Here is a 70,957-nt window from a genome sequence, read left to right as displayed (position 1 = left end):
GCATCTTAATTAAGATTTTTTAGCAAAACTGCTAAAATGATTAGCTAAGTTGGCTAAATAAGATGGATTAGCATAGTTAGCATGCTTAACATGTTAGCATCTTTAGTTAGCATTTTAGCAAAACTGTTAAAGATGATTAGCTAGTAACATGGTTAGCGTAGTTAAGATCTTTAGTTAGCATTTTTTAACAAAACTGCTAAAATGATTAGCTAAGATTAGCTAAGTAGCATTATTAGATAGTTAGCGTGCTAACGTGTTAATAAGCTTTACATTAGATTTTTAGCAAAACTGCTAAAAATTATTAGCTAATTAGGCTAAATAACATGGTTAACATGGTTAGCGTGTTAGCATGTTAGCATCTTGCTGTTAGCATAGTTATGCAAACTGTTAAAAATTATTAGCTAAGTTAGCTAAGTAACATGGATTAACATCTTTGGCATAGTTAGCATGCTAATTAATTAGTATTTTTAGCAAAAACTTGGTTAACATTATTATCTTTGATAACATAGTAGCATAACTGCTAGCAAACATTAGGGCCATTCCAACTGTTAGTTATCGTCAATTATCTACCTAAATAATTTAACTATTTAAATTATCCACCTATTTAACCGTTCAATCATTCCAACTATATTAAACCTTATCTACCAAACAAATCGATTTTAACTATATAAACTATCCACCTATTTAACTGTTCAGTCATTCCAACTATATTAAACCTCATCTACCTGGTTCAGTCATTCCAACTATATTAAACCTCATCTACCTAGCAAATAATTTTAACCTTTTTTTACACTATCCACCTATTTAACCGCTCAGTCATTCCAACTATATTAAACCTCATCTACCCTGCAAATAATTTAACCATTTAAACAATCCACCTATTTAACTGTCCAGTCATTCCAACTATATTAAACTTTGTCTTTTAAGCCAACTGTCAGTTATCGTCAACTATCTACCTAAACCATTTAAACCATCCACCTATTTAACTGTTAAGTCATTCCAACTATATTAAACCTCATCTACCTAGCAACCAATATAGTTTGTTTTTACTCTGTATGATATTTACATCATATTTTTTGTATTTTCATGCACTGTATTTCCTTCAGAAATGCTTTTCTAGTTATTATTCTTCTTCTAACGCTTTTTTTTGTGTTTAATACAGCTTCAACCGTTTAACTTAGAAACTTCATTCAAACTGCATTGCATAGGTCTTACTTATGTGACTTCAAGCTATGTATTTTTCAACTTTGTAACTTTTATACTTTTTTAAACTATTAATTAAAAACTACTAAAAATTTCCCATTGACTTAACATTAGATTATGACATCACAATAGCAAATAGAAAGCATTTCCTGAAGGCATGAAAATGCAAAAAATATGATGCAAAAAATATCATACAGAGTAAAACTAAAACTATACTGCCATTGGGTAGATGAGGTTTAATATAGTTGGAATGACTGAACAGTTAAATAGGTGGATAGTTTTTTATAGTTAAATGATTTATTGTAGATAAGGTTTAATATAGTTGAATGATTTAACAGTTAAATAAGTGGATAGTTTTAAATGGTTAAATTATTTAGGTAGATAGTTGACCATAACTGACACTTTGGAATGGCTCTAATGTTTGCTAGCAGTTATGCTAACCATATTAACAAAGATAATAATGTTAACCAAGTTACTATGCTAACCAGCATGCTAACAATGTTAAAAAATGCTAAGTATCTTAACCATGTGTGACTTAGCTAACTTAGCTAATTATTTTTAGTAGTTATGCTAACCAGCATCTTAACATCTTGATTATGTTAACTATGCTAACCATGTTACTTAGCTGACTTAGCTAATCATTTTAAGCAGTTTTGCTAAAAATGCTAACATGCTATCTTAGCTTCTTTATGTTAACCATGTTACTTAGGTAACTTAGCCAATCATTTTAGCAGTTTTGCTAAAAATGCTTTAACTAACATGTTAACATCTTAACTATGCTAACCATGTTATAGCTAACTTAGCTAATCATTTTTAGCAGTTTTGCTAAAATGCTAACTAGCATGCTAACATCTTTGGCATGTTAACTATGCTAACCATGTTACTTAAGCTAACTTAGCTAACTAGCTACAGTGGGTAGGAGTCATAGTTGATGACAAGCAGACAAACAGTTACAATGGCTGAACAGTTGAAAAAGTTCAGTAGTTTAAAGGGTTAAATTGTTTAACAGTGAAATATTGTAGTGAGGACTTTTATTTTGAAACAGTTTTGGCAGAGGAAGCAGTTGAATAGGGTGTGTAGTCTTAATAGAGGCCAGTTTGTATGCTTAAAGCCTGAGACTGGCAGTTGATGCAGGTGGCCCGAACACCTGCCATAGGATTCTAATTGCTTAACGGCTCTATTGTGATGTCATCAGCCCATGTTAAGTCTATGGGGAAATTTTGACTAGTTTTTAATTAATAGTTTAAAAAGTATAAAAGTTACAAAGTTGAAAAAATACAAAGCCCACATGTCCTAAGTAAGACCTCGTAACATAGTTTGAATGAAGTTTCGCTAAACGGTTTAAGCTGCATTAACTGCGTTAGAAGAAGAAGAAGAAAAAGCCTTGGAATAACAGTACAGTGCATTTTCATGCACTGTAATTAGAATCCTATGCCAGGTGTTCAGGCCACCTGGATCAGCATATATGGCTCTGGCCAGGCCACCTGGATCAACTCTGAGTTTCTCAGGCTTTATGACATCATAGCAATTAGAATATTGTGCCAGGTGGTCAGGCCACCTGCATCAACTGTCAGTTTCTCAGGCTTTAAGCATACAGTCTCATTCTATGCTATAAGCCTGAGAAACTGTTCAGTCATTCAACTATATTAAACCTCATCTACCTAGCAAATCATTTAACCTTTTAAACCATCCACCTATTTAACTGTTCAGTCATTCCAACTATATTAAACCTGCCTACCTAGTTCAGTCATTCCAACTATATTAAAACTCATCTACCTAGCAAATAATTTAACCAATTAAACCATCCACCTATTTAACTGTTCAGTCATTCCAACTATATTAAACCTCATCTACCTAGTTCAGTCATTCCAACTATATTAAACCTCATCTACCTAGTTCAGTCATTCCAACTATATTAAACCTCATCATGTTGGTTGCCAATTAGCACATCATCTGTTTTAACAATATATTTCACACCTTATGTTTTGCATTTTCATGCACTAGTAATTCCCCGGAATTGCGTTTTCTAGTTCTTATTCTTATTCTTCCGCTAACGCATTTAATGCAGCTTCAACCGTTTAACGTAGAAACTTCAAACTACATTCAAACTATGTGACGTAGGTCTTACTTAGGACATGGGTGCTATCTATTTTTCAGCTTTGTAACTTTTATACTTTTTAAACTATTAATTAAAAACTAATCAAAATTTCCCCATTGACTGAACATTATGATTATGACATCACAATAATGTCGTTAAGCAATTAGAATCCTATGGCAGGTGTTTGGGCCACCTGGATCAACTGCCAGTCTCAGGCTTTAAGCATACAAACTGGCCCTATTAAGACTACACATCCTGTTCAACTGCTTCCTCTGCCAAAAACTGTTTCAAAATAAAAGTCCTCACTATAATATTTTACTGTTAAACAATTTAACCCTTTAAACTACTTAACTTTTTAACTGTTCAGCCATTGTAACTGTTACTTGTCATCAACTATGACTCCTACCCACTGTAGCTAGTTAGCTAAGTAACATGATTAGCATAGTTAGCATGTTAGCACGTTAGCATTCTAGTTAGCATTTTAAGCAAAACTGCTTAAAATGATTAGCTAAGTTAGCTAAGTCACATGGTTAGCATGCTAGCATGCTAGTTAGCATAACTGCTAAAAATGATTAGCTAAGTTAGCTAAGAAACATTTTTAACATAGTTAGTATGTTAGCATGCTAGTTAGAATAGTTAGCATACCTACTAAAAATGATTAGCTAAGTTATCTAAGTCACATGGTTAGCATACTTAACATGTTAGCATGCTAGTTAGCATAACTACTAAATATGAAAACATTAGCTAAGTTAACTAAGTTAAGTAACTTGGTTAACATTATTATCTTATTATAACTGCTAGCAAACATTAGAGCCATTCCAACTGTCAGTTATCGTCAATTATCTACCTAAATAATTTAACCATTTAAATTATCCACCTATTTAACCGTTCAATCATTCCAACTATATTAAACCCTCATCTACCTAGCAAGCAATATAGTTTGTTTTTTACTCTGTATGATATTTTACATCATATTTTTGCATTTTCATGCACTGTATTTCCTTCAGGAAATGCTTTTTTCTAGTTATTATTCTTCTTCTAACGCTTTTTCCGTCTAATCTAATGGGTTCAACCGCTTAATGTAGAAACTTCATTCAAACTGTGTTACGTAGGTCTTACTTAGGACAGGTGTGGAATGTATTTTTCATATTTGTAACTTTTATACTTTTTGAACTATTAATTAAAAACTATTACAAATTTCCCCATAGACTTAACATTGGCGATTATGGCATCACAATAGCACACTTAGAATCCTATGCCAAGTGTTCCGGCCAGAGCCATATGGTTCCGGCCACCTCCAGCAACTGTCTGTCTCAGGCTTTAAGCATACAATCTGGCTCTCTTAAGACTACAGATCCTGTTCAACTGTTTCATCTGCCCACAGCTGTTTCAAAATAAAAGTCTCCACTACAATAATTCCCTATTAAATAATTTAACCATTTAAACTATCCAACTATTTAACTTTTTAACTATTCCAACTGTCAGTTATCATCAACTATGCCTCTAGCCTACTATATTAAACCGCCACCTACCTAGCAAGCAATTTAGCAACCATTGAAATTAAGCATCTATGTCAGTTTCCATAGCAACCAAGATGATTATACTAGCAAACCACTGTAGTAACTCCTTTATTTCTGATAGTAGCCACCATGGACACCCTAGCAACTTAGCAAGGATTATTGGTGCTTCACTCCCCTCCCTGAAGGACATTTACACCACCCACCTCACCCGCAAGGCGACCAAAATTGTGAGTGATGCAAGTCACCCCGCTCACAATCTGTTTGATCTACTGCCCTCTGGGAAGAGGTACAGAAGCCTGCGGCTCCCTTTTACCAGACTCACCAACAGCTTCATACACCAAGCCGTGGGATGCTGAACTCTCTCCCTCTCTCCCCCTCCACCCTCAGCTATATAACATCCTGGACATTGGACCCAAAAATGGCCGCCTGCACTACTCCACTTGCACACTTGCACACTTGTACACTTTACAACTGGTGTTGTTGTCCTGAAACACAACACTTCTGCTGCTCTTACATAACTTACATAACCACTATGCCACTTTCTTCTTACTTAGGTCAAACAGAACTACCCAAGCCTTTTATTGGCCTGAATTTGCACTAGTATTTTTATTTTTATTGACTGTCTATGCACAATTTCAACCACATTTTGCTGCTCTTATTTTTCATTATTATATGTGCCCCTCTTATTTACTTATTTACTTACTTTTTTTTTTACTTGAATGTTATGTTTGTCTGTGGACCTAAATTGGTAAAATATGTCTTGTCTTCACCGTGGGATAGTGAGAAACGTAATTTCGATCTCTTTGTATGTCTGGAACATGTGAAGAAATTGACAATAAAGCTGACTTTGACTTTGACTTTGACTTTTGACTTTGAGCAACAACCTAGCAACGACTTCAAGTACCCTAGTAACAGCCTAGCAACCACATTCACAGTTAAAATCTAGCAACCAGCATAGCAACCACCAGCAACAGTCAGTTATCATCAACTTTGACTCCCGTCAACTGTTTCAAAATAAAACTATGACTCCTGCCAACTGTTTCCTCTGCCCACTACTGTTTCAAAATAAAAGTCATCACTACAATAATTCTATATTAAAAAATGTAACCATTTTAACCATCGAACTATTTAACTGTTCAGCCTTTCAAACTGTCAGTTGTCATCAACTATGACTCCCGCCAACTGTTACCTCTGCCCACAACTGTTTCAAAATAAATGTACTCACTACAATAATTCCCTATTAAATAACCTAACCATTTTCACTATCCAACTATTTAACTGTTCAGCCATTCCAACTGTCAGTCGTCATCAACTACAACTCCCGCCAACTGTTTCCTCTGTCCTCAACTTCAACTTCAAAATAAGTCCTCAATACAATAATTCGCTGTAAAATAATTTAACCATTTAAACTACTCAACTATTTAACTGTTTGGTCATTCCAACTGTCAGTTGTCTTCAACTATGACTCCCCGCCAGCTTTTTTCTCTATTTGACCTCCATCTTTTTACTTAGATTATATTTTAGACAATATTCAACAATATTTCATTCAGAAGCCATTTTTGGGATTGATAGCCCATCTGAATGTTTTTGGATGCCTCCTGTGTTTTATTATTTTTGGGCATAGCTACAGTATAGGCTAAATCAAGGGGAAATAATGAGTACGTCTATTCTAAGGTAAAGTCCACAAAAATAGACTTGATAGGCCCGCCAAACACTGCCGGAACTTTAAGAACGAATGATATTTTGCGTTCCGAACCGGTTCAGGACCGATATGTTGGTGGCGGAACGCATGCAAGAACGAAAACGTTAAACATAGGCCTACCTGAACCGTTCGGAACGTGAAAAATAATTTCGTTTTCAAGCCCTGGGTACAACTAAACAATACTTGACATCCCAAGTCAACCAACATCATCTAATCATCTCTCACATGGGACTCCAACACACCAAACCAACAAACAAAGACCTTAACTTTACACATGATGGCAGAGCTACTCTACAAACTGATAAAAATCACAAAAGTCATAGTGAGGGTCATTAAAGTGATGACTTACGTTAACTCAAAGACGCACACAAAGCAAGACACACTGGAGTGCTGGGTTGAGATGAACAAAAGAGTGAACAGGGCGAGCAAACAATTTATCCTGGTCTGAGCACCTGCTCCGGAGCTACAGGGTTTCCCAGCAGGTTAACTGGGCATGGTTAGGTGGCAGAGCCAAACAATCCTGCAATTTCTCCACAGCACTTTTACCTCAAGGACTTTGTGCAGATTTAAGTGTACATTCGAAAATGAGAAACAATATAATAATAATAATATATATATATATATATATATATATATATATATATATATATATATATATATATATATATATATATATTATTAGAGAGTTTTTTCACCAACAGTATTCTAACAATACTCTATTGTAGTATGCTAACCACCACAACCCAACAGTATTCTAACAGTACTCTGTTCTAGTGTGCTAATCTCTACAACCCAATAGTATTCTAACAATACTTGATTCTACAGGACTATTTATTTGTCGTTGATAAGATGAAGGGTTTGATAATGGAAGGCAGTGTTTCCCAGAGAATTGTATTTGTGGTGGTAGGTGAAGGGGGGTGGGTTCTGTGTTGGAGTCAATTAGGGGTTTGCACGGCATGTCATCAGATCTGGACATCGCCATATTGGAGATACTCGCCTCATTAGAAAGCATTAGGCACTGAAGTAAATCCCTAACATCGTCAAGGAAAATGGTTAATTATTGCCGTGTTTTAGGTTGTACCAATAGGTCAGACTGAGAAAAAGGTGTAGGTATCGACTTCCAAACGTTATTAAAAAACCAGGGAGAAGGGACAATAATGCCAGAAGTTATCAGAGGAAGGGGGGCGCTTGTGGTTGAACTTGGTACTTCGTCTCCCTCACCCAACTCATATGGACCTGCGCTGCCAATAATCCATAATTTCCCGAAATATCGCGCCTTTTCTTGTGGTCGAAGTCCTGCCCTATATGCAACTCACTGTGCAACTCACTGAGTGATTTTTGACAACACGCCAGTTTAAGAACCACTGCTGTAACAAAATAATTCATTTGGGGGGTGGGGCAAGTTGTGTCCTTTTTCTCAGATGGGTATAAAGAGTTGACTTGGGTGACAACAATCTGTCCAAGCGTCACCCGTGCGGCTAAGTGAATTCACCTCCTGCATCACTTGGTAAGGGTGTCTGTAGACTGCACCTGCATCATCATGAAGATCTTCATTGTCTGTTCCTATGTGCTGCTTATGGGCATGGCAGGTAATCACTCTTTTCAAAATACTGCTTTGGATCTCTATCACAGGAATATTTGATTCTGTCAGCACTAAGACACTGTACTGTATATGTTTGTGCATGTTTTTAAACAATTCTAGGTTTTAATATCACTCTTTATGCCCCTGAAATGGCAATTTCATCAAATGTAATCTACTTCATTTCATGAGAGATGTTGTTAGTATTTTATTGAATTAGACTGATTTGAGTCTTTCTCTCTGCTTAACAGGCCCGGGGTGGGTAATCGGGAGAATCAGAAGTATTCCCGGTGGGCCGCTTCACTTTTGGGCCGGTCGAGGAAAAAAAATGTTGACATTTGTCACGTTAGTCTATAAGTAGGCTATACACGTTCCGCATTCTGTGCATTCCCGTTGCCTCTGCATGGGTGGTAGCCTACCATGTGAGGGAGTTCTCCCCTCCCAAGAGTTGGTTGGGTCCATATAGCCCGTCTTTTCCAAAAAGTTTTCTCAGCCGGGCGGGCCCTACAGTAGCCATAAGTGTCAGGAAGGATGGATGGTAGAAAGAGGCCAGGAGGGACTGAAACGGCCAGGTAGAATGCTGCTAAATGTGCATAGCCTCCAGATTACAGACAAAAGTGGCAACTGGTAAAGAGAGATATCCTATAGGCAATGATTATTAGCAATGTAATTATTGGGCTCATATTGGACGTTGTAGCGTTGTCAAGCTATTCGTAAGCAACATATTAAATTACTTAAAATATAGCCTTTTGTATCCGATTCATAGACTTTCTAACAAAACTGAAGCTTGATCTGTGTAGGCCTTTGCGGTAAAAATTGTAGCCTCTGAACAGCAGATCAACCAGTCGACCATTGAAAATGATGAGCCCTAAATTAGTGATGAGGAGGCCATGACTACAGGGACAAGTAGAGAGGATAAATTAAAGTTATTTAATGTAAGAAAGTGCAATTATGCTACATGATAAACCTATATGCCTTGTTTGCTCAGAAGAGGGTGTAGTAAAGGAGTAGCCTAGTCTAAATCACCAAACAATATAGCCTACCCATGCAAAAAAGCATGTAGCCTAAACATTAGTTCAATATGCCTCTTTGTGGAAGCGTGGGATAGGCTACATTTCAAAGGCTTTCTTTCTTTCTGTTTTTGTTAACTTGTGGAATAGTGGAATATTTTTTGTTAACTTCTCAGTTGAAGTGAATTATTATATAACCTTTACACATTTGTTGAACCATACTAATAAAAACTACATTCATTTATCCAATTTCCACCACTATGAAAAAATCCCGGGCTGAAAAGTGGCCCCACTCCGGCCCTGCTGCTTAACCTGTGATATCTGTTACTTGAGTAGTAGTTGTAATGCCGATGTCTTGTTTGTCCGTCAGCAACCACCTCTGCCAAGGTATGCCTCCAGCACAGAAGAAAAAGTGGACATGGAGAAGATGAAAAATGTAAAGCAGAAGAGCTGAAATGACCTCTCTATCACTTCAGATGAATCCAAGAGAGCCAAAAGATATGCCAATGATTATGATGGTGCTCACTGCTCAAGCCTTCAGAGCATATCAAGGATTACTTGGTAAACTGTGCTCTATTGTACTTTAGTGTTACTTTAGCTATCTACCATTTCACAGATTAAATGTCCATTCAATATTGTATGCAGTTACCACAGCAACCACCATAAAAACAGACATTTTTCTATCAACTGCAAAAAAGCATTCAAGTACAACCCAATATGCATGTCCCACTAACAGTGTCATAGCAGGTATTATCAGTTACCACGACAACCACAAGAAGGACCCCAGGTAGTATTTGTTGTATTTTGGTAGCTCAAATGTTCTTGGGCACAAACACTCACATTTTCATATCTAAATCAATTTTGTTGTTGTAGGTCTTAAAAAAGTGTATGCCCTCTGTCTTTGTTTAGATTTGCTTTCAGATGCTGCAATGCATTTGACCACCAACACAGGTACTGCAGGTATTTGAACTCCTTTGATGGATACCTCAGTTGGCACTACCTTGCTGGAGTCTCCTCCTACCACGACAACCATTGAGAGTAAAGAGCTTTCTCATTTCCTTTCCTTGGGTGGATTTCTCAGTTTTATTAAGACTTTAAAAACCAATTGTTAATGTTGTTAGTTATTGACTGAAGATTAAATGAGAGTATTTTATGTAATTGAAAGATTTCCAAACTTCACGATGGTTGGATTGTTGATTACTCCACTGTAGGCTACTAGAGTATTATCTGTATAAAGTAAATTGATAAAAACTGTGAGTAAAAGGTTAAATTGTTTTTTTTTTCTTCATAAGGATTGTCGCTTCAAATTCTATGTCTGCGTAAAATTACATTATCTGAAGAAGCTGGTGGCATTCCCAGTTCAATTATTTCACATACTACTATTTTTGTATTGATATGCATACTTTGTTTTAAAATTAGATTATTTCTTATTGTTAGAAAGACCTCTAGCTCTGTATGAATATGGAACAGATGTACAGGGGTGGTCTTGGGGCAGGTCCTCCTGAAGGGTCATTAATTAGAACGGCCCTACCTTGTACTTGGCCAAATGTTATGCTAATAAAGTACTGTCTGAGTACTTGGAGCAGCACTACTCAATGACAGTGGTAAGGTGTGAGCATCATTCATTTCTGTCCACCCAGTATAGACAAAGAGGCACAGAGGTGTCTAGAAAGTCATGCTAAATCTAATCTACAGAATGTATAGATCAGAGATACAAGAAAGGCTAGGCAATCAAGGACATGGGTAGATTGATGGAGGAGAAATCAAAAATAATAAATAAAAAGTTCTATGGAGATGTGCAAAAGTTGGAGAAAGTCAGATATATGTGTGTGTGTGTGTGTGTGTGTTTTGACGTGTGATGAAATAAGAAAATAAATAAAAGGTCTGTAGCAAAGGGAGAGGGATGTGAAAGTGCTAAAAGCCATGTAGGTGTGTGTGTGTGGGGGTCATGAGTGCTGAGGAGTGAATGAGTGCAAAGTCAGTATAGTGTGAGTTCAGAGTTGGGAAATGTTTGAGTGCTGAGGAGTGAATGTGTGCAAAGTCAGTATAGTGTGAGTTCAGAGTTCGGATGGCCTGGGGATAAAAACTTCTCCTGAGTCTCTCAGTTCTGGCTTTGTGACTACATAGGCGTCTTCTTGATTTCAGCGGTAGGAATAATCCATTGTTAGGATGAGAAGAGTCCTTCAGAATCTTTTGGGCTCTTAGGAGTACTCTTCTGAATAGATATCTTGTAGAGCAGGGAGTTGAGTTCTTATAGTAATGCTCAGCTGAGCTGCACTACTCTCTGCAGAGTACTACAATCTCTAACTGTGGAGTTCCCATACCAGGTGATGATGCTACCAGTTAGAACACTCTCAACCGCTGAAGTGTAGAAGGCCTTCATGATGGATGTAGAAACTTTGAATTTCCTTGGCTGACGAAGGAAGTAGAGTCGTTGTCTGGACTTCTTCAGAACATATTGAGTGTTAACAGTCCATGTTAAGTCTTCAGTAATGTGGACACCAAGGTATTTAAAACTTGTGACTCTCTCTACAGGTTGCCCGCTGATCATTAGTGGGGTGTAACTGTAGTTCTGCTGCTGCCTTCTGTAATCTACTACCATTTCCTTGGTTTTAGTGATATTCAGTGTCAAGCTGTTAGATTGACACCACTGTGCCACCTCATCAACCTGATCCAAGTAGAGCTGTTCATTGTTGTTACTAATCAGGCCCAAGATCACTGTGTCATCTGGAAACTTGATGATGGAGGTATGACTACTGTTGGCTTTGCAGTCATGTGTGTAGATGTTGTACAGCAGTGGACTCAAAACACAGCCTTGGGGAGCAACAGTGCTGATGGTTAATGAGTCAGATGTCAGACCCCCCACTCTAACCACTTGTGAACGGTTGGTGAGGAAGTCAAATATCCAGTGACACAGGGTGGTGTTCAGTCCTAAGGCCTTCATCTTTGTGACCAAGGTGAGAGGTACTATCGTGTTGAATGCTGAACTAAAGTCAATGAACAGCATCCTCACATAATTCCCATTCCCCTCCTCCAGGTGAGTTAAGGTGGTGTGCATGAGGTTTGAGATGGCATCCTCTGTAGACCTGTTGGCTCTGTAAGCAAATTGGAGGGGGTCGAAGGAGGCAGGGAGGGATGAGCAGATAATGTTTTTCACAAGCTTCTCAAAACACTTCATCACTGTAGACGTCAGGGCTACTGGGCGGTAGTCATTCAGACATGAGGGACTTTCGGTACTGGAACAATAACAGACTGCTTGAGGCAAGTAGGAACTGTCTCTTGAGCCAATGATGTGTTAAAGATATAAGTGAACACAGGAGCTAACTGAGCAGCGCAGGATTTCAAAACCCTGTTAGAAATTCCATCCGGTCCAGCAGCTTTTCTACAATTAACCCTCCTAAAGGCATTGCTCACATCGACCTCAGAGACACAGAAAGGTGCATCCTCATTTGCTTCACATGCTGCAGCTAGTGCAAGATAGTCTGTGTTTTTCATGTCAAAGCGAGCATAAAAAGCATTAAGTTCATCAGTGAGGGCTTTACTCACATTCATCATAGGAGGGGACTTTCTTTCAAAGCCAGTGATGGTTCGGAGTCCTTTCCACACTCGTGCTGGATCACCCTCCAAGAAATCAGCTTCAACTTTGTCTCTATAGCGCCGCTTAGCATCTTTAATAGCTCTATGTAAACTATAAGATGCTGCTTTGTAATCCTGCTTTGTAATAAAAATGTACAGGAAGGATTCTGATTCACACCTCTTTCAGCACCAACAACAACCTGGCTATCAACACAAAGAAGACGAGAGCTCATCGTGGACTACAGGAAGTCAAAAGCTGGCACCCCCATCCTCAATGGGACTGCTGAGGTGGAGCGTGTCACCAGCTTCAAGTTTCTGGGTCTCCATATCTCTGAGGACCTCTCTTAGACCCTCATCACCTCTACTCTGATCAAGAAAGCTCACCTGCGTCTGTTCTTTCTAAGGAGACTAAAAAGAGGGTCCACCTGTCTCCTCAGATCCTAGTGAACTTCTATACCGCTGCACCATCGAGAGCATCCTCACCAACTGTGCCACAGTATGGTGGCAACTGCTCTGCTCTGCCTCTGACCGGAAAGCAGGGTGGTGAAAACTGCTCAACACATCACACACTCCCGCACACTCCCCTCCATCGAGGCCATCCAGTGCAAGCGCTTGTGTAAGGTGCACAGCATCATCAAAGACCAGTCTGTTCACCCCACTCCCCTCTGGGAAGTGTTGGTCTCTTCGCACCCCAACTAACAGGTTTAGAGCTTCTTTCCTGCGACTGTCACTCTAGGCTACTGAACTCTTACTCTGCACATCAGTGACAACCAGGGATGTAGTGGAGGCAAGTAAACAGTTTATCTACCTCTGAAATTTCAGAAATAGAGTTTATCCAACTCTTGTTGGAGTTTATCGACCTGCCAAAAGAGTTTATATACCAATTGCAACGTTTAACATTCACAAATTACACTGTATTATCCACATTCACACTCTATGAACCATTTAATACCATTGATGTTGTTATAAACATTGGACAATAATCTCCACCATCATCAAACATGTTCTGAATGCCTTGAAAAAAAATCTGTTAGGCTACTGTGTAGGCTGGTTCACCTCACTGTAATCACAAAATGTATAGGCTAGTCACCTCAGAAAATGTCTAATAAGGCTAGACCTATGGGCTAGACGGGCTCTGGTCACCTCATGAGGCAAAGCACAATAGAAAACCATGTAAAAGTTGGAAAAAATAATGGTCATTGAACAAAATGTTTAACTAAAGTGTAGTAGGCCTAGGCTACTGTTAATACAGAAAGAAGCCTCCTGTTGAGGTTGATATACTAGACTATTTCAATAGATGGCAGCAAAGATCGGAAACGAAGCCCATTTTCACTTCCAGTTCACGTTCTAAGTTACACCGGAAGTATTCTAAGTGACGGTGAAGATTCGGCTGTGAAAGGCAGTGGTGGACTTCAAGAGGAGTTCAGGATGGCTTCACGCTTGACTCGGATTTTGCCTTCTTTGTCTCGAATGCGCTTTGGTCCGGTGTACAGTGCTCGTTTTGTGTCTCAATCGTCTCCATCGAGTGCTGCAGGTGCTACCGCTGTCGCTGATCTGCAGCACGGTCATGCCAAGGATAGTCATGGACACGCAGAGGTCAGCCCGTTTGAGGAGGTGAGTTGGTACCATTTCCATATCTCCACTGGCATGGCTCAGAACAGAAACGTAAACATGCTTGTCAGCACCGAAAACATGTCACCAAATATATCCCTGAAATGGTAAAGGAACAGGTAACTTATTTATCTTGCGAGTTGACGATACATGTTCAGTCCTTGTGAACGAAACAGTGTAATATAACGTTACGTTACGTCTTAACTTTAGTCTAACAATAACAATTTGAAACGTACATAGCTTGTGTATTGGCTCATTAGTCTTGGACAGAAATTAATAAAAGCATCATAGTGGTAACGTGAGCTCCATGGCCTGTTGCCCCGGTTAACGATAAAGTTAGTTATAGAAAGAGACAGTATGCGTTAACGTTAACAACTCGGTGATCATTGTGCATTTAACGTTATCTTCGATGTATTCTTTACTTGAAAGACACTTCAAGTAAAGAATACTTACACTTACACTTCAGTGGCAGCAATCAACGCTATAGTACATTTTTGTCTTATGTAGCCCATGTTTGGTTCAATGTGTACATTTTCTCTCTTGTCTTGTCTGTAGAATCCTGATTACCATGGATTCTCAAGTGATGCCCATGCAGATGCATGGAACATGAAGCTGGCCTTCTTTTTCAGCGTTTCTGTCGCTATTGTCATAGGCGGCACCTTTCTCCATTACCTACCTGACCATGGGTAAGTATTAACATAAATGTCAATGAGATTCACTCATCCTCAAGCAGAATATCAGCAGAAACATGCCACTCCAAACCTGGTTGACTTTATGTTTGAATCACTTCATGTAATGTATCATGTACAGTAAATCTTTACCAGAAATGACCATTGAATAGATTGGTTCAGAAATGTCCCACGAATACACCATGACTCATCAACACAGAAAGGTATTATAATAATACATCTCAAATCATACAGGTTGTAAAATGTATTGTCAGGGATGCATGCATGAAATTGATAAGACTGTTCTGATGTTGTTGTTGGTTATCCGTGGTGTTGACTATAGACTTATTGTTGCATTTAAAGGCGAACTATGCAGGTTTTTTTTAGCTTAATTTACCATAACTGAACAGTTTTGAAGTCATTGGAATAAGTTGTAGGATTTTTTTCGGGTTGAATGGTGGCCGTCTCGCTTCCCACTAGCGCCTGTCAGCGGAAAAACCACCCTTACAACTTTGGGCTGGCGGCCTCAGAGACAGAAAGTCTTGCAGCCTCGCGATGTAACGAATTGCTTTACTGCACTACACACATACACGCCAGGCACCGGCTAGAACAAGGTAGCAATGGAGTTTCTCAGACATTCACCATGGCAGAGCCAGCGAAAAGAAGCAGAAAGCAAGTGAACCGTTGTCGGAGGAACAGGGAAAGAGGAAAATGGCAGACTGACCGATTTGAGGAGTGTCGTAAATCATACTCTGAAGCTGTAGGGGGAGCCCTGCAGAGAAACCTGTGAGCAAAAAGTGAGAAAACGGCAAAGAAATTGCCAAAACTGCATAGTTTTCTTTAACCCTCAGGTAGAGTAGTTCCTGATCATAATGTTTCAGGGTTGATTAGAAATCTCTCCTCCAATACATAAATATGTTGCCACCACAACTTCCCAATCCCTCTCTTCCAGTTCATATGCAAGGCTATGACAGCCTGTTTGTAAATAACCATATACCGGTATTACTGTAAGCTTTTAATTAATTTATTTACTTCTATCACTGAACTGAACCTGCTTATATTTGGGACAGGCCTTTAATTTCTTTGACACAAAACGGTTGCTCAGCAAAGATACTATCGAATTGATCACGGTATAAGTAATCAAGGAATGGATACATATTTGGACTTCATGGCCAACAAAGGTAGAGAGTCACCACCACTTTCTTTTGCCTTTTTTTCCCAAGCTGGTCAATTGGAAAGAATTTTACCACAGCCTACTTTGATGCTCATGGTTTCATGCTTTTCATCAGCAGTAAAAGCGTGTATTAAACAGTGCCGTCTGCTCTTACTTTTGTGTGCGTGATCTAAGCAGAATATAACCAGCTCAAGCAGATGATCTGGTGTGGCTTAAGAGGGTTTATACAACCAAAAACACTTTAATAAAACGAGACCAGGCTTTTAATTGACTTTATTTGTCCAAACCTGTAGCCACACCAGGTCAGTAAAAGGGTGTCTAATTGGGAATCGTCTTCAAATTCATTTTTGATGGTATATGGTCATTTATCACCCGGAGAGAAGAAATACTCTTTTCTGATTGGCTGGTAGGGTGGCTATCAAGTAAGAGATAACAGCCACCGAGGTGTCCTGTTATACGGAATTAATGGACGAGGGGGGAGGCAAAGAACTCAGAGTTTCCTCCGGCCGAGTCCATTAATTCCGTATAACAGGACACCTCAAAGGCAGTGTGCTTTGTGTGTTCACTAATTCACGGATGGGATAAATGCAGAGACCAAATTCCTTGTATACGCAAGTATACTTGGCCTATAAACCTGATTTACATTTACGTTATCCCGCTTATCACCCGGTTGCAACTTTAGGCAATAGTCATGCCTTATAGCACGCAAAAGAAACAAGCGGTTTATGGTCATGTGAAGGACAGATAAATGCATATGATGATATTCCCACCAGCCACCCAGGATATGCACTACTATGCTGTTCTGTGTTCTGGGTAGGCACACACTGCCTAAACGAAACACAATTTTTTACAGCATGACCTTGCTGACTGTATCGCCAAAAGACACCAGTTAGTATGTTCGAGTAAAATTCGAACAGTGCCTACAAGGCTCTGTGTGGTATTTGCAAGGTTTTGTATGTCTTTTAGGTAGTTAGCTTGCTAGTTGTAGACCATATCTCCATTGTGCTGCTTTATTGCCCCATTATGGCAGAATTACAGTTCTCGCGGAAGCACAATTTGAATTTGCTAAGTGAGTCACTCTGGCAATGAGTAATGATGCTCATTATCTATGCCCGTGAAACCAAGCTGCACCAACCACATAGGTGTATCTGATAAAAGCGGGCCAGAGGTGAGCTAAACAGATGACCACAGCGCTGCAATGTCAAAGTCCGGAATCAGTCAATAAACATTGGTCGTAGTGTTATCCAATTGCGTCGAAGTCCGGAATCAGTCAGTAAACATTGGTTGTTGTGTTATCCAATTGCGTGCAGTGAGATTTTCAAATGCATGTTTGGTGCCGCCCCTCGAGTTGGGCCATTACATTAGCCATGGCCAGACCCTTAATCTTTCTGCAGTAGATTTCCAGGATCTAGATGTCCAGGCTAAGTATACCCCTTGTCAGAAAGGGAAAAAGTATGTGTTAAAGCAACGCCAAAGAGTTTTTTGTACCTTAAAATAATGTTTCCAAAATCGTTTCAGGGGTTCATCAACTCGTAACAGGGTGAATGGCACTTCTGCATTCGCTTCGCGACCCTCTATCGGCTATAACTGCACTATGCAAGTTTGCCAGATCGGGTAGCGGATCTGTAGTTCGATGGAATGAGGCATAAGAAACTACAAATTTGACTTGCTTCTGATGTCGCAATACATCATACTTTCATAAAATCATGCAACGTACTCTACCTTGTCTGTAGACATTGTTATTTCCAAAGCCAGTGCTGCATAAACAAATAGCGTGCGTGCGACAGGAAAAGTGCTTTGATGTTGAGTCAGTGTGCCATGAAGATTTTGAAGCTGTTATGTAAAATTGTTATATACATTACTGTTGCTTCAAGCTATCTGACCAGAGATGTAATGACAGACTAAACATTTATCAAGTTAAAATGTGCACAGTGGTTAAAATAAAAATGTTGTAATTATTTTATCTAGAGGTATACATCAAAATTACATGTACCCTCTTTGTTGTTTATAATTTTAGAACCTCAGTGCAGAAAAGAATGATCTTGATTGGCATCTGGGAACAATTGTGTCCAGATGTTCAGTACTATCACTGCAAGCCTGAAAGTTTTATCTAATTATGGCCATGCCATTTCTCCCCCAGTAGCATCTTGTGTTTGTTTTGCTGGTGCCCTTGGTTTACCATCTAATAATTCTGTTTATCTCTTGATTTCATGAAAGAGGTTTATGCGGAACGTCAGAAGGCTACACTGAAAAACAGGTCTAGTCACATCCACTTGTTGAGCCGTAACATTGATTCTGACAGCGATTAAGAGCATCGGCATATTAGTAATACTTCACCTGCCTTTTAAACTCTGTCTTGTAGTTAGTATGTTATTGTTTTGTGCAAACACATATGAAGATAATGTTTTACAACCATTAGGCCCAACACTGATTTGAGTATATCCTATACACCTAAATAAGCTCATCTGTCGTTGTTTTCACTGCATCTATCAGAATCAATGTTATTGCTTGACAAGCGGATGTGATTAGACCTGTTTCCCGGTGTAGCCTTCTTATGTTAGTCATAAACGGCATTGAAGTCTGGATGACCTCACCTCAATAGTTATCTTTCTGGTGCATGCACCAGAATAAGTCACCGTCCATTTAGACTGTAGCAGCACATTTCGAAAATGTTAAGGTATAGTCATTTAGGCATCTATTAAGACTTGATTTGCTGCCAAATTTAATGGACTCGTCCTTTACCTCGCCCATACCCCACATTTCCAACATGTTTTATGAAAATTGGGCCAGTAGTTTTTGATTAATCCTGATGACCAACCAACAGAAAGGGGTGAAGACACATTCTTGGTGGAGGGATAGAGGAATAGTCATTGGCAAATTGCTGCATGCTGTCACTTAAAATGACATTTATTTATTTTGTGCATTTTCACCAGGATGAGGCAGTGGGCCAGAAGGGAGGCTGAGAGACGGGTCAAGAAGAGGGAAGCTGAGGGGTTGCCCATCATGACGGATAACTACTACGATCCCAGCAAGATTGTTCTTCCATCCGCAGGGGAAGAGTGAAATGTACATTTACAGAATCTGTGTTTGTTGAAATATGTTTTTGCTCTTAATTGTAAAATATGACAACAGTATACTACTGTAATAAAATAATTTGCTATGCCCTTTTTTGTGCCATGTAAGTGTTTTTTTTATCATTATTATTATTATTATTATTATTATTATTATTATTATTATTATTATTTACATATACAGTACTAGCCTAATATGAGAAATGTAAGGCTTTCAGTTAGTCACAGACAGTTTGGGGGTTATTGAAAGTCAGTGATATTGGACGTCTTAAGAAAAAACATTTTAAGAAGTTTATGTACCGGTACTTGGCTCTTTAACAGATACTTGCCTGTCACCAGCAGATGTTTTCTTGCTCGTGAGCACATCTGATTATGTAATGTATGCATGGAGTTTAAGTACCACAGACATATATTTTTAGCAGAATATGCATGTGTGGTGAATTCAACATTACATAACATGCAAAAGGAATTTTATGAGCGTTTTATTGAACCCTTCCAGTGATTTAAAGTTACTTTTGCAAACAACAAATACGGATGTCATTTTTAGGATGGAGTAGCAAGTGTATTCATAACATTCTAGACAATTCTAGTAGCCTGACGAACCACATCAAAATGTATTGTGCGTCTAGATTTCTAGGCTACAATTCTAGAGCTCAGCCTAAGGAACTATATGTTCATCATGAATGGCCTGAAATACAGCAAATCCCCCCCACCCACCTTGAAGAGGGATAGCAACAAGCGAACTTTAAAAAAAAAAAAAAAAACGCTCAGCTGGTGAAGTAATTTGCGTAGATTACTGGTTGAATTGGGTGTCACACTCATAATACAAGAGACTAATTGGTCAAACGATATAGCAGTGGGCGGGCACAAACACGGTGGCAGACGAATGGGCGCGGTCTTGGGGTCGGACAGGAAAAGAAGAGGAAAACGAGGACGTCTGAACTGAAAACGGTATACATCCAGATTTTGTGTTTGTCAAATAATTAACGTATACGTTTTTGTAACATGAGTAGAGTTCACGAGTATAGTATGATAGTAGAATGTGATGTCAGTCAAACATGCGTGTTCTTGTAATTCTAGGTTTCAACTCAAAAACAGTGGCTCAGCTAGCTAGCAACATCTGAGATAGGCTAACGTTACATTATTGAAATTTCAAGCCAGATAACTCTGCGGTAAGCTAGTTAATACAAGCTATCCTTGTGTCCCCGCAACGTGTTTTTTAAGAAGTTACTGGTACTCTTCAACGTGTACTTTAGTAACTGATTTTGTAAGCTAGTTTGTTGGCGCTAGCACTACTATGTGAGCTGTCGATTGTGGCCAAGCAGAAAGTAACGCTAAAGTTTCACAAGTTAACAGTTGACCAGCTAGCATAGTATTATTATTGCTAGGAAGCAGATAACCCAAGTAACGATAACATCAGTTAACACGTGAAACAATTTTCTTCCAGCAAGCAGAATAAGAAAATGCCACCGCATTATTATCTAAATATCTGCCCATGACTATAGAAAAGCAAATCAGATGGTAAATTGTGTTTAAGTTCGTGTTAGCTATCATAGCTAACGTTAGCCAACATTGTAACCCCCTTCAAAAAAACTAACGTTACAATCTTGGATGAGGTCGGCAGTCGGCACAACGGCTGTCGTCTGTAAGCATAGCAGCTACTGTGATTAGACCGATAAGCTGAAATAGTTAACGTAACAGAACTTAATTTAAGGCATGGTCAATTTCCTTAACTGCCTAATTCAGTAATTTAAGATGGCTAAGTTACGCTACATGTTTGCAACGATGGCCAATGAAGTTCTGTAGCCTAAGTTATTTTGCAACAGTATTTTGCACAAAATCTTCAATATACCAATCTTCCTGTGAATAATTTCTAAAATGATCGATGCGCTTATAGGCATTCTGTGTTGTAAGGTAGTGTAGCATCATATTGAGTTTGAAGCTGTTATTTTAAGGTAAAAACTATTCTGTTGCTTTTAATGTTAGTCATTTGAATTATATTTGTTATAAAATGTTTCTGTTTATCTTTTATCTTTTTTGTTGTTTTTTTGTAGATGGCGGCCATTCGGAAGAAGCTAGTCATTGTTGGAGATGGTGCATGTGGAAAGACCTGTTTGCTTATAGTTTTCAGCAAAGATCAGTTTCCTGAAGTGTATGTCCCCACTGTATTTGAAAACTATGTTGCTGACATCGAAGTTGATGGGAAACAGGTGAGCATGTATAACCTGTCCCCTCTGTTAAGAAGAAGCTTTGGTTCAGATTTTGTCTCTTTCAGGCAATAAGCCAGCTCAGCCATCTTATATCACTGCTCTCAGCAAGACTCCCTGATTCAAGGATTAGGGTGAATTAGCGAAACCAGATGGGGGGGGGGGGACATTTGCTTTGTGTGGCTAGAGGTGTTGCTATCCCCAAGAGCATACTGGTTAAATCCAGAGCAGAGTCTTGTTCATTATTTAATGTATGTTTGTAAAAAAATGGCCACTATTCTTTGGGCAAATTACATGATTTAAGTGAAAAGGAGTAGATGCAATCTGACTCATTGACACTGAAAAATTGGTCAATCTTCAAATGTTAATGCAATGTCGCTTCTATGTTTCATGACCCTAGAAAGCTGTTACTATTGTGAGGGATGCCCAAATGCATTCATACAGCTGTACAACGCGAGCACTATAAAGTACAGTTTAGCAGCATTCATTATTAGTGATTAATAACACAACTAAGCAAGCACACACTAACCCGGAGCAGTGAGCTGCCTTGCTGCAGCGGTGCTCGGGGAGCAGTGAGGGGTGAGGTGCCTTGCTCAAGGGCACTTTAGCCGTGGATGTGGGCATAGGAGAGCAGTGCTCAACCACTTCCCCCGTCCACATTTTTCCTACTGGTCGCAGATCGAACCAGCTTCGGTTCCAAGCCCAAAGCCCTAACCAGTAGGCCACGGCTGTGACCCAGTCCCAGTAATGATAAATGTGAAGTGTTTTGGATGTTGTTCCATGGCCCTCTCTGTTGATGGCAGGTGGAGCTGGCTCTGTGGGATACAGCAGGCCAGGAGGACTACGACAGACTGCGGCCCCTGTCTTACCCCGACACGGACGTCATACTCATGTGTTTCTCCATAGATAGCCCAGACAGTTTGGGTACGACATCTATGCGCCACTCTCAGACACTGCACCTCATTGAAAAAAGACGATAAATATTATATGCATAATAAGGCCATTTGTTGTTCAATATATTTTAAATATGATCAAATATTTTTGGTATGTGGTCATCTGAAAGTCCAATAAACATACCTGTCATTCCCACTATCCGTCCAGGATATGCACTATGTAGAAAATTAAGAAAAGCCTTCACAGCACGATATTGCAGTATCACCAAAAAACCTAGGCTATTGGAAATTCTTGTGATGTTTTTGGGTAGATGGCTCACTAGTTTTATATTAAAACTCCATAATGCTTTTTTAATTATCCACAGAGAACATTCCAGAGAAGTGGACTCCGGAGGTCAAACACTTCTGTCCCAACGTTCCTATCATTCTGGTGGGCAACAAAAAGGATCTGCGCAACGACGAGCACACACGCCGGGAACTAGCAAAGATGAAACAGGTATGCCTAAACCAAGCGTAGTGAGAACCACACTGATGAAGTCCCTCTGAATGCCTCAGATTAGGTGTGTCAAATGTAGAGCCAAACTCATAGGGCTCCAATTTGAATGACGAACAAAATGCAAAGTCTTAAGTCTAACTTAAACTAATATAATAACTAGGCAAAATATATGCGCTAGCACCATGCCATAGAATATCTCATTGACTGACTTTGCACGTCTCGGTCATTTGAATTAGGTTCCGGTGGGTATTTTGGAACTTTAACTCCACACCCATATGATGAACCAGGATACCTAAGTGCTCTTACATGGGGCCACTTTTTGAGCAATGTTGCTGGATAACCACATAACCATGCTTTCTGATGGAAAATTTGCCTACAGATGATTAAAGTACTTAGGGAAAAGAAAAATGTTGGTCAATATCAATGAGAACATAGCTGAACCACAATACTTAAGAACATTACCCAGCAACACTGCTCAAAAAGTTGCCCCGTGTATCGTCAGCTTTAGGTTTAAAGCACACTGAGAAATAAGTTCCTTCTCTTATGGGAATGGGAACTAATGGTGTTCATTTTGTAAAGCTAGTAGGCTAGCCTAAGCCAGGTAATCATGCATTTTCATCATGATTCTGTCAAGCTGTATTTGAGTAAAATAATCATGGCATTTTTTTATTTAAAATGGACAAATGTTGGCAAGTGTAAAGGTAGCAAAACTAGTGTCATGGTCAAATTACATATAGTTAGTTAGCATATTATAGATTAACTCTGCAGTTTGTGGAAGGTTGTTGATATTCAAACTCTATAAAATTCGAGCCAACAAAATTACACCCCTCCCATCTGCGCACATCACACAAAGCCAATCGTGGACTGTACCTCGGCCAGACGATTTGGGTCCATGTTTGTCATTCAGGCATTTACAGAACCTGTTGCTTCTCCCGTTCATTAACAGGAACCTGTTAAACAAGAGGAGGGCCGGGACATGGCCATTCGCATAAATGCCTTTGGCTACCTGGAGTGCTCAGCCAAGACGAAGGATGGCGTCAGGGAGGTGTTTGAATTGGCCACTAGGGCAGCGCTGCAAGCCAAGAAGCGCAGCAAAAAGAGCGCCTGCCTCTTGTTATAGAGGGCGAGAGGATGCTGGGAAAGGGAGGGGAGGGGACGTACACCAAGCCAACCAACAAAACCGCGGAGTGGTTATTAGAAAGGGGGAGCAACGCATCCCCTGCTGAGTAAGGCTCAGGGGACGGAGACATCAAATCAGGCCAAAGGACCTAGCGAAGTAAAAGGGACTTAGCTTTCACAAGGTCAACGCACTTTTGTCTTTTGTAAGACAATTAATGTAAAATGGAAAGGTTACAGTTTGGTCCTATGTTACATAAAGAAAGTTCTGTAATAGCACACTATACTAAACTTGCAACTGAATATGATGGTGCTCCTGAATATCCATCACCTTTGGGCCCAGATGATGGATTTCTTTTCTGTCGTCTTTTTTTTTTTTTTTTTTTTTTTTTTTTGGGGGTGATGTATGATGAGTCTAGAACCCCAGCACTTGTTCTGAACACAGAACCTGGTTCTAATTTGGAACTTTGAGTTCTGTGTTCAAGTATTGTTGGAGGCAGGAGAGTAGGAAGTAAAGATTCTAGAGCGCTCCGCTCTAAGATCTTTGGTAGGAACCAAAACCATCAGACACAGAAGGGCCTATATATTTCTGCGTACTCCCAGGGACACTGTATCCCACTGACTATCCTGACTGGACCCACTACGTCTGCCTTGCTAATTAGGCTGACCTTGAGCTTAATACATCCTCCATCTTGTCACTCAGTGATGCCACTGGGTTCAATCTATCAAACAAGCAATTTTGGTTTATTTAAAAAATAAACCAAACATAGACATTGCCTTAAATTTTAAATGCATACTACATTAATGATACTAATGCAGTTTTTGTGTGTGAATGTTTTATACTCTTGTCAATGCCATGCTTAAAAATGGATTGAACAGATCTAAGACTACTTGAGTCTGTGCTTGGACTGTCCAGCTGTCTGGATTAGGGAACAATTGTATACTTTTATATTAGATGACAGGTTTTGGAAAAAATGTGTGTTTTTCTGCAGCGGTTTTCACTTGTATTGCAGATCATTGACAGTTAGGGTCTACTGTAATACTGTAATGTTACTGACCCCCAAGACATGTGGGAAAACCCTCTGTCACTCCATGTGCTTTTTTAATACTATTGACATGTACTCAACCTGTGTAGTCTCTTTTTAACAATGTGTGATATTCTACTGGCTTTTTCATTTATAAACATTATCCAAATCTTCACTGAACCAGATGCTTTGGAAAGAACATGACCACAAGAAACCAACTAAAGGCCTTGATACTCATTTACAACAACTGTGGTTTGAAAGAGGTAAACCGATATTGCAACAGTGATATTTTGTAGACCGACATCATTAGATTTACTTGTTCTTTTAGAAAATAAATTGTTACAAGATGAATCTAATCATGGTTGTGTTGTTATTTACTAGTCACTCTCTTATGACAGACCACAGAGTTTTATATTAACTGTTTAAAGGTGCAGTCAGCGATTGCACACAAAGTATTATTTCTTTATGTTGTTGGGTAGCTCATCCCTCCCTTCAGTATTTCCAGAGAAATTCCACGCAGGGTTTTGTTTTTGTTTGGAGGACAGGCTGCCTCCACTTTGTTGTTTGAGTTTTCGGAGCCTGGGCTGCCTACAGAGACTGTTTTTTTCTTAGTCTACTCATGGAATGGGCAGCTAACAGATTGTGAGGATATGATTACTGAATGTTACAAAAAATGGGCTTGAAATTGCATATGCACTTTTAACAAACCAGGGTACCCGCGGAGTCTTAAAAGTATTAAAGGAAGTCTGGAATTTTTTCACGGAGGTCTTAATTTTTCAAATGATCAGTAGATTTAGTCTAATATCCTCACGTAGCGTAAATACAAGGATTAAAGTTCTCCGTCGTACGACGGATTTCCGTCAATTTGATTTTAGAAATGTCATATTTGAGATCGATGCATATCCGGTGAGAGAAAAAATAGGGGAGGAGTCTATCACCTTTTCTTTTCCTTTTTTTTAAGGCAACTACAAATATTAGGTCCGATGAATGAATGTGTGTGATGGTAAATGTTTAAAGAGAGATAGTGTTCTTGAGAACTTTCTGTGTCTCAATCAGAGATCGCTCAAGAAGATACGTCAGCCATGAGTTTCGCTTTGTTTATGTTGTAGCTACACGCTTGGCCTGGGGCGGTTGCTTAAAAAAAAAAACACGTCTGGAGGACGGTCTAAAAGTTGGATTATAGTGACACAATCGAGACAGCTGATGAGGTTGCACAATCCGTTTATTTTTTTGGATATGCTATTGTGAGCTTTATGTGCGAATTCGGAGGCTGTGTTCTTTCCGTGCATCAATGTTGACAATTTTTTACTATCGCGAACTCTTGTCAGGTGAGGTCATTCATTTTGGGTGTCACCTATGACTTGAACAGAGAGCCTGCTATGCCACCCGATGTACTATTATTGTTACAGTTTTTAATCAATGCCACTAACATTGTGTAAAGCGACGCAATATAAAACCGTAGCCTGCCTCCCGCGTCTGTTATGACCTGTACAATGTTTTTTACAATTTGCGACGGAAGGTTTTGACTGAGCGTGTTAACAGTTCGCGATATTATTATTTTATGTTGAGTAAGGGGGTCAGTCGTGTTTGTGACGCACAGACAGCTAGCCTATTTTGCTTAGGCCTCACTTTTAACGACAGGTTGTGAGCGTATGTTGACAAAAAAATAACCATGCAATTAAAATAGTCAACTTAAAACTTTGCTATTAATGTATAGCACAAAACCATAACCAGTAGGCCTACCAGAACCTCCCATATTAGCGTCATGATTTGTATAAGTTTATCTATGGCTGACCGTTTTTGCGCTCAGAAAGTAGGCTACGCATGTTCTTTCATAGTGCAACACGACCTGTCCCTCACCATATCGCAACCTCTTGTCAACCCTACAATCTGTTGCTGAAGACAAATCGCCCTCTCCAGATTGTCGTTATCAGATGCGCAGACCTCCTGCATGAGCACACACTGCTGCTCATTGGAAACTGAGTTATCTGTAAAACTCGAAATTACCATGTTTTCATTAAAGGGACACCAGGCAACGTTTTCGTGTTAATTAATCATCTTTGTAAGTCGGTATATGGTTAAATGACTCATTACGGGGCGAATGAAGGCTCTCTCGCCCGCCCCTACTGCCTGTAGGAAGAATATCCCACTTGCAAGTTAGGTGTATCCTACCCGCCGACCGAAGCAGGATCAGTTTACAGCACAGAGGCAGGCAAACGAAACGCTAGATTGTTGCAAACGTGTGTATAATGGCAGAGCCGGCAAAGAAGCAGCGAAGACCCTTGACGGAAGACTCAAAGAAAAGGAAAAGAGACCAGACCAAGCGAGGGGGAGTTTCGTAGAGAAAAAGCATCAGGCTTGCCTGGTGTCCCTTTAAATGCAGATGAGGCAACAAATGGAAATATGAGCAATATCTAGACTGTTCTGATTTTGATATGGAAATGTGAAGTCTTGCAAACTTGATTTTATACATTTTACTTTGGTGTTGAATTGCATATTAACAAGAAGAAAAACATCTCCCCTTTAAACACTTTTGGCCTGAAGTAATTAAATAAGAGTAAGTTAAAGCCTTGCTACAATATTGCTGCAGTAGAAAATAACCGCAATGGCTAATCAGCAATGGTCAGGGATGGTATTGAAATATTGTTTTGTTCATCAGGAAAACTCAATTTCAATCAAGAACACTCAATTCACCTTATTCACATGGCGGCGAAAACGAGGCTATAGGGTACACAAACCATAGGATTGTTATGTTCTATGCATTCACCTGTAGGTGGCATTAATTATATAGTAACTTAAGAGTACCCTGTAGCCTCGTTTTGGTGTTTATTTGGTGCTTTATTTTGCTGTTTGCATCTTTTTGTACATTAAAAACCAATAGGTCGCGACCGCAAAAGGGGTGCTATCTCTATTGGTAGATATGAACAACGTATGACTTATGGCCTGAAAAAACAAAAAAAATTCACTTTAATCCCTGAAATCAACTAGGTTCTATTCAGTGTAAATTTGTCCATGAAGCAGTACATTGTCACGTTACTACCGCAACAAATCTTTGTGTTGCCACTGCACTGCTGTCATGTTGGCATGTTCAAACACTTGTAAATAGTAATTATTTGAGGTTTAATCTTACCTTTTAATATTATTTATTCTATCCGAATGGGTGCGATGTAGGTATTACATTTCATCTGAAGTGGTATTAAAAAGGTCTTAAATTTAGGTCTGACAATTCTGGGGGTACCCTGACAAACAGATAACAAAGTAAACATTACCCTGGTGTAAAACATATTTATTGTTTCTGAGGTACGGAAATGCCCAGCATTCAAAGTTACACAGGAGATCCACAGGAGAACCCACTTCATCAATTAGCCATGCTTACAGGATGTTACAATGGCAATGAGGTTTAGGCCCCATAACATCTCACCTAAGTGGAACAATTCACGAAAGGGAGCACATATCAGATGCATGGGACCAACTATGAGTAGGTTACCCTCTCTGCAGCTAAATGATATCCAAAACAAATACTGGAGTTGGCATATGAAGTGGAAATTGACTGACATTTTTAGCATAACCAGAAACTGGCATGGTTCAAAAAGCTGATTCGCCCACCAAAATACACACTCCAGTTATTATATGTCTGTAGGGGGACTGAGAATCCCTAATGTGGAGTCATGTCTTTCACACGGTCCTGTGCAATCCAGCGACAAACTCGTGGTAGTAAGGCTCTGTAACACAAACACAAACATAAAGAAAACTTCTTGTCACATACAAACACAATCCCGTGCACAAGATTAACAGTATACAGTAGACACAAACCTGTATCTGGCTGTATGACGGAGTGTCTGATCAGAAAGTCAAGTACCACCATGGCACAGTTTGGTTTGAATTCATCAGCGACCAGAAGCTCTTTAACCTGTGTGGTGCACAGTAACAAAGTGATGGGTAAGTCATGCACTAGTAGACAACCCCACCGAAACAATGTGGCCGTCCTCTGCTGTTCTACCTTCTCTATGGGGTAGAAGTAGAAGTTTTGCACTTCCCCATCCCCAATCTGAGGCCTGAAGTCAAGAGGAAGCTCCAGGTCAAACACAAACTGGCACTCAGGAAACACACCTTCATGGTCCTCATAGGTATAGCTGGAATAGATTCAGAAGACAACAGGGTCTCTGGGTGTTCACCATGTATAAATTCACATTTACGGCTATTTTTCACATAGATCTCTACTGTCGGTAGGGAAAAAAAAGTCCAGTTGCTGCAGCCAACAGCTAGAGCCACCAGGCGGCTGCAGTGCTACACTCTGGGGGCATGAACATGAGCATGCCCCCAGAGTAGCTGCCTGGCTACAGCAACTCGAGCTAGGTATTGTTTTATTACCCCCGTACATGACCGTTCTCGTGACCTCGAAAAACAGAGATCTATATGAAAATCGCCGTAATTCTCCTTTAACAATACTGAAAGGGATTCTAGGGACTGGAGGACAGGCTTATTTACCTCACAGTACCAACAGGACGTGCTTTCTCTGCAATGCTCGCTGGGATGCAAGCCTCCTCTTCACACTCCTTCACCATTGTATGTTTGACTCCACAGCCTGCAGCCAGGCCTCCTGCCGCCTGGAAAAGAGATGGAGTTTCTGCACATCATCACATTACAATCCTCCACCCCAAGCTAACATAGGCAGTCATTTCCTTTTACCAGGTTATCCAGTCTCCCTGGGTACGTCTGCTTTGTTGGTGAGCGCCGGCCCAACCACATGCAGAGCCTTCCACTGTCATCCCAACTGTATCCATTGAGGTGAACCCCATAGCGCTTCACTCCAAACAGACCTATTCATGATACAAGAGACGAAATTAGATGCAAACATGTCTGGTGGTTTTATAGTAGTAGCCTACTGTGAAGTGGTAGGCTGCAACAATGCTTGGATGATGAAAACATAATCGAGGGTGGGTTTAAAACTCCCTCCCTATCCCCTGAATAATTATGTGTTGTAGTCTTGAGGCACAGGAACTCACTTGTGGCTGACCTCTCCATGCACATCAGAGGAGTGTCACAGAATCTCGGCATGACAGAATATTTCTATTTAGAGAAACAAACAAAATAAATACATACGATTTTGGAGAAAAGTGGTTGGTTTCTCTCTTGTTTGCCTGATCCATGTTGCGACAATTCCCAGTTCTCACCTCGTTTCTCCAGCCTTTCAGGCATGTAAGTGACTCATCTTTCCTCAGTTCTTGCAAAACCTGGTCAACGGCCTCTGACCTCTTTGCGTACGAGTCGAGAGAGGAGTGAACAGAGATAGCGCCACTATGAGATGTAAACACATCGGGAAAACGGCTCAAGATGGAAGCTATTTTCGGCTGCATCCACCCGACTTGTTCCCCTTCCACTTCAAATCGCATACAGCTGTTCAAAGTTGATCCTGCATATGAATGAATGGATGTGACTGAAAACGTATATGACTGGGCTAAGTGTTTGAATGGCTAATATGTAAACCTTACAGATTACGTGCGTTACTCAAATGCACAACATTATCAAACACATTATGAAATAACCTTTTATTTAAAAAATATTGGGCCATTGCCATATAAAACACCTTCCCCAACCTGGTAAGTGAAAGTTGTTCATTCGGCGAAGCAGTTGGAGCATTTTCTCCGGCCAAGTTGACAATGACGCTGTCATTTTGAGGTAGCGTAACGTTACTGATTATTTGAGGTGGACATAAAACATGAAAGTAGGCCTACAATGCTGTACAAGTCGTAAACTTGCATGTTCAATCCCCCACCGTGTAAGCTATTCGCTACTGCTAACTACTTTCTGCCATGTTGGCTCCATGTTTTTACTGTTCTGCGCTCCTGCTGAATCTGATTGGTAAATGAAAAGCAAGCAGTGACATAGTTGTTCCGCCTTGAGGCAGTGTTGAGCTTACAGCCCCGCTTCTTCCTTTATCATAAACAGTAAAAGAAAGGCTATGGGTTTGTCCAAGTGTAAAATTCAGAAGTAGACCCAGGCACACACACACACACACACACACATACTCCATGTACATAGTAATATAGCATATAATATGCTACAGAATCAACAGCATCCCTAATACCAAAAACATGACATGTCACTGTAGGCTATGGGCTATGTGCTACCATAGAATAGTCTTCATGAGAACATGAACAGCACAAGCTTTTTTTTCGGTCTGATGAGCATCAGTGTTGAATGGTTTATTGTAGTCTTTAACTTTAAAATATCCATGGCAGCCTAATATTCTGTTTCTTTTTTTTTGGTGCTTGATAGGCCTACATGTGGCTAAGTGGCCATACTGCCTGTTTGTACAACAGCTCTATTCTCTTGCACGCAAAGTGTTTGTGAGAGCTACCAGTCATTACCTGAGTGGGCAAACATGTTGGTTATACAGTATTTTACAGCAGCCTATGAAATATATGACCACCCTCTAAGATCATAGGTGTGAATTAGAGTGTGGTGACTTGGGGTGAAAGGACTCACTGCACTGTCTTGTCAGCAAGGTAGGAATGAACCCAGAAGATTTTAGAAAAATTAAGTAGGGTCCCGTGTGTTTCAGAGTTTGAGATGACAAAACCATTGAAAAACAACGGTAACACACCATAATAAGGTGCTATAATAAATAGCAAACTAGTAATTACCTAACCCTTTGTTAATATTTGTTAATTGTTACTGAAATATCTATTTGCCACAAGTTAATAGTTTTTTCATCATTAATTAAATATTAGTTGTTTGCATAAAATCTGTATGTTAATGTTTTAACAAATCCATTAACTAATATTGTATTAATATATGTTAATAGTTAACTAAATATATTAACAGTTATTTCTTACATCATTTAAATGTTAAATGTTTATTTACAAAACTATATGCTAATATAAAAGTTAATGACATATTATTATTTATCTAGCTTTTCTGATTAGCTTTGTGGATAATTTATGACATTTATGGCTTTAATGGCTTTATGGTCTTGTGGGGTGTATAAGGCACCCTACTGCCAGTGGTTGGTTGTGTGAGAGTGTGCGCTCCTCTTCTTCCACTTCATCCTTATTGGATACCTTGGTTGGCTGTCCTGTAATTGGTGACTCTCTGTCTAGTCTTTGAAAGTAGTGTACTCTTTGCCTTTGGAAGTACTATTTGGTTGCTGCTTGAATTTGGTAAAATTCAGGGGAGGGGGGTGTAACAGAGTTATGAATTATGTAATAGAATTATGTTTATGCATTACCTATGGTCTATGTCTGTGAGTGTTTAGTGAGTCTCAGAATATTAATAAACTGTCATTCTGTGCACCTGAACATTCCATGTCGCATGTCTCCATTGCTAGTAGGGCTGACAGTGATGGTATAGGAATGATGCATGTAATATAGCCCATTCAACTACTTGTTGTTTTGTTTTAACTTTTCCTAAAGGAATAAATGTGATAAGACAGTTTTGGTCTCAGTCCCTTCACCGTCTGACTAGTTATATATTACTAATATATTAATAAAGCTTAACCAACTTTATTATAAGGGTCCCCCATACTGATAGTTATATATTACTAATATATTAATTAAAACAACCAACTTTATTATAAGGGGCTCCACACTGATAGCTATATACTACTAATATATTAATTAAGCTTAACCAACTTTATTATAAGGGTCCCCCATACTGATATTTATATATAACTAATATATTAATTAAGCTTAACCAACTTTATTATAAGGGGCCCCACGCTTATAGCTATATACTACTAATATATGAATTAAGCTTAACCAACTTTATTGCAAGCGGTTCCGGCGCCGACAACAGTGGCAGCATGTCAAGGTAGCTCCGTGTTTTTTTCTTGAACAATCAATAAAGTATCTATCTATCTATTGTAAGGGTCCTATGGAGAGCGGTTCATATTGGGATAGGCAGAAGCACAGTTTAATAACAATTAGTTAAAAAATAATAAGTCATTAACTTTTCTATTAACATATAGTTTGCAAATAAACATTTAACATTTAAATGATGCAAGAAATAACTGTTAATTAGTGCCAAAAAGACATTTAGTTAACTATTAACACTATTAGTCTATTAACAATATTAGTTAATAGATTTGCTAAAACATTAACATACAGATTTTATGCAAACAACTAATATTTAATTAATGATTAAAAAACTATTAACTTGTGTCAAATAGATATGTTAGTAACAATTAACAAATATTAACAAAGGGTTAGGTAATTACTAGTTTGCTATTTATTATGGCACCTTATTAAGTGTTACCAAAACAACAATAACAACAACAACAGCTTACTTGACAGGACAGTATACATCCTCAAAACTTGGTCAAGGTCACCAAGTGTGAATAGCTTAAGTCAACCACTCTCCTGATCTAATGGGCAACCCATGTGCAGTGGGTTGTCTGTTTCAAGAAATAAGAGAAGGGAAAGCTAGGCATCTTTATTCCAAATTTGTTTACCTCCAGATTAGGAGGGGAGGAGGTGGGGGTATGGTGACTCACCAGTGGTTAGAAATAAATGCTAATAATATGCTAACAACACTTAGGGTTATATAAAAAACAATATGAATTCTGGCATGTCGTATAGATTTGACAATATGATAAACAATTATTTTATTACTCACTTTATATAATCTAGATAATAATCTTAAAATAGGGATATGTCATTAAGGTTACATGCAAGTTCAAAAGTGGTGTCTGGTTTTGCATGTGGGAGTTCTTGCAGGGCGTAAGCAAACAGCCAACAATTTATTCCGAAATCATCCACTAGTATGTTCCGACAGGAAGCTAATTAAGGTCATTTGTGTATCTAATAGTGTTGGGGTTTCAGTCTATTAATGTGAACAGGACACACAGTCAGCATGGGTCATCGGAGGTCAAAATGTAACCTGTGCCCTGGATTTTTTTTTATCCATGACTTTAGCCTGTGTGTGTGTGTGTGTGTGTGTGTGTGTGTGTGAGAGAGAGAGAGACAGAGAGATTACGAACAAGCTCATTTTTAAAATCAACATGGTAGGCTACTCAATTTGTTTTCATCCCTGTTAGGTCAGCTTGTCAACAGGTGTGACAGATGCTTCAGGACAGGATGCAGTGGGTGGATGTGTTTGGCATTTGGTCACAGAAACCATTTGTATTTGCGTTCCCTTTTTTTAATATGTTGGAATAACAGGATGTGGCGTGGACAACACCAAGGAGAAAATTACTCCTTTTACGGTTCATTAATTTTTAGTGCAGTGTCAAATAAAGTTCTTCTCTATTAGGAAATGAGCAATTCTGGTTTTGTGTATTCCTGTAGCAGGAGGTATAATTTTGCCCTCATCATTTGAACTGTTTAAACTGACACACAATGATTATGGGCTGACCAGATTAATGATTGTAATAATTGTGTTTTCAGTCCTTTAGTGTATAACATAATCACGTCTTTCCTTACCCCAAGATTGTTATACTGCAGTCAGTCTCACCACTGCAGATACATAAATATCCAAGAGTTTACTTTCAAGGTGCAATGTGCTTGTACTAGAATGTTTGATACAATAGGCCTGCATGTGTGTGTGTATACACTGTAGTGACAAAGCCATGGCAGTGAGTGGGTAGACCAGACCACATGGTCAAGCCAGGTCGCAGAGGAGAGAGAACTCCAAGAATTTCTCAGGAGTGTGGTCTCTGTGTCTCCCTGGCCAAGAGACAGACAAAGGGGCCATTGATTCCAACTGGGCGCTTACTGCAGGGCTTGCCCTCCACACTGTTTTCTCAACACGCCTGTCAAACCTGTGCTAGCGCTAGCGTGTGCCGCTATACTAGCGTGGGGCTGATCATGAGTAGGTGTGCTTCAGCGGCTGTTTTTTTTTTTTTTTTTTTTGGGGGTCCACTCAGTCCATCTGGAAAGTAGAGGTGCCAGAGGATGAAGGGCGGCTGACGTCAGCACAGTTCCTGTGCCCACAGATAAGGTTTTTTTTTCTTGCTCCCTGACAAACAAACCTCTGCAGGTTTGTTTGTTTACTAGCGTGGGCCCGTGGGGTGTGCGGAGAGAGGGCGAGAGAAGAGGTTGGTGGGAGTTTTTTTTTTAAAGGTGAATGAAAGAGGGTCTTTGTTGAGAATGTTTTTTCTTTAAAAAATGTTTCTCCCACTCCTGCCTCCCTCCCTCCCTCTTTTCCCACTTCCTTTCCTCTCTCTCCTTCACTCTCTCCTTCAGCTCTCACCTATGCCACTTCTTTTTTTCTCTCTTCCTCTTCTCCTCCTCCTCTCTCTCTTTCTCTCTCTCGTTTTTTTTGGAGGGAAATGATTTCTTGGGGGAGTGGGTATAAAGGGGCCTACAGGACCTCAGACCTCAGTGCAGTAGTAGTTCCAGGACTTGTCCCACACAGACCAGGAGACTCAGGGCAAAAAAGGTGCAATGTACAGAGTCCTAGTGACGTGCCTGTGCCTTTGGGCAGCTGTCACACTGACAGAGGCCAAGCCACCCAGGAGAAAAGGAGGACAGCAGCCAAAGCATGGCAAAGATGCTCGGGACGAGCCTGAGTACAATGACACACCGTTCCTACCTGGTCAGTATCACCCTAGTTGCATTTAAATATCTTGAAAAGCTAGTGTTTGTATTACTTTGTGAGTAACCATCGTTTTACATGAGTTTTTGACTGAACAGCAGTGGTTGTCTGGGTACACAGATGCTGTAGATTTTGGTGTTCCATACAGTCCAAAGTGCTACACTTGTGGGAAGTGTAATGTGTGTGTGTGTGTGTGTGTGTGTGTGTGTGTGCGTGTGTGTGCGCATGTGTGTGCATGTATGTGTGTGCTTGCATGTGTGTGTGTGTGTGTGTGTGTGTGTGTGTGTGTGTGTGTGTGTGTGTGTGTGTGTGTGTGTGTGTGTGTGTGTGTGTGTGTGTGTGTGTGTGTGCCAGAGAGGACCGGCCAGTGCCTGGTGAATGGGATCTCTCTGTTTGAGGGCGCCGTGTGGTCTCCAGAGCCGTGTAACGTGTGCCAGTGCCGCGCTGGAGCAGTGAGCTGCCGGGCCGTGCCCTGCCCCAGAGCCGCAGGTACGCAGCCAAGCTGGCCTCTCGTTTACACCGCGTCTGGACACAAAACAGCAGCTTTCCAACCTTACTGGCCGGCACAGAGCAGGTGTTGGCCATGCCAAAGTGAAAATGACACACTATTAACTTCACCATCTGTGGTTACATAGAGAGACTGGAGTAAATGCTTCAGCTCATTAAGGCCAAAAGAATCTTGGATAGTTACTGGTTCACTTGGAATAAGCACTACATGTGAATGCACAGTCTATATGTGTTGTTGACTTAATAAATGATAGATAGATAATAGATAATAGATTAAAGAAATAGATGAGATGAGATTTTAGATAGCTGAAAAAATATTTGTATAATAATATCATAATCTTCATTTCATTGACACACACACATGGACCCCACCAACTGCTTACATCTTTTCTGCGTGTCACTGTCCAGTTCAGAACGATCACCAGTCTGGGGGCCAGAGAGCCAAGAAGCTCCCTCCGCACTCAGAGAACACTGTGGAGGCCCCACCAAAGAAGAAGGAGAAAGAGAAGTCTCGGCCGGCTGGGAAGAGCAAGAAGCCCAACGGCAAGGCAGCGACGGACTCTCTACCACAAAGAGAGGAGACTGCAGTGACTCCTGTCAGAGTTGTAGAGGTATTTGAGTGCATATCTGATTATTATTTCATTGTGCTTCTTGGTAACAGGTGGGCAAGTTAAATAGCCAATCCTTTTAACGACGCCTCAGATGGCGTAAGCAAGCTGATGGAGGTCCATTGGTGCTGATGCTGCAGCACACTCTTGACCGATTTGGGCCACAAACGCTCATCATCTGTTCCGATGTTATTAGCCATTGGCTTGATGTGCTCTGGCCTTAAGGCAACAGTCGCCTACTGTACGAATGGGAACAGAGCTGTATGTTATTTTGTGGTGATGTTGGTGATGGTGATTTTTGTAGGACGTTGCTATTAGAATCAAGAGACAGAACAATTATTTTGTTGCATTCTGTTTTTCAATGATGCTCTTGTTTGGTCTTGAGATATGAATGCAGCACAGACCTTTTCTTTTGTAGTGGTGACTGTTCTCAAAATTGTCTACTAAAATAATAGTGATTATGATTTTTGCCAAAATTGAGTAGCCCTAGTCGAATGGCCATTTCTGATTCACAGGGTCTAGCACACAGTTAAACTGTATATCAGACTACTTCCACAAGTAGACAGTGTTCGGTTCTGCAGTTCTGTTCTAGCTGTGGAGTTTTAATGGACAGCAGCAGAACGTAGTGAGCAAACAGCACACCAGCAGTAAATGCATTTCTTGTTTGAGAAATTGCTGTGTATTAAACACGATACTGTACAGACAGACACCTAGCTATTGACACTTAAATACATTATGGGAGATACACAACCTCTTAAACCATTTTGTCATAATGGCTAGCTCAGACTGTTATGTCCTCTCTCACAAATATTGTCCTTTAATGAGCAGAGAGCTGTTTTTGGAGCTGTGTCTGTGTTGCCTTTCTACTTGATATTAAAACTCTCTCTCTCTCTTTCTTTCTCTCTCTCTCCCTCTCTGTCTTTCTTGTAAATTCTGTCTCTCTAAAGAAACCAGTGGCACCACCGAAGAGGAAGCCCGAGGCATCCCTGAGGACGGCCGTGGCTGGAGGCAGTCTGCCCATGGCGTGGGCACTAGAGGGTAACACAGATGCAAAGCTTGACCAGAGTCCGCCTGCCAAACAAAATACGCAGCATGCGCATGCTCAGCGACAGCCATTTGATGATGATGATGACGATGATGATTACTACGACTATCTAGATGATGGCGACGATGACGATGATGACAGCTCAATGATGAGACCTGCCGGGCGACTGGCGGACCTGCCAACAGGGAGGCCCGTCCCGATACCCACTGGCCGGCCTGTGGTGCCACTGACCCGGAGGCCGGGGGCACTGCCCTCCAGACGGCCGGTGGCACTGCCCACGGGCAGGCCGGTGGTGAGGTTTAACGGCAGGTCCACTGTCCCCCACGCGCAGAGGAACAGCTACATGGAGTCGCTGCCGGCGGGGTGCCTGCTGTCTGACTCACTCATCGCCTGCGGGAGCACAGGAATGGGTCATCTGCCCATCATCAAGGACACAGGGGTCAGGACCCTGTACCTAGCAGGTGAGAGGGAGGGAGACAAGGAGAGAGAGAGAAAGAGAGGGAGAGAGATAGAAAGAATAGGATAGAAGTTATTAAGAAAGAGAGAGGGCGAGAGAGAGAGAGAGAGAGATAGAAAGAGAGGGGAGAGAGGGAGCGAGAGAGAGAGGGTCAATAGGAGACTAGGAGAGTTAGCAGCACAGGGACAAGACCCTTTTTCTGGCAAGGGGGGGGTTAAGTAACAAAGAGGAATAGAGAGAGAGGAGGGAGGAAGTGAAGGAAAGAGAGAGAGAGGGAAGGAGAGGGATGATGGAGCAGATAGAGATGACGAAGCTTACAATTTTAGGTGAATGTAGGTGTCTTGGTGACAAGTAATGACTGATTCCTTTTAGAGAAGGCCCAGATGTAATGTTTCTAATGCACTGATGTATTGGAAGTGTATGGCTATGTCCTGTACACCCTAACCCTACAGCAAACTTAGCAGTGCTGCCTGTCAACTTTATTTCAGATAACAAAATTAGCAAGATTCCAGCACGGGCTCTGGCTGGACTGCCTAACCTGGAGTGGCTGGATCTGAGTAAGAACAAGCTGGACGACTTCTCCTTCAGTCCTGGCCTTTTCCAGGTAATTAAAGGCCTTTACACACACGTAAAAAAACAACGCTAAGAAAGTTTGTAAACACATAGTGCACCTCCTTCCTTCATGTGCTTATGTTAAATCATAAGTTGTTCATTTTAGCGCAGTGAAGGCAACCATATTCCAATCACAGAAACATTGTGTAGGCTATAATGCAGTAAATTACACCCCCAAAAAAAAAAAAAAAAAAAAACTAAATAAATAAATAAATAAAGAAAGAAATAAATAAGTTGAAATCACTATTGTAAACTGTACAACTGTACAGTGTTGGGTTTTCTCTTCCTGGCCTTAATGCTGCTAGGAGGAAGGAAGGGAGGGAGAGCCGTGAACATGACATGCAGCGTCAGCATCTGCTCCAACTCTAATCCATCAGAAGAGAGTGTGTGATTCTCAGTCTGGAGACAAACTCAGGCCTGCATGCTCTAACATTTTTCACTTGCATAATGGCTTGGGTGTGTGTGTGTGTGTGTGTGTGTGTGTGTGTATGTTTGTGTGTGTGTGTGTGTGTGTGTCTGTGTGTGTGTGTGTGTGTGTGTGTGTCTGTCTGTCGGTCTGTCTCTCTGTGTATGCACAGCTGTCAAACAGCAAATCTGCTGCACCTCACAGAATCAGACCTGGAAGCAGAGGTATATGGCACCGGTGGAGCCATTCTCACATCAGTGTTGAACTAAATATGAGAATATCGTCAGTCAACAGATAAACTGTAGCAAGAAAAAGCGCCGTCGTTTCTGACCGTTCACCATTTCTCACTGGCATGGCATTCCCAGCTGGCGCCAAGAGCCTTTCCATGCCCACTCAAGATGATATGACGGGTATCAGCGATGTCTTTTCTATCAGTGAGACATGCATATCTGTGTTGACCAACGCTCTGAAACACGGCAGCGCTCCGCAAAGTAAACTTGTTTTGAATGTGTAATGTATGATTTTGATATGTGACTACAGGTGTACGTGTAGCCTACCCACTCTCTATGTGTACGCTCTGGCTGCCTGTGTGGTCAATATTTGTTTGACCCGTGTAAGTGTGTGTAGTTGCAGTGGAGTGAGTTGTTTTGTGGGCTTTCTGCAGAATCTGACCAGGCTGAGGAGGCTGAACTTGGACGGGAACAACCTGACCAAAGTGCCAGCGCTGCCCTCATCGCTGATGGAGCTGAAGATTAATGATAACAAGCTGATGGGGCTCACTCCAAATACTTTCAAGGGTAGGAACAAGAAACAACACACACACACACACAGCTCACAGTGGCCACAGAGTCCCCCAACATTGCTTAAAAAAACTAAATATTTCACACCTTGGTTGACAGATTGTTTAATGACACATATTTATGTGCCATACTGTACAGTATGTATTCCACATTTATATAGTACACAGTATAATATAAGCAAGTGTCCAAACATTACAATCATAGCTTGGTTGACAGATGATTTAATGTTACATATTAGTATATATTTCACATTGAAATACAAAGACATATTTACTACATATTTATTATCATAGGTATATATCATATACTGTATCCAGAGCTGGACAGTAACGGAGTACATTTACTTGAGTACAGTACTTGAGTACAATTTTGAGGGCTCTGTACTTTACTCGAGTATCATTTTTGGGGAGTACTCATGACTTTACTCAAGTACATTTGAGAGGCAAATATTGTACTCTTTACTCCACTACATTTCTATCCATAACCTTGAGTACCCATTACTTCTAAAAAAAAAGGAAAAAAGAAAAATCTCAGAAATCCTCAATTTGTTGTTTCCCTCTCAAACGTGATTGGATTGTGCAGGCGCCACTGATTGGGACAGCCTATCAGCAATCACCTTCAGCTTTCCGCCAAAGTCAACTCCATGGTCAGATTTAGATAAGAGACGAAACCATGGACCAAAACAATGGATGAAGACGCAGCAGGTCCATCCCGAATGTGCCAACCTGTGGCCCCACCTCGCCAGACTATTTCAATTTTCTGAACAAGTTAATGATAGTTTTAAGCTTCAAGTGTTTCAATTACAAAGTAGTATTTTGTATTTGAAATAATTATTTTAAATACATGTATTAAAATACTGCCCATCCCTGGCAATATGGTAAAAGATGAAAATGACTTGATTTTACTTTCAATTCCTTTTACATTCTCCAAGGTATTAACATTAAAATTTTTCATAACTCCATGTAGGACGTTTCTGTACATAAATGTAAGCACTGTGGCAGTAGTAATGCAATAAATGTAGGCTACTCTTGTACTTTTGATACTCAAGTACTTTTAAAAACAAGTACTTTTACTTAAGTAGACATCTGACTGTTGTACTTTTACTTGTACTTGAGTAAAATTTAGCAAAGGATATCTGTACTTTTACTCAAGTAATGAAGCTGTGTACTCTGTCCGCCTCTGACTGTATCATATGTATTATATTATCATATATATTTGTATAACTATTTGTATTACACGGTAAGTTGCTTTGGATAAATGTGTTGTACGAAGTTATTGTTTGTTGATGTAAATGTTAAAGGTTGTATCAGCGATTTCAGGCCCAAACATAAATGATGACATTCATCTAATCTTTCCTAACGATCCGCTAGCTGTCTGCCTCATAAGCAGGCCGTCAAAAAAACGCGTCTCTGTAGGCAGCCTAGGCTCCGAGATCTGTACACAAAAACAATTGCTATCAACAAGGGTTGGCAACCCACTCAAAAGCAAAATAAAGTGTTTCAACCAATAACCGACGAGATGCGCGTTTAGGAGAGTTTTCATTGCACGGGAGGGAGGGGGAGGGAGTAGCGAGTTAGCTCTCTTTTTTGTTTGAACATCAACAAAGTGACGTAGCCCCACTCTCGCTGATGCAACCTTTAATATTGTACCTGTTTGCAGATATCAGCAAATTTGGGAACAGCCCTCATTTGACATTAATGTGCAAGTTGATTGTTCTTAAGGCTGTTCATCCTCGCACAGTCACCTGTATGAAATGTTTATGTCCACAGGGCTGTTTAAACTGCTGACCTTGGAGCTGGAGGACAATCACTTCCATGACGGGAACGTGTCCCCGTTGACCTTCCGACCCCTGAGGAAGCTCATCTACCTGAGGCTGGACGACAACAAGTTCAGAGCCGTCCCCTCTGGACTGCCCACGTCTCTGCAGGCTCGTAACCCCCACACTCACACTCATCACTAGCAACTCCCACCACGCTCATCATTAGCAACCCCCACACCTACGCTCATCATTAGCAACCCCCACGCTCATCATTAGCAACCCCCACACCTACGCTCATCACCAGCAACTCCCACCACGCTCATCATTAGCAACCCCCACACCTACGCTCATCATTAGCAACCCCCACGTTCATCATTAGCAACCCCCACACCCACGCTCATCATTAGCAATCCCCACACTCATCATTAGCAACCCCCACCATGCTCATCATTAGCAACCCCCACACCTACGCTCATCATTAGCAATCCCCACCATGCTCATCATTAGCAACCCCCACACCCACGCTCATCATTAGCAATCAGCTCAGCCTTCCATCTTCGGCTCATCCACTCATCTTCTGCTCATCCATTCATCCATTCATCTCCATGTCATCATTCATCCTTCATTCTTCTCTCACTATTCTTCTTGACCTCATTGTTCATCCTTTCATCCTTTTGTTATCATTCCTCAGTCATAATCGCCATATTCAGTTCATTCTTTCATCCTCACTTTATCATTCATCCTTCACTCTTTACTCACCATTCTTCTTTACCTCATCATTCATCCTTTCATCCTTCACTTGTCATTCATCAGTCATAATCACCTTATCTATAATTTTATTGATGGGCAACGAGCAAAACAAGAAGCAGAACTTAAAGTTATCATGTTTCCTCTTAGGATATTGGTCATGGTATGAAATCAGGTAAATGATTTTGGCAAATTATTAAATCACCTTTACTTCATGTGTGGACGACTTTGCTCATTACTAGCTGTAATTGTTAATATGTTTCCATTTGTTTTTTGGGATTTAATACAAAGCATACCATACTCATGTAGTGGAATTGAATGACTGACATGTGCTTGTTTTTATGTACAGGAGCTGCACTTGTCAGATAACCGTATAGAGGTGGTCCAGGCTGGAGTTCTCAACAAGACCATCAATCTCAGAGTGCTGAACCTCAGCCACAACAAACTGAGAGAAGATCGCATTGCTCCAAGAGCATGGATACACCTGTCGTGAGTACTTTTAGGCATTCCCAGTATTTCCTCAGTCCTCACTATATAGAATATTAAAGGATTCAAGGATTCAAGGATTTTATTTGTCACATACATAGAGATACTACGGTAAAACATGTAGTGAAATGGTGAAGATACTACAGTCCAATTATTTATAAGTATAAAAAGAAAGATTTAAAAAAGAGTTATCATAAACCTGAGCCATGAACTTTAATATTTCCATGGTTATTCTCAGTGGCTTCTGCGCATTGTAACTTGGTTAAAATCAGAGTGAAGGCATGAGGAAGATGCTGGAAGAGCAGCATTGCTGGTAGGGATTTAAAACCTAGTGATGAGGTGCACCCCTGAGGACACATTGGGTAGTGCATCATTTACAGCAGTAAATGCAATCTTTTCTGCATAGATTTAGTAGCCTGACGAGCCAGACCCACATTAAAATGTAGGGTCTCACCGTTCGCAGTGCTCAGTCCGAGGGGCGGGATAATCAGTTGTCTTTCAAATTCCCTCTGCATGCAATAGGACAGCGGCAGCGCTATGAGTCCCATGTGTTTCCCACCAGCAGAGCTAGTTGGCTAGTTCAAACGTTTGCCAACTTAATAAAAGCTTAACTCGTGTCACACTGTTCGCTAGCAGCAACATCCATCTTATTTGTTTTCAAGTAGCAGGGAATTCAAGCCAAACCGTTGCAACTCTGCCATCAATCATTATGTTAAGCCCACCTAACGACTCTATACACGATTTAATTGGCCTGATTAAGTTTCGATTTCTGGAGCTCACAAGCCAACGGAGAGTTGCTAGACTAGCCCTGGCAGCAAATGTAATTTGCTTCCGCTAGGGGCGCATCTAGATTTCTAGGCTATAGATTTAGTATAATTATAAGTATAACCTATGAAGATCTGCTTTAGGAAGTCAATTAATTTTTTTAATCTAATATATCATAACTCTAGACAGCTCCACTACACTGACAATTTGACAAATCAAGATAGGTTGTGTAAATTTCCAATATTTCCGTCATGCCTTTATTAAAAGTACAACTGCACTGTACTAGTATATTAATTTAGCATTGCTATAGGGCAGATACAATGGATACATCTCTCGTATTTAATAATTTACCTGATAGTATATTTCTACACAGTTGAATGTTTTTGATGGAACTTTCCGGGAAAAAGGATAATTACACCTGTGAGCATCTGTGGTGTAACCTTCAGGAAATTGGACACTCTGGACCTATCCCATAATAAGCTGGTGCACGTGCCGTCCTTCCTGCCGGTGGCCCTCCGCCAGCTCACGCTGCACCACAACCACATCGAGCGCATCCCTGGCTACGTCTTCGCTCACATGCGTCCCGGCCTGGACTCGCTGCACCTGTCCTACAACCGGCTGCGGGAGGACGGCGTGGGCGAGGTGTCCTTCCTGGGGCTGTACAACTCCCTGACGGAGCTGCTGCTCGACCACAATCGCCTGGGCTCTGTGCCAAGGGGAATACTGCAGCTCAAAGCCCTGCAGCAGCTCAGGCTCAACAACAACTTCATCAGGTGAGCTGAGAAACGCACGCGCGCACACACACACACACACACACACACACACACAGAGAGAAGGCCCTTCTGCAAACAGCTCAAACCCACTTTGTTGCAAACCCACACACGCACACACACACACAAGCACACACACACACACACAGAGAAGGCCCTTCTGCAAACAGCTCAAACCCACTTCGTTGCAAATCCACACACGTACACACACAAAAACACAGACACACACACACACACACACACACACACACACACACACACACACACACACACACACACACACAGAGAAGGCCCTTCTGCAAACAGCTTAAACCCACTTTGTTGCAAACCCACACACGTACACACACAAAAACACAGACACACACACACACACACACACACACACACAGACACACAGAAGGCCCGTCAGCAAACAGCAGCAGCAGCTCAATAATAGCTTCATCATTACACCATTACAGACAAAGTATCTTGAAAATATCTATTCAGTAATGCACTTACATACAGTATTCACTACGCATATTCACGTGGTTCTCAAATATATCGCTTCTGTATCCAGCTGGTCATTCTTCTGACATCACGGACGAGTCAATGTTTATGGTCTGGTCCTTTTGCGTTTTGTCCTTCAGTTACGTGCCCCTGAATGCCATCTGTGACACGCGAGTGACTGAGGACTCCCCGCTGATGTCTGTCCATCTGGAGAACAACCTGATTGACCGGCGCCTCATCCCCCCCACCGCCTTTTCCTGCATCAAGAGCTACCACAGCGTTGTGCTCAGGCCTCAGAACTACGAGGATATCTATGAGTAGGGCTCACACACACACACACACACACACACACACACACACAGGCAGTGTTGTTCTCAGGCCTTTGGGCTACAAGCACATTAGTGGGTAATGTTAACTGACGATCAACACACCCCACACCCACTTTTTCACACACTCTTGCCTTGTGTCCTTTGTTTTCTATTGTTATGACTATTTTCATATTTAGTCATTTAGGATTTGATCCCACCTTTGGTTTTATCTTGCTTGATCAAGTGGATAGGATGTTTTTGAGTGTTGTTTTCATTGTGTTTTTGAGTGTTTGATTGCCGCTGTTATCGTGTTTAAACTCCTTTTTTTATTTTCTTACTGCTGTATTCCATCTCTCTGTCAGTCATTGATAGTTCTTGATTAAGACTAACTATTAATATATTCAGATGATGTCACTAGGGGTTTCTAAGAAATGCTCTTTATGTTTTGCTTTTTGTGTCTCAACTAGAATGATAGGGAATGGTTGGAATCAGGTTATTTTGTAGCATAAATTAATATAAGTCTTGATTTACAGATCAGGTGTGTTGACACAGTGTTAAGTAATTATTGTGCCTCTGTTACCGATATTGCTGTGTAATCAATATCGTAAAGAATACTAAAGTTCTTATTTTAGTGTTTATCTATTTTGGGAACAGGATATAATGGTAATTACTGTTCAAATCACAAATCAAAGATACTAAAACCAAAACCAAAAAACTACAATAAAAAGTTACATTTCTGGGATTGTTGCTGTCATATTTGTTTTATCATATACTGTACATTTATTACTTGCTTGTAGTTACATTTTTACATTTCACAAATTAATATTTTCATCAAATTACTTTTTGTGTTTTTTTATTGTATATTTCATGTTGTAACATCTTACAATCTTGAGAAATCCCAAGATTGTTCTTTCCAAATAATATTATTTCTAGTCAGTAAACACCCAAAAGCCACCAAGTGAAAGCATGTACATCATAGCATATACTACCACTTTAGCACAGTGTAAAGGCCTTCTATTTACACAGATGCAGTTGTTTGATTTGTCAGAGGGGAAAAATGTCCCTTTGCATTTCCACTCCCATATAACTTTTATGCAAACCAAACATGCACATTTGTTGCTGGTTCCCAAGCGATTGCTTCTTTGATGCCAAAATAGCCGAGGTGCCGTGGAGGTCAGTGGGGTTTTGTGGACGTGCTCTTAGTACACATGGCAAGAGCTCGAGAGGAGAATCATCGAGAGCTGTGTGAATCCAGTCATGACATTCATGACCATCTGAGTCTAACTGTGGGACACTCAGAGCAATCAGTGCATATGATTAATAAAAACAAAATATGAAGAAGGCACATCACAGCTGAACACACTCATGCAGAAAAAGAAAGTTGACTGGTTTTAGGTTTATTTACATTTACTCTGCAAAAGCAATGGGAAATGACAGCCTTATACACAAGCATTGATTTGATGGGTATCCCTCAGTGCAGACAGCTGAAGCAGCTTTGCAAATTAGTGACTTGATCCTAACCCCAAAGTGCTGGCTAATTCACTGTAGGGAACACTGGCAGAAGATCATGCTCTTTTGCAGATACCAAAGATTAGAGACCAGCGATACAGCACAATGACAACAATGTTTTTCAACATTTTAAACTCAGAAAATATGACTGATATAGTCTGTCAGTATTCCTACAGAGATTCTTGATGCTACCCTTACAACAAATGCAGTACATACTCCTTTAGCTTTTGACTGAATGAAAGTCAACATGTATAGTAGGTTACCGGTATACAGGTTGCGTTTTCTAGTCATATGCTGTGCTTTGGCAACATAAGCAGAAAGTGAATAGTTTGACATTCGTACAGAACATATGTGTGCATTGAAATTAAACTGAATACAATGCAAAGGAAAGGACAGAGAGGACAGAGTGTTCATATATGGGAACGTGTGTGTGTGTGTGCGTGCGTGAGTGCGTGTGTGTTCATCATTAAGTTGGTATGTCAACAGTTAAGAAAACTCTTCCGCGTTGCACCAAGCCCTGAGGTAGAATCGCTTGTTTTTGACAAGTCAGCATAGCAAAAATATCCCTGAATAAGTCACACAGAGCCATAGGTCTTTCTAAGACATAGATCTTTCTAATTAGAATGACTGCAGTCAGAAACATGAGCTCTCTGATCCCTGGTTCAGATGTTGCTTCAAAGTAATTGGCATATTCAACTCAGCAGACATCCTCCCTATCATGTGGATTGCATGTGTACCTCCTGCCAACATGATGGCAACCTCTGCAGGCTGACGCCGGCCCTAACCTGCAGTGATTGGTTGAGGGTGGAGCTGATGAGCATGTGGCATGACTGGTGGAGGCAAGAGTGTCATAGAATCAGTTTTAATCATAGACTGTTCTATATATATGGACCCTTTCAACAATAAAAACAAAAACAATGCTTGAACATTCTATTTGGGCCCCAATCTACTTCCTCTACATTAAGATAACATATGGAATGTTAAAAAGGAAGTCTTGTGGGGCCAACTATGATGCTGATAATGGAACTCTTTTGAAAGGGTCTATAGTCTATGGTTTTAATGGCCAAGTATACTTACATACACAAGGAATTTGACTTCAGTAGGTGTTAATTCAACTCTATACATTCAACAAATAGACATGTAGTGGTATACATTCAGTAGACAAATAATATAATATATAATATAATTTATAATTTATAATTTAGTAATATAGACACACACTGTACAATAGAGACAGCAATGTACTGTAGGCACATATCAACATAATATACAAAAATACAAATATACAAATAAGGCATAATATCAAGACATATAGATGCTCTCTCTCTTTTGCTTGCTCTGTCTCTCTCTATCTATCTCTCTCTCTATCTATCTCTCTATCTCTTTCTATCTCTATCTCTTTCTATCTCTCTATCTCTTTCTCTCTTGCTCCCTCACCGTCTCTATCAATCTATATATCTCTTGTTCTCCCTCCCTTCCTCTCTCTCTCTCTCTGCACTCACAGAGACACACCACACAGTACACAGCAAGTTATTACACAACAGAGAGGCTCTATTTCTTATGAAGGTTGGATAAGCAACTAATAACAAACAAACTAGCCACTAAAATCATTTCTGTCCTTTGTCTTCTGTCTATTTATAGTGTCCCCCTGGTACACTGTGCACAACCTCCTGGATTACGTCTTGGTCTCAAGTTGACGACTACACATGGTGAAAATGATGTAAAATTATCAGTTGCAGGGTGAAGCAGCGTGAATGGTGGAGACAGCGAGTCCACGGGTGGATGTGGACAGAGTTGAGCATGAAACATATCATTACAGATTCGAGGAGAGGATAAAGTGTAGTCTGCGCACTGAGTAGGATTTCATTATTCTCGGGGACAGTGCTGGCAAGGGGCTCTCTCTGGTCGCGCTATTTCTGGTAAATGCTGTATTTCCCTTAAAGTGGCAAGGCGAACCCACAAAATGTTTTATTTTGGACATCACAGCAGGGAAACATCCAGTTCTGCTCCACTGTTTTGGAGCCCTGCTTCCCAACTGCTACTGAATCCCTATGCAGTGGCAATTCACAGCCTGTGCACGTGTGCTATTTGTTATACAACTCTCAGTGGCCCATACATGCTTCTAAAATATTCATTAATTAGAGGTTAAAAAGAGACCAATGCCGTGTCATGACCATAATGCATTGCAATTAATAACCCACTCAATAGCCTACAGTGTATTCATCAATCAGAGGGAGAACGCAAGGAGAGCTGGAACAAAAAGGGGAAAAGACTGTGTTTGAATGATCCATACACATTCACATCAAGTAGCATCTGTCGAACAGTCAGGGAACAGGCAGAACAGCGGACTACAGCAACACAACATGACAGTAATTATGTACTGACATGTACTACTACTACCTCTACTACTATTATAAATAATAATAATAATAATAATAATAATAATAATAATCTTTACTTATATACCACTTTTCAAAAATCAAGTTACAAAGTGCTGTACCACTCTGGTAAAAGTACAAAAAGACTATAGACATTGAATGAATGAAATCAATTGAAATAGTCCCTTTCATTTACTCGACAGCTAAGCCCATCTATTTCATTTCTCTTCCAGCAGACGCTTCGCAGACAGACATTCAAGTGTGCCAGTTACTCACACGCGCATGCACACTCTCTTTCTCTCTGTCACACTCCCTCCCTTCCCCTCTCTCTCTCTCTTTCTCTCTCTCTCTCTCACCCTCTCTCTTTCTCTCTCACACACACACACACAAACACACACATATGCACACACAACCAGTGATGGTGAAAGGGGGTATGGACCATTTTTGGGACATTTAAGAGCTTGTCTCGGTACAGTTCTCTGGTGGTTCTCAGTAGCAGCACTTTGAAGTCCTTTGACTCTGCGGGCAGATTCGGACTCATGGAATAACCATCCAACAGAATGAGAATATTACATATTTAGCAAGCCATCACATACATACTAACGGAAATCTCCTTTTCAAATTACTTCTCGGGAAACTGCAAATATTCACAAGGTATGTTTTTTTTTTCATTGTCATACATTTTTAATTCATTAAAACAAAGTGGAAAGGTCTACTTTTGTGCTCTCAGTCACCTGTTGCTCATCTTCCTTGGAACTTGGTCATAGACCAGACAGGGATACAATTTTGTTGTACTGACTCTGCTCTGTATATTGACAATAAACTGAACTGGATTTTTTTGGTGACTGACATTGAGTTGAACACTGACTTTTGTATTATAACGTTATCTCTTCATTTTACTGTAATCAATATTTCAGTTTACAAAACAAAAGTGTATTTATACAGTATGTAGGCTAATGCCATGCAGTATATCTTATCATATCTTATGTTATCACCAAACACTTAAAATATTTTCAAGACAAACTATGTGCCTTTATGATAAACAATTAGAAACATTTCATGTATCATTCATTTCCTGAGAGTGCCAAATAATCTGCCAAAACAGCTATGTGAAATGGTCTTTATTTATGCACCTGAGAGATGAAAATGATGTCTAGACGGACTGCTGAATATAGACATGATTACATACCAGATCCAGCCAAATAAACTGATGTGTCATGCCTCAGTGAGATTCTGTCAAGCGACAATAACAGTGTCAGGTAAACCTGCTACCTTCTGTTAGATGACCAGACCACAAGATGGACAATTACATCCTACATCTTACAATTACATCAGACAGAAACACAAATATTTCTACTGCTACACAGAGACTGAGGTCACATTACAAACACATGATGTTCCTGTCCCATAAAGGTACCCTTCAATTACACTCAGCCTTTAATAGAGATGCTAAGGGACACAGAGAGATGACAAAACACATCCACACTCAGACAAAAACAATAATGTTACACCCTAGGCTAGTGCATGTAGCCTATATTATTACATCTGAGAAATTCATACAACAAATGCGGCCCATTTTAGCCGTCCGAGCCCTCTCTCTCTCTCTCTCTCTCTCTCTCTCTCTCTCTCTCTCTGTCTACAGCGGTGCCTAGGTCTGAATGGCGAGGCGGTGGAGTCTGGGAGGCTCCAGAAAAACAATCTCTGAAAATGAGCCAACCCTGGGGCTGTGGTAAAGGGTGTGGGAGTAAATCTACTGAGAGAGAGAGAGAGAGAGAGAGAATGTGTGTGTGTTAGAGAGAGAGAGAAAAAAGAGAGAGAGTGTGTTTCAGAAAAAAAAAATGTCCATGTGTGTGAGTGAGAGGAAGAAAGATGGAGAAAGACTGAGGAGAGACCAAGACAGAGGGAAAGAGAGAGACGCAGAGACCAACAGAGAGGGAGAAATAGAAAAGTGGAGAGAGCAAAAGGGGTGCAGCAGTGTGGAGATGCAAACCACACGCAACACGTGGCAATGCAGGGCCCCAAACCTGCACTCCAGACAGTCACCACTCGCAGAGCAACACTACGCACCAATGTGCCACTTTTTGAAGTTGCTTTTATCAGGCAACTAGTTCAACATCTACAACTTCTGGTTCAACAACTTTTTAAAGTTACTTTAGTTCAAATTTAACAACAATATATAAAATTAATTTTGGTCGTTTATACCCGTTAAGTATTCTCGTAGTTATTCATTTGCTCCAGTTCTTCCTTTGGTCTAATGTGTTTTGATGATTCGTTTTGATGGTATATCATTATCATGTCATTCCCACCTGCCATCCAGGATATGCACTTCTGTCTTCAGGGCTGAAAAAAAAAGAAGCAGCAGGGTCTTGCTGACAATATCGCCAACAGTTTTCAAAGTTTTGCGGGTCTTTTAAGTAGCTAGCTCTGTATTTTTAGACCAAAATTCGGATAGTGCTGTGACAAAAACAAAAAACAAAACAAAAACACTGAGTTCTGTGGGTCTGTCCATACTTTAAAAACTGAGGGCAGGAGATCATATTAGGCTTATTATTTTTTTTCTACGAGTTGCTTTCAGTGGTGATAGGAATGTACTGTATATCTGACCAGTTCCTTCAAAGAGGTTGAGGCTGCTATGATGGTTTTGGGCATTTTATGGACAGCTGCTAAGAAATAGAGCTATTTTTACATCTGGCATCCCTTCAGCAATGGGGCATATGCTGGGTGGACAGTGTGAAAAAAGTCAGAATGGCAAAAACTGAATTCCTTTCACATCATTTTGGGGCTATTAAAATGTAACAGAATCAAGAGCTGTGTTGATGCTATGAATTTTACAAATGTCAGTCACCTAAGGAATACCTCGCACCTAAAGATATGCTCCGTCATTGTTGGATGTCCATGTCACCAGTAGTCAGTCATACAATTCAATTTTATTGTATTCATTGTGTTATTTATGACAGTTTTGGACCGTTGCCATAGCACACACACAAGCCAATGGCAAGGTTGCCGTGGCTTAATGACTGGTGATGGATTTGCGAGGCTAGCCATGTGTGTGTTTTAATGGGGACATGCAGTGACGGGCTCAACCACAGTCAAAATGCAAAGGCACAGTGGCACTTATGGTTTCTGCCTTTGAGAGAGAGTGGACTGACACATGCTTTTGCACAACGGCACAAAGCGCACATCTGGCTGTGTCTCCTTTGTGTACATCCACTGGATAAACATATATATAAAGTGCACATACATCCAGAGGTTGTGCTATGGTTCTGCATAGGTTTTGTCATACACATAGACCAACATCCAATAGTAATACCTTTTATGCAACGTCTGTACTGTACATCTGGGACTGCACCTTTCATCTCGCCATGACTTCATGGCTTTAGCCATGACTTTGAATAAAGCCCATCTGTTGGAACATTCAGCTCACTGTCTAGTAAAGCGTTAATTTGCCCTCTTATAAAAATGATACCAGTGTTTATTCAGCCAGCGCTATAAATTCTCCTCTTTGCTACTGTGCCCTTCACAGGAACTCCAGCCCAGCTGTGCGCTCACCGGTCATGCTGCCCTTCACCGTGATCACGTTGCTCCTCTGCTCTGTCCACTGGTCCACGGGCCTCCCCTTCGAGCAGAGGGGGTTCTGGGACTTCGGGAAGGAGTTTGACGTGCAGGACCTGCTGATGATGATGAGGGACGAGGAGGACGGGTCGGCCATCGGCCCGGTGGATCCAGAGGAGCTGCCGGGCGGCTGTCCCTTCGGCTGTCAGTGCAGCATGCGCGTGGTGCAGTGCTCCGACCAAAGTGAGCAGAACTGGAACCGGGACCAGAACTAGAACCCATGTCCAGTGCCCAACCCAGATTCAGTTTAGAGAACCAGACCGCACCTCTATAACCCAACCCAGATGCAGTTTAGAGAACCAGAACCCAGTTCTATAACCCAACCGAGATGCAGTTTAGAGAACCAGAACCATACCCCACCTCTATAATCCAACCCAGATACAATTTAGAGAACCAGAACCAGAACCCAGTTCTATAACCCAACCCAGAAGCATTTTAGAGAAAACAGAACCAGAACCCAACCCAGACCCTGTGTAGAGCAGCTCACTCTGACGCTGGTGAATCTGGCTATGATGTTGGTGCTGACATCTCACCAAATTGAGCAGACCCAAAAACTTGGCCAGAACCTAAACCAAAAGTAGTGGCTGACTCTGATACCGGTCCAGCCCTGACCTGGTAGCCAGAGCCTAAAATGAGATCGAGCAGCTGGTCACAGTGCTGGTATGGCCCTGATCTGACTCATCATAGCCTGATTCAGATCCAGATTAACTCTAGAAAAGGAGACACTCTGATACTGCACACACCCAAGCCAGAGATGGGAAGTAACAAAGTACAAATACTTCGTTACTGTACTCAAGTAGATTTTTCAGATATTTTTACTTTACTTTACTATTTATTTTTTAGGCAACTTTTTACTTTCTACTCCTTACATTTTACAAAACTGGCTCGTTACTTTAGTTTCAAATAATTTCAGTGGAGTTACCGTTATTATTTTTCGCGTCATCAATAGCTAATTGGATGGGAATATACGTTGCACTTGACGCACCACAAGATGACTTGACAGATTTGGGCGGCATTCATTAGCAGCAAATCATTGCAGCTTGATGGCAGTAACGTTAATGTTAGCACGTAGTATGTCTCAATAAAATGTAGTCAAAAATGCCCTCCTCCTCTCCTCACCTTTGGTGCTTCCCTAACTTCTAGCTGCAGTGTAGCCTATATCCTTAGCAATAAGTAGATGCAGCATATTGGGTCTTGTCTATAAATGGCCCAACAGGTTATAAGGGGAAGATTTAAAAACAGAGACTGGCACTCTTTCACTCAAGTAACATTTGTGTGGTCCAGGTACCGTTGCATAAAAAATGGTTGTCATTCACAAGACTACTTTTACTTTTATACTTTAAGTAAATTTCCAAGCCTGTACTTTGTTACTTTGACTTGAGTAAAGAAGTTAAATCAGTACTTCTACTTTTACCAGAGTATTTTTCAACACAAGTATTTGTACTTCTACTTGAGTACAGGAAGTGAGTACTTTTGCCATCTCTGACCCAAGCCTTCTTTCTGTAATCTACTTCTAATCTACTCAGGCCATTCGGTGGCAGTTCATTCAAACAGACAAGCATGAGATAGATTCCATGAAACTTAGAGACTCTCACACACTGTTTTTCTTGCAAATCTCTAAACAGTTTTGATTCTTCGACTTTCCTCGGGTTACAGGTGGAAAAATGGTCAGAGGAAGGTTGAAGGACAGAAACTTCTATAAATTAAATTAATATTGGCAAAAGATATAGTGTGCGGGAGTCTCTAAATTCCATGACTGTCTACTTCAGGTCATCTCGGACGCATCTATGCAGAAGAAAAAGTATAGAAAGTGCGTAAAAGTCTTAAATTCAGATGAAATAGCAACACAGACGCAGCGCAGACAACAACAGGAGGCAGTGATTACTGTACAAATCCATCCCTTTAAGGGCGGCCCCATAAGAGCCACTCCATCCCTCTCATATCCTACTGCGTATCCTTTAATTCACTCCAGTTTAACATCTGTGAAAGATCAGAGACCGCCCCATCATTGATTCGATGATTATCTTTTTATATTATATTTTCATCTGTGAAGTGAGCTGTGCAATGGAAAGAGATACTATTTCAGTTCACAGAACGGCAGAGGACTGTACGTGAGAAATGGAAATGTGAAATGTTATCTTTGTATTAACTGGATGAAGGAGCTATAACAGAAATAGTGTTGGACTAGCATTACTGTTTCCTACTTACACAAAAGCCTCAGGCATACTTGACAGGTCTGTATTATGGCTGTTACATCATTTAATTGTCAAAGTGATTACATCAGCACTCTGGGATTGTAAAACTAAAACATGTAAGGTATCTTGGAAGTAGAAACCCTCACATAAATGAACCCCAAGAGAGGCATTCAGTGATAAAGCATCATAAAGCAAACTGGCATATTCAGCTCTCTTCATGTCCAGGATTCAGATTTCTCAGGATATTTTATCACAGAGCCCAGTCATATTGTTTTCTTTTTATAGAAACCAAAGAGGCAACTTATTTAGCTGAAGACTTCAGAATGGAAAGAATATCCCACTAAACACTGCTTTGGGCGTACTGCTTTTCTTGAAAAAAAAATAAACCCAAAACAAACAAAAAAACAGGATGGTTGCAGTCCAGGACCAGATACACTGACCCACAGCCAGTTAACTGTTATTCCTCGAAAGAGTGCTTTTGTCCCCTATAATTTATTAACTGTAATGGAGGTGCATTTGTCTTTCCGTCTTCCATGTCGCTGTGCCACGTGGACCCGTGGTCATCTGTGTGCATCTTAATTACATGGGAGACCGCTGAGCTACCCAGGCTGTGAGAGGAAGCACTTTAGACTCCCGCCTCTCCAGAACTTCTAAACATTTCCCAAATTACATACTGTGACAACTTTTTTCCCCCCAAACGGCGGAAAAGAACACCTACTAAAGTGTTTGGACCTATTGAAAACAACATTTTTAAAGGCAAATGCTGCATTAACAGAACACATTGGACTCTAAACCATTTTGGTTGCCCTTCATTATTTGATATAAGTTTAGTATACAGAAAACTGTCAAATGAATCACAAAAAATTATAAATATTGTGAAAGGTATGTACACAGTAATTAAGATATCCATCGACATACCTCCCTACCTACCTATCCTCTGCCCAGATCTGTATGCTGTTCCCCAGGATATTCCCACTGACACACGTCTCCTGGACCTCCAGGGCAACAAAATCACTGAGATCAGAGAAAATGACTTCAAAGGCCTTTATAGCCTTTACGTGAGAACCACACAAATACACACACACTCTCACACACACTCTCTCATACACTGACACACACCCACACGCACATGCACATTGTCCATTGTTCTTTCTTCTGTCATGTGTCCCCCTCCAAACAGGCGTTGGTTCTGGTGAATAACCGGATCTCAAGGGTGCACCCTCGAGCCTTCCTGCCCCTGGGCCGCCTGCAGAAGCTCTACTTCTCCCACAACCAGCTGCCCTCTGTCCCAAAAAACCTGCCCGCCTCACTGGTGGAGCTGCGTATCCATGACAACCTCATCAAGAGGGTGGTGGCCGGAACCTTCTCTGCGCTGGGTACCATGAACTGCATTGGTAAGACCCCTACTCCTCCTTATTGCACAGTTCCACCATGTCAGATGATATGCTTGCTTTTGACATAAATTAGGATTTGAATAGCATTAACATTCTTCTGTGCATTTGTATCTTTATCACAACAATTTTGCATTATAGCTGAGTCATGTTGTGATCACACACACACACACACACACACACACACACACACACACACAGATCATTTTTTTTTTTTTTTTCCACTTTTATTTGTAAAGAGTTGGGTCGGAACCCCCTTCGGAATAGCAGATTGGAGCCAGGAGCCTTTGCTGGCCTAAAACACACACACACACACAGATAATTTTGTAACTTTTTTTCCACTTTTATTTGTAAAGAGTTGGGTCGGAACCCCCTTCAGAATAGCGGATTGGAGCCAGGAGCCTTTGCTGGCCTAAAACTGAACTTTCTGCGTATCTCTGAAGCCAAACTCACTGGCATACCCAAAGGTAAGTGTGACAAATAGTACTATAAATCTAAAAGTAAACCATTGTTTGTGTCATTAGGTCATTCATGCACTGACCATGAATTTGTGTTTTAATTAACACAAATAACACACATTTTTAAAACACACATTTTAATTAACACAAATAAAAAACATTTATTTTGTTTTAATTAATTTGGTGTCTCCCACAGACCTCCCTGAAAACCTTCGCGAGCTCCACTTGGATCAAAATCAGATTCAGGCCATCGAGCTGGTGGACCTTAGTCAGTACAGAGACCTTTACAGGTATAAGGTCATTTCCTATAACCTTAGGAACTAACTGTTTGGGGGGAGAAACCCATTGTTTTGGTTTCAACTTGCTGTAGGAGGATTAGGTCTTAGTGACAGTCTTGGTGTCTGCAAAAGAAGGCCTTCATAACCTCTGCTAAACCCCTCTGCCTTGTTCCAGAGCCTTATAAGGCTCTGCCTTGGTGTTGATAATACTGCCCTCTAGTGGCGGCTCTGTAAACTAAAATGCAGTTATACATATCACATTAGCCTAACATTACATTTCAATAACACACATGGTAAAACGCATATTATGTTTTTATATGTACATGTAATATTACATATATGTGTAATATATGTATTATTAATAATGTTATTATTATTATTATTATTATTGTTATTATGGCACACTTGTCATACATACATTGCATTGTCTCATTATGTTAGACTGGGCCTTAGCCACAATCACATCCGTCACATTGAGCATGGTAGCCTGGCATATGTCCCCAACCTGAGAGAGATTCACCTGGACAACAACCGCCTGAGTAAAGTCCCTGCTGGTCTGCCTCATATGAAATACCTACAGGTGAGTCACTGAATAGGTATCACTTAAAGAGAGAGTCCATCCCTGCACTCTGCATTGTACCTGTAGTGTGGAGATGCGGTCAGCCATATACTGTATACTGTCAGCCATATGTACTGTATACTGTCTACTGTATATAAGTCAGATGTTCTCAAACTTAAGACTGCTGAGGCCCAATTTCAATTGTGAAAATCTTCCGTGGCCCACCCAAACCTAAGCCTGCATTAGTTGAACTAGTTATCTGCATAAAAACAACTAAGTGTTCCTATACCCGAACAGCAATTCCCTATGGCTATTTTACAAGTGATAAGACCTGCTCATAGTGTGGCAGAAGTACTTTTGAATTTGAACTATTAAATCATTTACTTTGACAGTTCTTCAACCAAAATTACGAAATTGAAGATAATAATAATAATTTACCCTATAGTTTGTTAGCCACCTCTGTTACCAGATTTCTTTATCATTCTGCCCTGTGTTATATGTCTTTTTCATTAGGTTGTCTACCTCCATTCCAACAACATCAGTGAGGTTGGCATCAACGACTTTTGCCCCACAGGCTTTGGGATGAAGAAGACATTCTACAATGGCATCAGTCTGTTTGATAACCCGATCAACTATTGGGAGGTGCAACCCGCCACCTTCCGGTGTGTGTCCGATCGAAATGCCATTCACTTTGGCAACCACAAGAAATAGAGCAACTCAGGAACCTCGCCATGGAAAAATACTTTGAAATCTAAATGAAGTGGAATGAATATTAAAAAGAAATCCACATGAGGGTTTGCAGTGGTTATTTGAATTAGTATTTGAAATAAAATGGCTGAAAGAATACATGGAATATGTGGTTAAATGGGAACAGAGGCAATAACAGGAGAGGTGCCTCTAAGAGAGACAGGAGAGGAGGGGGGTGTTTGTTTTTATCTCTGTTGACAAGAAGACCATTGAACTTTTAAGGTTTTAAGTAACACAGTTAATGGTCAGAGGGTAAAATGGATGGAGGTCTATCAATACAAATTGTAATAGGTAGTTCAACTTCAGTCTTGTTATTTTTTCTTTTCTATTTTTCACAGTAAATGAACAGCATTGAAAAATGGTTGCTATGATTTTGACTGTTGTTATTGTTATTCAGTTGTTGTGATAACCATGATGAGGAGTCATGGCTTGTATACAAAATTGCTTTAAAAATAGATGTAATTTATGTTTTGTTTTAGGGTTAGCAGATTGATTGAGAAAATTGATTGACATTTTCAGTCATTCATGTATTCTATTGGATAAACTATAACATTCAATCTAGTAATTCGGGTTTCCAGACATAGAGGCGTTTTATGTACATTATGTGTTGTTGTATGTGGACATTGGGACATATTGGATACACCTAAATTGGATGGTGTGCAAATCCAGGTGCTATGCAGGCCTACTTTTTCTGCGTATATGTCTGTAATTATGTAATGTTGTCACTAATGATACATTTCTTGAAAAGCATTAAAGAATGAAGAACTCACATAGAAATACTAGGTTTAATTTCTGAATGTATTTGTTTTTGTTGTGAAGACAACAAAAAAGGTTGTGAAGAAAAATTTACACTGTAAAAAAAGAAAAGTCAGGGCTGTCCAATTTATCAACCCATATTACATTACAAGTACATAAAACAGTCTAGTTTTGAACGAAACACAACCTTATTGTGTTTAAATGTTCATTCCAACTGAGTAATACATTTGTCTAAGTGAATCACGTAAGGTAAGCGACGCGTATATACTGAAGCAAAAAGGAAAAGAGGGTTTGTAACAGTTACTATACTGTACAAAACATGAAATTGAACAAACTCATGTTTGTTTTTCAAACACAATGTGATTAAATTGAACTGAGATATTTTGCCACAGTAATGGATTTATCCAACAGAATCATGTAAGATCAATGTGAAGCACTTAAGAACCAGTAAGGCAAATTAATGCATGGGATGCCTTGGTGTCACCATTTCATTGTGTTCCATGAGTCTTTGCAAGAACACTGAGATAATCACACAGCTAACAGTATTGCCAAAAGTTTTAACATTAGTTTTCTTAAAGAGGGTCATGCTTAGAGACCAGAAGAAGAAGGTATTGAGCATGCACAAAGTATCAGTGGTTTTATAGCACTCGTTTCAACCTCAATAAACGCTTTTGAAATACTATGGCACAACATATTCATGTTTCATTCTAAGATTTCATCTTGAAGTCTTACATATCAAAGTTATCTTTCTTTAACATTGCTGTTGCAATATCTGAATGCCTGCTCTCAACACATGCCACCTGTATAACACAATCATGTTGAAATTCCATGAATATTTCATTTAGGCCTAAGCCTAATCAATTTAATTGGAATTACTTGATCAAATTGGGTTATCACAGCATGAATCAATTTTGTAAACAGAAAGAGAAATGCTGGACTAATTCTAGATATTTCATTCATAAAAAGTATATATACGATATACTTCATGTGCAACCGATGTACACAATAAAATCAAGTAAATCCAGCGATTTATTTTGTTCAGTGTAGTTTTGAACCTATTGTATACAAGTGGTTCTCAGAGTGAGGTTCGGGGATCCCTGGGTCTGCAACCTGGAGGCATATCTAATATAATATATAACATAATTTGCTTGGTCTCTGTGCCTCTGAGTCCAGGCCAGTAGGGTAACAGCAGATTACAGTGCATCAGTCAGAGTTCCCAAAGTCCCAGCTGAGATTCACTGTACTGTAATGTTAGTGTACAGAGGCCTTCGCACCACTAGAGGGGAGTAGTGCAAGTTGTTTAGGCCATCCACCACCTGCATCTCCTTAGATTTCCTGAGTAGAGAGTATCTGTGGAAAAAGGATAATATGTAATAATAGTAAGTACTGTATGTGATATTGCATATTGTTACATAGGTTGTTACACTGTACTTCATTATGTAGAGTGTATATACTGCATAGCTACGAATCAGAGGAAAAGGTTGGTGCACAAACAGTCCTTTTTTATAGCCTTCCGTTACACATAAAGTTATTTGTCTGCAGAGACCCTCTCCACAGCATTACTGAAGTGTAATAATATTTTAAGCGATTTACTTTGGCGTGACAAATTGTCCCACAAGGCTATATGTCTAAAGGCTATATCACTTTATGCTATTTCGTTGCAATTGCATATTCCAGTCTTACTCATAACTACTCTGATTAATGTTGTTAACATCCCCAATGACAGTTTATACTAGTTATCATTTAAAAATAGACCCTAGTTGTTGTTAGATCGACCGGACCAAAGGAACAGCCTTGGCAGCACAACAGCGACCTGAGGCAACCCTCAGGTGTGGTGTAACCTGTGGTTACCTGCCGAGAAACTGCACCTCCCCATGGTGATGGTGAGGGATGGACGTGTAATGACCAACATCCCCTTGAGGACGGCTCACTGAGTAACCAGCATTGTGTACCCTGCAAATAAAGATGAGATTCAAGAAAGATGAGATATCATACCAATATTCACACATGCAAAAAAGCACAAACTGTAGCTACTGTTCATTTGTTTTAGACATAGTGTAGGCCCTATTCTCTGACTGAAAGTACACATAAATTGTGCATTTACTTAACAGTATTTACAAAATGTTCCTGGGAGTAATACCGCTGGACAGCCGCAAAGTTTGGGGCTAAGCCCCAGATGTTTTCAACTCTTGGTGGTGCACCTGGCTGCATTCCACTGCATTTTTGGGCTCCAGCCACCAGCATCACATCACTCCAGCATCACATAACTTGCAGTATTACTCAACGTACATGACACAAAGCATAAATTATACATGTACTTCAAGACACTGCATCACACATTTCCCAACATACTCAAGGGCAACACAGCATCTACATGACAGAAGTTGCAGCTTGTTACGGCCGGCTCAAATGCTGCAACATAATATGGAGACGGACATCAGAGTTTATCAAAAATATTGTATATAATTGCAATAAAGACGCATACATTCTAAAATCTAGCGGTTCCGCATAAAACACATGTCCATATAAGGACATACACACATACACTACAGTATGGATGCACACACACACGAGCAGTGCAAATGAAGTTCTGAATTCTTTTTATGAGCGAACCACAATTATGCAAGTACGAGCATAAGGAATAGGGACGCAGATAGAGTCAGTCCACCTCAGTCAGGCTCACTCTCAGTCAGTCTACCCTTGTTAGCCCCAAACCCCAGATTAGAGAATTTGATTCAGATAGAGAGCCTCACAGCCCTATGTTTCAAGCACGCGTGCACACACACACACACACACACACACACACACACACACACACACACACACACACACACACACAGGAGTAGCGATCTCAACTATGCTATGGGAGCCCCGTAGGCACCAGAGTGGTCAAAAAACACAACAATACTGTACATACATGTCTACATTACTCGCAGCTTTCACACACAAACAATACGAATGTTACCTGTTCCACATGTCATCATCCTCGCCCCCCCAGCCCCAGAAACCGTTAGCAAAGCCGTTAGGTCTGTAGAACTGATCCACTGTTAGACCACTCACTCCCCCAAAAAACTCCTCGTATAGAAGCCTATGGACAGGAAAGAAAACTGGTCAATTGTGAAAAGGTTTGGGAATACTAGATCTACCGCATAGTGGAACGTGACATGACCACCGCATAGTGTTGCCATCCATACTAGATCAAGGATGGGCAACTTTGATGGTGGGAGAGGCCACATTTTCGAATTGGCAAACTGAACATAAGTAAGTCACTTTGGATAAAAACGTCTGCGAAATTAATACATGTAAATGTAAATTCTTTATGCTACACTCACATATAATAATACTTGTCTAGCTTCACAGTGTAGTGATGATACTGATGACACAATGATGATGACTAACTGTTGTGTTGTAGGTAGAGACAAGTACGAGTAAGGTCATTTCAAGGTCATGTCACAGCAAGGGCAGACACCGGCTGCTGATGAGGATGATAATGATGATGAGGATGAGGATGAGTAGCCTGGAAAGTTGTGGGTTCAATAACCCAACTTCCACCGCTGTGCCCTTGAGCAAGGCACATAACCCCAAGTTGCTCCTGGGACAATGGTTTTGTAATATAATTGACATATATAAGTCGCTTTGGATAAAAAGCATCTGCTAAATGAATAAATGTAAATGTAGTATTGATGTAAATGTAAGCGGTAGTAATGATAAAGTGCAGTGAAGGTCATGATGGTAATTATGATGATGTGGCATGGTGTGGCAAATGATGTGGCCTAATGATGATGGTCCCTATGGTGATGTGTTTAACCTGTTCAACAACGTAGAGGCCGAACTGCAGCCTCTGGCTCTGCAGCATGGGGACCAGGTGGTTAAGGAGGATGGGAAGATGTTCATGTCGGTTTCTGAAGGGAATCACAATGGCAACCTACAGAGAGGTGTGAGGTAGAGAGAAGGCAGGTAGATTCAGTCTTTTACATGTGAAGACACACACACACATACAGATGTATGTACACACACACACACACACAGACACAAACACACACATACAGAGATACAAACACACACACACACACACAGACACTCAAACAGACACAGACACTAAAGGATAACACAAGTACCCTTCACTGGAGGGGATTCCATTGGGACGACACAACTATGTCATGTCAGAATTGTAACAATATACTGTAAACTCAGACTTTCTCATCCAAACTCAATTCCTATAGAAGAGGCCATTTATATGATTTATATGATTAATATTTGAACTAGAGAACAGAACAAAGGTTTCTACATTAATTATGCAAATTGTAGCCAGTATAAGGTTAATAACACACAAGGGGGCAGGCTATAAATGGGCATGCATTTATTTTCTTCATAATTGTTTTCAGATGTTTTCTTTTATGTGTGTAGTACAGTACCACAGCTGTGTGGCATTTAGTTTCACATGAAACAGTTACTCCACAAAAAAGGAATGGAATGCTTGATGCCAGTTACCGTTTGAAATGTCTCTTTTTTTAATTAAGTAATGTTTAATAAACTGTGATAAATACAAGGGTGTGTTTTTTATTTACATACATGCAGTTGATATACAATGCATCTTATACACAGGGAGTTACTGCATAATAACAACCACCAATTCAGCCAATTTTTGATAACACACATAATCATGCAAATACACACACTGGTGGAGGTTCCACTGGAATGCTGGGGATTCCGGAGTGACCATGCCTCATTCTCTCATTATTGAAATACCTGGAATGACTGATGTACTGACAGACTATCTAAAGCCCTTTGTCTGACATAAAACCACCTGAACCTCTTCTGGGCAAAACACACTGCACAATGCACTGATACATACAGGAGTAGTGATCTCAGCTGTGTATTGTGGGAAAGGAAAGTCTGATGCACCACAGCAGACAGAAAATGCAACCAGACTCTGTTAGCAGATGTATTTGCTGTGAAACAAAGTTTAGGGTCCTTTTAAGGCCCATTTACACTTTATACAAGCGAGGATACGGAATAGCACAGGGAATAGAGAAATTAGGGAATAGGAACGCAGATAGAGAGCCTCTCAGTCAGTCCACCCTTGTTAGCGCCAAACCCCAGATTCCCAGATTAGGGAATTTGATTCAGATAGAGAGAGCCTCCCAGTCGGGTCAACCCTCTTGTACATCCTAAACCCTAAGGGACCTAAGGGACCCTCGCATCAGACACTGAAAGGTTCAAGCACGCACGCACACACACACACACACACACAGGAGTAGCGATCTCAACTGTGCTATGGGGAGCCCCAGGGTACCAGGAGTGGGACTACATGTCATCATCCTCCCCAGCCCCCCAGAAACCCTTCCTAGCCAAGCCGTTAGTTCTGTGGAACTGATCCACTGCATCCCTGTTCAGACTATCCAGCAAGGTAAATCCTTCCTTCTTTTTTTTACACACACACACACACACACTTACAGGTATATGGCCGTATCCAGTGTGCATACCACATGGACTACCATAATTTCCCGACTCTTCACCACACTGTAGCCTATATTAAATCCTACCTGTTGCCTTTCACCATCCACTTATTTAACTGCTGTCGCATCCTGTGATATGCCATCTCCTTTTCCCTCTTTCTTTTTCTATTTTTAGCCGCCGACAGCTTTTTTTTGCTGTATCCATCTTTTTCCATAGACGGCAACTGACTACTCGTAGGCCTACCTGCTCGCTCAGCCTCACGGCGCCCCCTCCCTCTTCTATGTCAAAATTCTATGACGGAATCTTATGAGATAGGGCGCCTACTCTAGCCTGTTAGTCCTCTAAAAAGTAACTCTAAATCATTTAAACATTGAAAAAATGTTTAAATGATTTAGAAATGCACAACAGTAGCTACATGTAGAAAATACCAAATATATTATTTATTTATTTTTACCATTGCTTTGCGCCGCATATAGCGCATACCCACTTTTTGCGCCACTGCTCACTGACGTCACGTTCACTTAATTAAAGGAGCCACACATAGGCCTAGGCTATATCTATTTTGTTTACTGTACCATTGAGGAATATTATGAGTTATGTCCATCATTAGTGGTAAAAGCGTAATGTCGGTCATGGTAATGGAACCGGTCACAGCAAACAGATAAATATCGGTTATCATTATCGGCCCTAAAATTCCATATTGGTGCATCCTTACTTGTCACTGTTGCTTGGCAACACAGCTAACAAGGATTAGCTAATTCGTTAAGACAAGACTTCACGACCATGTACATAAAACCTCTTTCAAAAACAGAAATTATGAGGGTAGCAAGGGTAGAGGAGAGTCTTGGCTGGGCAAGAGCAAATGGGTAAACTGGTCAAAACGTTAGCATTAGAGGAGCTGCATAATCATGCTAAATGAAGCACAATGCTTTACTGGGCACACACACTGTTTAAAAGCACACACTTAATATAGACTTGGAACAATGGTGTGGCGCACAGGTGCATAGATTGCTGTTGCGTAGTCTACCATATGCATACAGTAGATGGCTGTGCATACCACATTTATTCCTACAGGATTACACACACACACACACACACACATACTGTACACACACACACACACACACACACACATACACAACACTGGAGTTTACCCTCCAGCGTGGAGCACAGTCTCTAGGGCTCCAGTGTCCTTCAAGGCTAAAGTGATGAGCTCTAACCAGCAGACGCCTCTCCACCTCCGCCAATGCAACCATACTTGTGTTCACCGAGTTAGCGCCCTCTAACAATACACACACACACACACATACATACATACAGTACATACATACATTATATTATACTACATCACAGTATACTCACTACATCTAATTAGACTACACTACTGATTATATACTTTGTACATATATATATACTGTATATATATGTATGTACACAGTATATAATCAGTAGTGTAGTCTAATTAGATGTAGTGAGTATACTGTGATGTAGTCTAGTTAGCTGTAGTGGGTGTATTGAGTAGTCCTGTGAAACATGTAGACTACACCACTGTATATAGTCATTATATGGAGTTGCATCTCAAAAAATATATTTTTTTAAATTATTATTATTTAGAATATTGTGGAAAAGTCCATTGCACTGCCCAGACTGAGAGATTAAAGGCTCAGGAAATCATTGCCAGTGTTTGGACTTAGGACTGGAGCTAATTAGAGCTCATCTCAGATCAATATTTCTATATTATTCCATGAGCTGTAAACTGTAATCATCAAAATAATCAAAAATAAAGCAAAGAAGGCTTGAAATGTTTTACTTTTGTGTAATGAACGTTTCACTTTTTGGAATAAATTATGGGGGGGAAAAAAAACATTTCCTTGATATTCAAATTTTTGAGATGCACCAGTATGTCCCTATACCAGTAAGTATAATGTGTTGTACCATAATAGTGTACCATAATGTCCATATACTGCATCCTGTTGGGTTGGTACTCACAGATTATGTGTGAGCTCTCAGGACAGACATCGGAGGACGGTGAGGTTAGGTACTCAGGGGGCTCTGACAAGTCGGATGCTTTAAATTGAAGATCAAAACTGCCCACAGTGTTTTCTTCTGGCAGGAGCGATAAATGGTAAATGATAAGATATTAGGGTGAACTAATGACATTCATATTCTGTTCATCCAAAAAATGTGCTGCATCATGTTTACAGATTTGACATTTTGAGATAAAATAAGAGAGTTTTGGTGTGGTGTGACACTAGTTACAACAATTAATTGATCAATCGGTCTCCATTAAGTCTCATCTGGTTTGGGAATATTATAAGTGCATGATGACACCTAAGACCAATTAAGTTCAGTTCAGATTACAATAATTCAATTACATTCTACAAGGAAAATGCAGGAGGAACAGGTTAATTAATGAGTCACGGTTAAAAGGTGACAGGTGAATGAGACAACAGTTCTACAGTAAGATAAGCATGAGCTGCCTATTGGTTAGTAGTAATGAATGAATGGATGATGTGAACTACGAGTCTTCGCCTGGAACTGGAACTTTCGCTTAAGGTATCATTTTCACTAAAACTGACACTTCATACCTGTTGCACTGGTGTGTACACTGATGCTGCCTCCCATCATCCCAGTCCTCATCTGCTTTCTGAGTGCCATGGCTGTAAACCAGTACTCACTCACTAACACACACACACACATAGTTTCTTCATAAGTACACATGTATGTGTAGGTTTACGTGTATGTGTGTGTGTGTGTGTGTGTGTCCAGGGGCGCAGGAGGCACGGGGGACGTGGGGGATATGTCCCCCGCAGTGCAGATGGCCGTCGTCCCACTCACTTTTGATAAGGAAAAAAAGCCTTATAGGTACGCTAAATAAATAATAGCCTATAGGGTTTGTGCTAACTATGTAAAACTCCCCATTAACAGCATCACATCACTAACCACAGCCATCTACAGTACTGTAAGACTGCACAATCTCATATTCACTCTGTTGGATATCTGAAGCCAGTTTGTCTACTAACAACCATCATTAGAGATCGTTTAAGTTTGGAGCGCCATACTGGTAGGCTATCAAAAGCATAACATTTTCGGTTTGGTTTGGGATCTAATTTACTTTTGGACTGTTTGATTATATTGCTAAATGTTGGGACTGATGGGCACTGAACTCTGGGAGATATTTGATGGTTCACTGTTACTGTACTGTTTCATGCAGTTGAAAAAGTGTTGGGATTTCCACCGCTGTTTATTGCAAGACAAGGCAGCCATTCATTGAATAGGGGTTGTGCTGTAATAGAAACCTTTTTGCGTAGCCAAGTAGCCTAAATTGAGTTATTGTTTAATTATGCATGATTTAGTAGGCTACTTTTTATTAAATTCATAGGCTGGAATGCCTTGAGTCACGCAACAATTGTGTTTAAATGTAGTAGGCTTCAGCCTCTGGCAATTAGCTCGAAAGGGGCGGCAAGACAATGAGCTTGAGAACGTGTGTTGGAGATCCATGGTAGGAAAACGACTTCATTAATCCAACCAACAATATAATAAAATATTAAGAAGAGGTGTTATTTCATTGACTTAAATCGAAGCAATGTCTTCTAGTGCTGGTGGACTGATAGCAATTGTTGGTATGGTATAGGTAAATATGGGAACCTGCCTTTATTTGTCCGGCTATAAATAGAATCAATCCCGGGCATAATTTGAGGATTTATGGTAGCCTATCTCCTGCTCAACATGACATTAGCTGTTATGTTTATTGATAACAAACTCAATTAGCCTACTCATCAACTCATTTTCACTAGCCTAACCATAAAATACAAGTCTATAGGCCTACCCAAAGTTTTTGTTCTAAGACATTTATTTCAAACATAATTTCAAGACACAAATGGGATACTTCAGTTACCTTGGTGCATAAATCCCAGAGAGTAGGTTACCACACCCCAGAGTGATGGGCCTTTTTTACGCGTTCAGTGTGGGGTATAAACAAGCTGAGAATTTAGCGGTGTCACGTCTGCCTGTCACAGACATGGGGAGCTCTTTGAAGCTTGGTATAATGTGGTACAGTTACTACAGTAACAGTATTTGATTTTACTTCTTCTGTAATATATTTTTTTCAATTTTATAAATTCTTTGATTAAATGCTGTTGGAACAAATAGTAGTTGATTATAAAGGCAACTTTCTGTTGCAATTTTCTGTGTGTTCTGGACTGGTAACTTGTTAAGCCAACATGTTCTAACATTGCATACATATTAACTGCAGACACATAGTGGAGAGTTGATTTGGTTTATACCAGACAATTTAGGTACTGTAGGCCTAACTAGGCTATTTGATCATGTAGTCTATGTTTGGATCATAGGCATGATGATTCATTCATGGCTTCATAAAATATCAACATCATGTTGCTTTTAGAGTATTCTACCAATGGCCCAAGTAATAATAATAATAATAATAAGCTTTATTTGTATAGCACCTTTCATACACAGAATGCAGCTCAAAGTGCTTTACATTTGAAGCATGTAACACAATAATAGTCAGTCAGTCATTATCAATCACTTTTCTTCATTGCTGGGGCCGTTTATGATCCACTCAGCAACATATCAAAAATATAGAAGCAGAGCCAGATTGAATGGGTCAGTTTGGGAATTTAGCCAGGACACCGGGGATTCTCTTTACTCTTTATGATAAGCTCTATGGGATCTTTGATGACCACTGTGAGTCTCATCCAAAGGGATGTCTCATCTAAAGGAGTTTCTGTATTTCAAAATGTGCTCATTTGAGGGTGGTGGTAGTTTTGTTGGGGGAATGGGGAATGGGAAGAGGGAGGATATCACATAGGCAACACAGGAGTAATATCCTGCCATTCATTTTTGCAACAAGAGACAAGCGACCATTGCATCAACATCAACTAGCCAGGCTGAAATTAGAGCAGCAAAAGAATGGCAAATAGGTAATATGTCCAAGAGCATCATAGAGACAGATGGTCTGGCTGTGATGACCTTCTAAAGAAGCTCAGTCAGGGGCAAGTTTCCCAAAACCATAGTTGCTAACTAAGTTGGCAACTTTGTTGGTTGCAATGCAATTTCTCATTGCCAACCAACTAAGTTGCTAACAGGTTAGAAACTAAATGTATGGTTTTGGGAAACGCACCCAAGGATAGTCTACAATGTTAACTGTTCATGAGAATTCTGAATATTGAATCAGATTTTTCTGCATTTACTACTGTTGTTGAAGCCAACATTATACTCATGCTTCTGTTTAAGTATTTCTCTTGACTGAACACTGATGTTAAAGGTCTCAAACAGAAATAATTATGTGTATTAACATTCAGAATATGGATGTTATTTAATCCTTCGGATATGTATTAATTTAATAGAATTTCTTGTTCGTGTTTCATCTGGTGACAGTCAGCAGAGCAAAGGCCTACTATGGAAAACAGTCCATTTCATCAGTGAAAAACTATCAAGACATTTTTTTTATGAATAGTGAATAAAAGTTTTCACTATAACCATTATTCGATCTAGATAGTATATTTGAAATGAAAGAGTTTAAGCATATTACATCCCCTTACAAAAAAAATAACTTTGGTTATATGCAAAGTACAATACAGTAGCCTACAATAATATTTTCATGCAGTAAAGTAGGCTACCTACTACAGTATGTAGGGCAATGCAGTTTTTTCATGTCTAAAATATTGCATTTCCTGCATAAGAACGGCAAATAATTCCTCCCAAACGGCAATATTTTGAAACTCAGAAAACTGCAGTTTTGACACTTCAAGTAGTGCAGTTGTTTTCTGTAAGGGTTAACTTATAGAGCTGTGTATGACTCATCTCATCTGACATTTTGGACCAGGCTGAACTAGTTTTCTGAGGTGAAGTTCAGGGGAATTTTAGCTCTTTTTCGAATGCATTTCACTGTATCCTTGCTGTATATTGAGGACATATCAGAGAACATCTTTCAGTAATTTCAGTTTTACTAATAATTTGTGTCAATACAATGTGTTGAAAGTTGGCATTAAATCCAGACAGGTATCTGGAGGGCGTCTAGGTCAGAGGACTCCTGTGATAAGGACTCCTGAGAAAAGTTCCTTTCTATTGAATTGATGAATGGGGGCTATGCCTGACGTACAAATACCTTTATTATGGAGAAAAAAACGTAGCCTATTCAAAAATGAACCAAAAAGCTTTTACATAGCTATAATTTGTGTCAACTCTGCAATATGGCTAAATTTTTCACATTTTTATATTTTCAAATATACACAGGAGATGTGTTAATATGTGATAAGGCAAATTACTTTCTCTTCATGTGGATATCATACTTGATTTCCAAATAGTAATATGGTAATCGAATCATTATTATTAATAGCAGGCACCTCAG

General features: G+C 40.2%; 6 protein-coding genes across 8 annotated transcripts; 4 read left to right on the top strand and 2 right to left on the bottom strand.

Annotated features, from left to right (window-relative positions):
- The first annotated feature begins 14,040 nt into the window (after positions 1-14,040).
- On the top strand, positions 14,041-19,308 carry ndufb11 (NADH:ubiquinone oxidoreductase subunit B11). Its single transcript, XM_048241317.1, has 3 exons — positions 14,041-14,302; positions 14,855-14,985; positions 19,075-19,308. Exons 1-3 carry the CDS (start codon positions 14,117-14,119, stop codon positions 19,202-19,204), a joined length of 447 nt encoding a protein of 148 aa, XP_048097274.1. The 5' UTR covers positions 14,041-14,116; the 3' UTR covers positions 19,205-19,308.
- Positions 19,309-20,059: 751 nt separating this feature from the next.
- LOC125293227 (rho-related GTP-binding protein RhoA-C-like) lies at positions 20,060-25,300 on the top strand. Of its 2 annotated transcripts, none has more exons than XM_048241013.1 (5): positions 20,060-20,163; positions 21,267-21,422; positions 22,223-22,343; positions 22,678-22,808; positions 23,755-25,300. In XM_048241013.1, the coding sequence occupies exons 2-5, from the start codon at positions 21,267-21,269 to the stop codon at positions 23,926-23,928; spliced, it is 582 nt and encodes a 193-aa protein (XP_048096970.1). In that variant the 5' UTR covers positions 20,060-20,163; the 3' UTR covers positions 23,929-25,300. The 2 variants fall into 2 exon arrangements, with proteins under 2 accessions (XP_048096970.1, XP_048096971.1); XM_048241014.1 differs by lacking the exon at positions 20,060-20,163 and adding an exon at positions 20,237-20,384.
- A 2,610-nt stretch (positions 25,301-27,910) lies between these two features.
- Positions 27,911-30,821, bottom strand: tpk2 (thiamin pyrophosphokinase 2). Its single transcript, XM_048241397.1, has 8 exons — positions 30,547-30,821; positions 30,124-30,362; positions 29,956-30,019; positions 29,639-29,769; positions 29,438-29,556; positions 28,950-29,082; positions 28,763-28,859; positions 27,911-28,671 (listed from the first exon to the last, which is right to left on the bottom strand). Exons 1-8 carry the CDS (start codon positions 30,620-30,622, stop codon positions 28,625-28,627), a joined length of 906 nt encoding a protein of 301 aa, XP_048097354.1. The 5' UTR covers positions 30,623-30,821; the 3' UTR covers positions 27,911-28,624.
- A 4,336-nt stretch (positions 30,822-35,157) lies between these two features.
- Positions 35,158-45,978, top strand: si:dkey-6n6.1 (uncharacterized protein LOC100170811 homolog). 2 transcript variants are annotated; one of them, XM_048241366.1, is made up of 11 exons: positions 35,158-35,485; positions 35,840-35,974; positions 36,401-36,603; positions 37,548-37,638; positions 37,759-38,106; positions 38,591-38,706; positions 39,785-39,917; positions 41,690-41,847; positions 42,776-42,915; positions 44,124-44,450; positions 45,074-45,978. In XM_048241366.1, the coding sequence occupies exons 1-11, from the start codon at positions 35,335-35,337 to the stop codon at positions 45,252-45,254; spliced, it is 1,983 nt and encodes a 660-aa protein (XP_048097323.1). In that variant the 5' UTR covers positions 35,158-35,334; the 3' UTR covers positions 45,255-45,978. The 2 variants fall into 2 exon arrangements, with proteins under 2 accessions (XP_048097323.1, XP_048097321.1); XM_048241364.1 differs by having other exon boundaries at positions 37,548-38,106.
- A 3,563-nt stretch (positions 45,979-49,541) lies between these two features.
- On the top strand, positions 49,542-59,145 carry bgna (biglycan a). Its single transcript, XM_048241312.1, has 8 exons — positions 49,542-49,782; positions 52,652-52,923; positions 55,881-55,993; positions 56,116-56,329; positions 56,683-56,793; positions 56,981-57,074; positions 57,504-57,642; positions 58,135-59,145. The coding sequence occupies exons 2-8, from the start codon at positions 52,683-52,685 to the stop codon at positions 58,330-58,332; spliced, it is 1,110 nt and encodes a 369-aa protein (XP_048097269.1). The 5' UTR covers positions 49,542-49,782; positions 52,652-52,682; the 3' UTR covers positions 58,333-59,145.
- Positions 59,146-59,706: 561 nt separating this feature from the next.
- On the bottom strand, positions 59,707-65,840 carry LOC125293027 (beta-1,4-galactosyltransferase 5-like). The gene is made up of 6 exons (XM_048240642.1): positions 65,739-65,840; positions 62,933-63,049; positions 62,457-62,497; positions 62,090-62,212; positions 60,976-61,077; positions 59,707-60,474 (listed from the first exon to the last, which is right to left on the bottom strand). Exons 1-6 carry the CDS (start codon positions 65,838-65,840, stop codon positions 60,360-60,362), a joined length of 600 nt encoding a protein of 199 aa, XP_048096599.1. The 3' UTR covers positions 59,707-60,359.
- Positions 65,841-70,957: the final 5,117 nt, after the last annotated feature.

The sequence above is a fragment of the Alosa alosa genome, chromosome 4 (genome assembly GCF_017589495.1).
Source record: "Alosa alosa isolate M-15738 ecotype Scorff River chromosome 4, AALO_Geno_1.1, whole genome shotgun sequence".
Classification (NCBI taxonomy): Eukaryota; Metazoa; Chordata; class Actinopteri; order Clupeiformes; family Clupeidae; genus Alosa; species Alosa alosa.
The sequence above is the reverse complement of the archived record's forward strand: the minus strand, read 5'-3'. Positions and strand labels throughout refer to the sequence as shown.

Bases quoted from the DNA above. Each gene is read 5' to 3' on its own strand.
- LOC125293027 (XM_048240642.1), bottom strand. From the start codon at position 65,840: ATGGTTGCATTGGCGGAGGTGGAGAGGCGTCTGCTGGTTAGAGCTCAT. The intron at 62,213-62,456 runs GTGAGTGTAGCA...TCCTGTCCATAG, and splicing joins CTAGACAAGTATTATTATAT to GCTTCTATACGAGGAGTTTT. The intron at 60,475-60,975 runs GTAACCACAGGT...CTTTTTCCACAG, and splicing joins GAGGTGCAGTTTCTCGGCAG to ATACTCTCTACTCAGGAAAT.
- ndufb11 (XM_048241317.1), top strand. From the start codon at position 14,117: ATGGCTTCACGCTTGACTCGGATTTTGCCTTCTTTGTCTCGAATGCGC. The intron at 14,303-14,854 runs GTGAGTTGGTAC...TCTTGTCTGTAG, and splicing joins AGGTCAGCCCGTTTGAGGAG to AATCCTGATTACCATGGATT. The intron at 14,986-19,074 runs GTAAGTATTAAC...CATTTTCACCAG, and splicing joins CATTACCTACCTGACCATGG to GATGAGGCAGTGGGCCAGAA.
- LOC125293227 (XM_048241013.1), top strand. From the start codon at position 21,267: ATGGCGGCCATTCGGAAGAAGCTAGTCATTGTTGGAGATGGTGCATGT. The intron at 21,423-22,222 runs GTGAGCATGTAT...TGTTGATGGCAG, and splicing joins TCGAAGTTGATGGGAAACAG to GTGGAGCTGGCTCTGTGGGA. The intron at 22,809-23,754 runs GTATGCCTAAAC...GTTCATTAACAG, and splicing joins AACTAGCAAAGATGAAACAG to GAACCTGTTAAACAAGAGGA.
- bgna (XM_048241312.1), top strand. From the start codon at position 52,683: ATGCTGCCCTTCACCGTGATCACGTTGCTCCTCTGCTCTGTCCACTGG. The intron at 55,994-56,115 runs GTGAGAACCACA...CCCTCCAAACAG, and splicing joins AAGGCCTTTATAGCCTTTAC to GCGTTGGTTCTGGTGAATAA. The intron at 57,075-57,503 runs GTATAAGGTCAT...TCATTATGTTAG, and splicing joins CAGTACAGAGACCTTTACAG to ACTGGGCCTTAGCCACAATC.
- tpk2 (XM_048241397.1), bottom strand. From the start codon at position 30,622: ATGACAGCGTCATTGTCAACTTGGCCGGAGAAAATGCTCCAACTGCTT. The intron at 30,363-30,546 runs GTTGGGGAAGGT...ATTCATATGCAG, and splicing joins GAACAACTTTCACTTACCAG to GATCAACTTTGAACAGCTGT. The intron at 29,770-29,955 runs GTGAGTTCCTGT...TATCATGAATAG, and splicing joins CATGGAGAGGTCAGCCACAA to GTCTGTTTGGAGTGAAGCGC.
- si:dkey-6n6.1 (XM_048241364.1), top strand. From the start codon at position 35,335: ATGTACAGAGTCCTAGTGACGTGCCTGTGCCTTTGGGCAGCTGTCACA. The intron at 38,107-38,590 runs GTGAGAGGGAGG...ACTTTATTTCAG, and splicing joins CAGGACCCTGTACCTAGCAG to ATAACAAAATTAGCAAGATT. The intron at 38,707-39,784 runs GTAATTAAAGGC...GGCTTTCTGCAG, and splicing joins TCAGTCCTGGCCTTTTCCAG to AATCTGACCAGGCTGAGGAG.